This window comes from Rhinatrema bivittatum, chromosome 16, assembly GCF_901001135.1.
Source record: "Rhinatrema bivittatum chromosome 16, aRhiBiv1.1, whole genome shotgun sequence".
Taxonomy (NCBI): domain Eukaryota; kingdom Metazoa; phylum Chordata; class Amphibia; order Gymnophiona; family Rhinatrematidae; genus Rhinatrema; species Rhinatrema bivittatum.
The window spans coordinates 10,580,653-10,632,943 of record NC_042630.1 but is presented as its reverse complement, the minus strand read 5'-3'; the positions used below and the strand labels follow the sequence as shown (position 1 = coordinate 10,632,943).

The following is a 52,291-nucleotide window of genomic DNA, read 5'->3' as shown; positions in this document are numbered from 1 at the left end:
AGCAGATAATTTTTCAAAAAAACATAACCACACCTTAAGAAAGTGTTAAGATTTTTGCTATAAAGTCCATCATTTCATGAAGACTTAATTGCAAGTGTTGTCAGAGAATTTCACCCATAGACTCTGACCAACAGTAGAACTCACCCAATTACCCATATTCCTACCTAATGCCTTTCAGCAATAGAAGAGCATTCTCCCTTGTTTTCTCTCTTCTACCACTACCAATAACCTACAGAAAAGCTTCCCAACAGCTTACACACCAATCTACATCTTCCAATGAACTGAAGAGCTGTCAACGTACTATGAGCGCCCATTTTCCTAACCAGCTGACAGCCGACCTTGCCTGGGCACCCACTGTCGAGGATGTGCCAGAGGCGCACTATTTTCCACTACTGCCTCCTTTTCACCGTGGCAACCGATTTAAATATTAAATAGAGCAGCCTGGAGAGGACGATCGGCATGCATTGGGAGAGCGGGCACTCACATGAGAGCCCGTTTTCCCCCGCGCCGATATTGCATCGGCCTGAAGGTGATTTAAATGTGACTGTTTCAACTGTTTCTTTCTTATATCTGCAAGCAGTATATTTTTTTTATTAGTTATGCTCGAAACTGATATCTGACACTCAGATTCTGTTGTCAAACATCTTGAATGCTATCAGATCATCTTTTTCTTTACCAAATGAGAACAGAAACAAATGTGATTAGTACAACGTTCAAATGTTTGAAAACCCAAACATTTTGCTCCAATACGTGTGCAGGATAATGCCATTGAAGAACCAGATTGGTCCCCCAGAACTATTAAAGGGATTGCTGGGAAACAAGAATTATCTTCTTAGCATCCTGAAGGCCAGAAGCTGAGAAGGAGGGTCCTGGACTGGAATACCTGTCAGTATCCAGAGTGCAAGAATTGTTCTATGTATGTCCTGAAGGTGAAGAGAACACTTGTACAGCCTATTAAACCTGTGGTGTGTAAATAACACTAGTAATGGTTTGAACCTGGCACCTAATTGGCCCAAGGAGAAGAAGTTGGTCTTGAGAATTGAACCGTGTGTGGTACTTTCACTAAGTGATTTGGCTGGCTGACTACAACCATTTCCTGGTTGACTACGCACCACTGTATTTCATTTGTTAGTCATCCTGGATTTCATCACCTACCCACTTGATGATCAAGTTAACTGAAGTTCAAACATAGCTTTCTCTTCAGATAATTAAATGCTTCTAAAGCTGAAGAACTGTTCATGAACCAGACATCCATCACCTCTTCAAATTTAAATCTGTGTTACTTCTTTTCTTTTTTCACTCAGTCGTTACCCTCACCTCTTCCATTCATAAGTTGGTGTCACTTTTGAGTTCAAATTTTATCTGTTTCACATCTTTAATACAGAATTTGTAAGTCTGACTTCATCAACTGTGAAGTGATGCCTTGTGTTCAACACTTTCCGCTTTCACCAAGGGCCATGCGTGCAAATACCGGCGCACACCATGCACATTTTCAAATGGGCCCAGCCATGCATGTAATTGCCGATAAGCGCACATGCCGGTCCTGAAAAAGGGACGGGTTGGGGGTGGGGTCTAGGTGGGGAGGGGTGGGGCAGGGCAGGATGGAGGCCAGCCGGGACAGAGGTCATTAGCTGCTGTTCTGGAGAAGCACATGCAGGCAACTGGCCGGCCCGTGCAAGTTGCTTCTGCTCTGATAGAGCAGTAAGTAAAAAAATTTAAAAAATTCTTACAGTTAAATAGGGGCTGGAGGTCAGGGTAGAGACAGGAAAGGGACAGAAGGTTAGGCAGGGGGGGCTGGAAGGGAACTGGGGGAGGCCCGATTGGGTCGCCACACATAATATTCGAAAATTCACCCTCCCTGTGTGCCACCTGCACATGCGCACACAGATTATAAAATCTAGCATGCTTGTGCGCATGACCAATGGATTTTATAACATGCATGTGCAGGCGCGCACATGTTATAAAATTGGCGTGTACATGTGCATGCGCTGGGAACCATGCACACATGGACGTGCACGCGTCTCTTTTAATATCTACCCCTTAGTGTCTGAGCGATTGCTGACAGCATTTAACGAGGCCTCATTTTTAGTTCCCACTGAACCCGTTGTCAGTTTGCGATTGTCAGGGAGGAAGGCAAACTTTATTGCTGTACTTTGAAAGCTGTTTGCTCGATCATCGGGGTGATTTTATTTGAGCAGAATTAATTAACTGCTGGACCCATTCTTTGTTAAATGCCGTCATTGGGTTTTGTGATAAAAATGTGTGGTGTGTGTGCATATTTTATGTGAGACGTTTCTGATTTATTTACATTTATTTACATTTTTTCAGGATGTTTTTTGATTGTATGTATTTAATCTCAACTGTGTGCAATATAGAGTAGGACTATCTATATGGATATTACAGCTTTTTAGGTATTTTCTAAATTTTCTAATATTTTTTCAATAAAGATGAAGCTTTGATTTTATAACAGCTTCAATGAGCATGTATGCAAAAACAAGAAAAACCTTAAGGCTGGATTTTAAAAGAGCCACATGTGAAAATACCGGCAGTTATGCGTGTAGCTGGGCCCTAGGTGGGTAGGGGTGAGGCAGGGCGGAGGCCTTGACTACCTATCTGGAGCTAATACTTTCTCCTCAGATCAGAATAGACGGAGCAAAAGAAACTCAAAATGTCAGTACTGCTGTCCATGGTGCTGAAGAGAACACAAATGTACATATCAATGCACCCATATCGCTAATACAGGTGTTTTCTCACACAAAATAAATATTGTGGTCTCAGAGTGCAGCCACCAAATCTTCCTGGTGGCCAATTTGGAAAAGATTTCTCCAGAACTATCAATCACCCTTCCAACCCTTCCAGATGCACATAATCACCCCACTCCACTCTTTTCTAAAGTATTAATGCACTTCCATAATAACATATAGTAACATAGTAATGATGGCTGAAAAAAGACCAAAATGGTCCATCTAGTCTGCCCAGCAAGCTTTCCAAGGTAGTAACAGCCGCTCCATGCAGGTTACTCCTAAGCTTTTTTACTCATTCCCATCCTCTAGCCTTTAGGGATCCACAGTGTTTATCTCATGCCCCTTTGAAATCCTTCACAGTTTTTGTCTTCACCACTTCCTCTGGAAGGGCATTCCAGGCATCCATCACCCTCTCATCCACCAACCTCCAACATTCACCTTCACTACCAAGGACAACCTTCTAATCTATTCATCCACCTACCTTCCCAATCCACTTCTGACCCACTCCCCTCCAATATCAATGCAATCACTCACCTCCACCACCCCTGACTCCCTTTTGATACACTCACTCACCCACCCACCCACCCATCTACACCTCTCCCTCCATCCACTTCTGATGCATTCACCCATCACCAGATTCCCCCATTTGTTCATCAACCCCCATTTCCTACAATTCATTGACCACCTCATGATGCATTTATGGACCCCCTCAAGCCTTCTCCCATGTGGTCACCCAACCTCTCCCTCTTGCACACATTTCTTTCCAATAAATCCTGAAATCCTAATTTAGATTCCTCATGGTTTCTTTTTGCTTCATGCACTGCCTGCAAGATCCTCTCTGTAGATGTCCTGAACCTGTTTTCCCCTCCCCCATCCATCCTGGTGGCCAGCAGGAGATGGGTATCTTGATCTGCTCTCCTCACTGGGGGGATAAGTAGAGAATAAGAGATAGAAAGGGGAAAAAGATTGTGCTCCTCTGCTCTCTTACCTCTTCTCTTTCCTCTTTCTTGCTGATTATTTATTTATATGTTAATTGAGTTATTCTTTATTTATTTTTATGCCACCTATTCATTGTTCTAGTTGGTGCACAAAAATTTACATTCATAAAATAAAATGAAACAGTACACCATAAAGGACATTATTGTGTAACAAACCTAAACTTTATCATTATAAACTCTAAAAGGACTGCACTAATTTTCCCATGTACTGTTCTCAGAAGGTGCACCCTTTCCCCACAAATTGAGCCCTTGCTGTTTGGGGGTTGGCAGAACTTAAGTGAGGGTCCCTTAGGGAGTGGTCAGGTAGAGTCAGGAAGCAGGCCAGAGTAAGGGCAGGCGTAGGTCAGGCAGCATCAGTTTCTAGTCAGAGGTCAAGGAAAGCAGAGATCAGGCATTGTTGGTATCCAAGTAGAGGTCAGGGCAGGCAGAGATCAGGCAGAGATAGAATCCAAGCCAGGGTCAGGAGCCAAGTATCAGTCAGAGGAGGGGACATGGAGACAAGGATGAGAACAGGCAAGGCATGGAATGGGTCAACAAGCAAGACATGGACAGGGGAACGAGATAGTTAACAGGACAGCGAAAAGGCAAGGCAAGGAGTAGGACTGGAGTCAAGTCAAGCAAGGAGTGGAACAAAGCAAGAGACAAGGTAGACAAGGTGAGGAACTGAGATGGAGAGAAGCAGTCAAGACGAGGAGTAGCAATATACACACTGCTGACAAGACAGGAGGACCTGATGCTGAGGTGTTGAGTGGGAGCACGTCAGGGCTTTAAATATCCTGCCACACTGATGTCATCACCTGGTGCTGCCACTTCAGTTCCCACCTTGGTCTATGCATATTCAGGTCACTGCTGCTCATGTGCACCTAAGGACAGCATGAGGGAGAGGGAGATTACGTTAGATCGTGGCAGCGTCTCTGCTGCAGGTGATGTTCGCTGAGCCCCGGGGTGAGTAGGCCGGTTGTGGAGCTGTCCTGCAATCCGCCTATCATTACACCACCCACTGATTCTGTGCCCAGCCACTGTAACTTCCATCGCTCAGCAACAACTATTTAGATACTGTGGCTAGCTGGCCAGATAAAGAGTTAGGTAGAGAGACTGGACCCTAGGTGAATGGGTAGATAGATAATGTCAAGGGATGCTAGAAAACAAGATACAGTGAATAGAGAACAGAGGGAAAGAGAAAGGACAAGAGGCAGGAAGCAGTGGAAGAGAGAGAGGGACGTTGAGGGAGAGAGGTAGACAGTCACAGAGAGATGGAAGGAAAAGATAAGAGACAGACAGACAGATGGGGAAACAAACCCCCAAGGAAGAAGAAAGTGAGGGACTTTTGTGTTGCTCGCCCCAAGGTTCAGTTTTCACAGATCTGCAGGGGAATAAGAACTCTGAGGTGATGCAATCAGTCCCCTCCCATGCACGATTCAGAAACAATTAAATTCTGAGCATCTCCAGACGGAGACGCAAACCTTGGCAAGGTAGACAGGGAGCGCCCCTTCCTTCCTGTGTTACACACAGGTGGGATATAGCAGCAGCAGTGACTCCCAGAGAAACGTGAGTGCTTTATCAATGCATCTTTTTTTTAAAAAAAGAGTTATCCTTAATTTTGCCTGGTTTATCGAATAAATCCTCAGGCACCTAGCCAGGGCTTTAAAATGTCTTCTTTTGAAGAGTTATGATTATTCTTGCTAATATTCTTCCTTTATAGGGCCAGCTCAGAGGATCTTCTGACACTCACAGACAGGAAACAACCTGAAAACAAAAACAGTGAATAAAATCAAATAATAAGTACAATCATGATAGTGCAGCTCGCCCGCTTTATAAAATGGGGGAAGGGCAGCGTCGGCTTGGTAGGTTATAAGGAGGGTTTATTTGTGCATAATGGGAGTGTTGTGATGCACAATAACCAAGACACAACTCATTAGGTACATCCTGACTTTACAACACAGACAATGTATGTCATAGGTAGGGTAGTTGATGGACGAACTGATTTTAATTGTTGTCTGAAATGTAAACAAAATTCTAAACCTGTTTTAAAAAGCTTAAAACACAGGTACGTATATTAGGCTCTCTTATGTGTGAAGGAGAATCGCCATACATCTGATTGCTGAGAGCATCGTTTCAAGTGAACCCTATAAGTCACAGGGCATAGATGCTTATTCCAAACACCAGTTGTTCTGGTTTTACCTAATAATCAGGAACCTCTGATTTCTGAAGTCCCTGTGGGAACTGGCCTGCTGGTAATGCAGCTCTGGAGAGGACACTGCCTTAACAGAAGAAAACAAGAACACACTACAGGAATATTACTGAACCTATTTTTGGATTTAACTGTAACAATTATCTTGAGGGAGTTACAGCTTGAATTGCTGCTTAAATTGATCAACAGGTTTAACATGATTTTATATCCCATCTGTAAGGATAGTTGAGCATTCTCCCAGATCACGTTATTGGTCAAGTGTCTACAAAATCCAAACATCAATATTTGACAGACTTATCTCCATCCCACTCAGACCAGATTGGATTCTCTGTTCCTTGATTTGCTGTTTGATCATTCCCTTTCCTCTGTTTACCTCAACAACAACAACAAAAAATGTGGTAAGTTACTGAGCCAGGCTGTTCAATCGCACACGATACATTGAAAAATTCATGCAACTTATCCTAATATATTACAGGGAATGATTTAGGTTAATGTCAGAGGTATATCGTGGATAGAATGATTTCCTTCCACAGTAGATTTTTTCAGAGACATCATCTGATTTTAACTGAAGCCTGAAATGTGAACAAAATTCAAAATCTGTTTTTTTAAAAGCCTAAAACAGGTATATATATTTGGCACTCTTAATTCTGAAGGAGAATCATCATATATCTGTTTCAGTTGCCTAGAGCATCATTTTAGGTGAATCCTAAAAATCACAGGGCATAGATGAATGTTTCAAACACCAACTTTTTTTTTGTTTTTACTTAATAATGAGAAACCCTTTTATGATTAAACATTTTTTATTGGCATAGTCTACATCTGTACATATGAAATTATGAGAAGAGTTTGCCGTCCATATTCCAGCACAGCCCAGCGTTTCAACCATCAAACATTCAAAAAAAAAAAAAAGCATAAACTTCAAAGATAATTCAAAATAAGATATGAAAGAGTGCTCTATTATTTCAAAAGCAACAACCACTCTCCTGAAAACGATCACCTCACCCTCATGATGGAATAGTATCACAAGGTTTCAACTGTTTTTTTGGGGTCCTCTGGGAGCTTATCAGCAAAAGGTGTCCAAATCTGACAGAATATAGCATAGTGTTTGGAAAATACAGAGACATCACTATAGTAGTCCATGCAAACAATATCCACCATTTGACCTGATATTTCGGAAGAGGGAATTTCGTTTAACCAACTTGAAAGTATACACTTTTTAGCTAATAAGTAGGCTTTCTTTTCTGTTTAACTTCCTTTTCTGTCTAACCATTGACTTGATCTGTACCCCAAGACTCTTGTCCTGTTTGTTGTAAGCTCTACTAAGCAGGGACTGACTTTCTGTATGTTGTGTACAGTTCTGCTTATGTTGTATAGCGCTATAGAAATGTTAAGTAGTAGTAGTAATAGAACCAATCAGATTAAAAGGTTCAAGCAATTCATCGCTTTATACATGTTTATATTTAATAAAATATTAATGCTCAATATATTTCAAATATATTATAATGAAGAAAAATTATTCCATTCCACTGCATATAAATTATAAGCAGTGTATGCTACTGTGTGCTTTCAATAAACTTCTGCTATAAAATGTGTATAGGATTTGGAAGACATACAGTGTAGTTACATACAGAGCTTTATTGAAGTAAATGGGTGGAGGGCTTTTGTGTCATTAAGGGAAAGGTAATAAATGATATCCTTATGGAACTTAAAACAAATGTTTCCAAGTAAAAAATCTTTCCTGACCCAGAGCAATGGGATTAAATCCATAGATCATTACTTATCAGACAGAATATCTCTTAGCTGAACACAATTAACACACCTAGTCTGCAGGCAAAGATCCAGTTTAATGTTAGTGGTATAAAGTGGACAGCATGATCTCCTTTCACAATAGATTTCATGGTTACACACAGAGTAAAGAACTGTTTCCTCTGAGTGAACTTAACACGCTTGCTTTAAATTTTAATGGCTGACCCTGCTTCTTCCAAATATTCTGTCTTCAGTCTCAAAAATTCTCCTACTAGCCCCCCGATAAAGGCAACAAACCATTTCCAACAACTTACTCAAACATGCATTATTCAAACAGGTGAACATCTTGAAGCCATGGAAGGATATAATAATACAATTGTGACTGAGTTTGTGTTACTGGGGTTCCACTTCGGTCATCTTCAGCAGATCCTATTCTTCAGCGGATTCCTAGTCATCTACATTTTAACCATTGTGTCCAATATCCTCATCATTGCAGTGGTAAAGGAGAACTCCCATCTCCACAAACCCATGTACTTCTTCCTTGCCAATTTCTCCTTCCTGGAGATCTGTTACATCACAACCACGTTGCCTAAAATTCTGAAAGATAGCTTGAGCAAGAAAAAGACTATTTCAGCTACTGGTTGCTTTCTCCAATTCTATCTCTTCTTTACCTTTGCAGTCACAGAGCATTTTTTTCTCATGGTCATGGCCTATGACCGTTATGTAGCCATTTGCAATCCTTTGCGATATACGATCATCATGACTGAAAAAGCATGCATCAGGATGGCCTTGGGGTGCTGGGGCATGGGTTCCTTGGTTATACTTTTCCCAGTGATCAGTTTGTCCAGGATGAGTTTTTGTGGTTCTCTTGAGATTGATCATATAGTCTGTGACTTTCTACCTCTGATAAAATTTGCCTGCAAGAGTGGCTCAGTCACAGAAAACAGTTTTCTCATTCCAGCATGGTTCATAATTCTGGGCTGCTTCACTTTCATAATGACATCTTATGGCCACATCATTGCCACTGTACTGAAAATGTCTTCTACCGCAGGGCAGAGCAAGGCCTTTTCCACTTGTGTCTCCCACCTCTCAGTCGTCTTTATCTTTTACGGGACAATCATTTTCATGTATGTAAGGCCCTCAGGTAATTATTCCTACAACCTGGAGAAAGAGGTATCTCTTTTCTATATAGCAGTGACTCCATTACTGAATCCCATGATCTACAGCCTCAGAAACAATGAGATGAGGGAGGCTTTGGCTAAAGCAGCAAAGAAGTGCAAAGGTTTGACAAGGAAGCCTGGAAACCAAAGCCTAGCTTCTCAGTAGGCAGATTTCATACTACAAATTCTGCAGAAATTTAGTGTCCATCTGGTGATAACAGTTTACTGATGCCAAGACACTAACCTGTGAAATGCCTCACAAATGGAATGCCACAGAGAAACATAATATGCATAATAATGGTTTTCAAATTTTTATGCACATTACTTTACAGTTTTCCAATGCATAATTTTGTGTTTGCAAAGCTGTTTATAAAAATTATCCACAAACATTAATGAGCTGAAGTATCATGAAAATCAGCTCATTGGCAATTTTCAAAAAGCAAAATTATGTTTGGATAATAACTCAAAGTGGCGATTTTCAACATAACTTTACAAAACCACAAAAATCTGTGGTTACCTAGGATTACTTCCACAGCCTCTAACCAATACAAAACCTCTCAGTTTTCTGCACTATACCATGATATCTGACCAACAGAAGAACCCTGTCAATTGCCCATACTCCATCTCACTGCCTTTCACCAAGAGAAGAGCTTTATCCCTCGTCTCTACTCCCTTCCACCACCACCACCAGTAACCTACAGAAAAGCTTTCCAACTGCTTACGCTCCCATCTACATCATCTAATGAAGAACTCTCATAGCTGCACTATCTGTGCTTTCTTCCATTCCATCCCACCAAGGGAATGACTTTTCCAGCTTTCTGTGCTATTTTCCACAACCTCAGAACTCCACAACTATTCCAATTGCCTGTGATTCCGTCCACTCTCCATATCCATGAAAAAAGCCCTCCTCCATTCTATGTCTTCTAAACAATAAAGGACCTCTCCCAATGGTCCATGCCTCTGAATGTTGGACTGTTTAGTAGACACAACAACTGTTCCAGATTTCTGGTTGACCATTGCTGTAAAGACCATGTTATGGGAAATTACTCCCTAAATGGGTTTAATTGTGACCGTTTCAAGTGTTTCTTTCCTATCTCTTGAAGAGGCATTTATTTTGTTAAAGGTTGTGAAGTTCAAAAAAGTGTTTTCTCTCTCCTAGAGAGTTCTGTGTTCGCAATTCATATCTCTCTTTACAGAAGTCAAAGAGAAACAATAATGACTAATATAGTGTCCAGATGTTTTAAAACCTAAGACGATAATTTTTAAAGTGGCAGACGGGTGCACATGTATGCACATATTCAGCCCGCACCCAGGGATGCACCCATTTTATAACATATGCATGTATATGCATGCATGTTATAAAATGGCCTGACTGCATGCACATATGTGTGCAATCTTAAGTGGATGCGTGCCTAGGCACACAAATGCCACTTCTACCGTATAAGTGGGGGGGATTTTAAAAGACATGTGCGCCAACGCCATTACCTGTTTTTCCAGTTCATTCCCAGTTCACCCAGATAAGGGATAGAAACCCTCCTAGTTTAATAGCCTCCCTTCTCCCCTGTTAGACCTGACCTTTAAAACCCCGCTCATCTGCCTAGAATTTAGACTTTTACAAGTTACAAGCCATCCGTAGCAAAAGTAGAGTTACGCAGCAGGGGTCCGCAGCGCATGCTGGTGTGCATAATTATTTGCACGCAACTTTCAAGTTTGAATCCAGGAATGCCCATGCCCCTGCCAAGACCACTCCCACACCTCTACCCCTTTCATTGAACTTCTTATTTATGCATGCATCAGCAAGTATACGCATATCCTGCCAGTTTTTAAAATCCGCCCGGTGCATGCCAGCCCAACATATTCATGCATCCCCTAATTTCAGCCCTCATCGAGCTTTCAAAATTCACCTTAATAAGTCTGTCCCCAGTGAGTTTCAAGCCTGATGGCAGAGGTAGAAATTGGTTTCCCAGGCTTTAAAGGGGTCGTTGTAAACCAGAAGGAACTTCTCAGTGTCTGGAAGGCAAGAGCTGAGAAAGAGGGTCATGGACTGGGGATGCTTGTATGGGAAAGAAACGTTCTGTGTATGTCGGAAGGTAAAGAGAACACTTTAAACCTGAGGCACATGAATAAAGCTTTCAAGCAATTCACACAACTGTTTGTGCGATTTTCTTTGCATGAATAAAGCCAGTAATGTTCAGAGTGTCAGGCTCCAGCCTGGAGCAAAGATGGACGAGAAGCAGAAAATAAACTTGGCAATTGAACCCCTGAGAGTTTGTGGCACTTTTACTAAGTGTCTGAGCCAGCAGCTCACCATTTCCTGGTTGACTAACACAGTCCAGCATTTCTTTCTGTTAGTGATCCCGCATTTCATAACCAATACACTTCCCTTCATGTAATTAAATGCTTCTAAGGCTTATGTGAATGGTTCATGATCAAGACATCCATCACCTTTTTAAATATAATTCTTTGTCATCTGTTTTCCTTTTTAACTCAGACCTTACACTCACCTCTTCCATTCAGAAGTTGATGTCATCTTTGATGCCAAAATGTATCTGTTTCACATCTTTAATGTAGCATTTATAAGTCTGATTTCATCAACTGTTAAGTGATGTCCTGCGTTCAACATTTCTGCTTCTATCAAGACCATCATTATGGTCTCTGCACTTCAATAAATCTTGCTTGCTACAATTTGCTAATTCCAGAGCCAACCAAGCCTCAGGTCCCTCCATCCCTTCAGGATGTCAAAGACGTTTCTCCTCTATTCCTCATCCATTTTAAATGTAGTCCTCAAAGAATTATGCCAAACCCATGCAGATTGCAGCCCAAATGTGCCCTACTTGTTTTCAAAGTCCTTCATGGACATGCTTCAGCCTTTGTCTGTGACCTTCTTTCAGCCAGGATGATGCCAGCAGGTGCTGACGGCCAAGAAACATCCAGCAAGATCATAGCCATCTAAGGAAGGTGCATGTTCAGGCAACAGCCTCACTAGATCTGGCAGCTGTTTTAATCACAAAAAAGCTTGGTGGAAAGACACTGGCAAGAAATGAAGATTCATGGTATTGGATTATCCAGCATCGCAAGTAAATTATTTTTGTAAACTTTAAAATATTGCATTTTAAAAGAATTACTGGAAGTCTATCTCAGTAGTGATTTTCTAAATAAAAAGAATAAAAGGATACTGGGTTGGGTCTAAGCAAGTGCCTCTACCTTCCACTTTTCCCAATGGATAAAAGGAGGAAAATTTGAAAAACTTCCAGGTTGGCAACTCGGCATAATCTGGCAGCAAATCACCACATCCCAAGCTAGGATATGAGAACTTGTACTTTCATTGTATTTGGCTTGAGAATAGTTCCAAGGTTTGTCTTATATTCCAACCAGTTCTCTTACAGCAAAGGTGAAGAAATAGCTCTTTGCCAAGTTGGACAACTTGAGTCAATGCTGGTTTTTATCAGGCTTCATGCATGGTGATGCAGTCCTGATATTCAAAGGGACTCAACAGAGAAATCAGAACTACATCCCTGCAAATACAATGGAGCAAAAACCAGAACCACCTCAGTTTTTCCCCCGGACATGAAATCACCCTAATTTTAGAGGCTGGTTAGTTTTCAAGTTATCTGACTAAAGTTAGCCAGATAATGTGCTCTGAATATTATTCAGTGGGATAAACTTCCAACAGAATGCCCCTTAATAAACTTATACAGCTCACTGTAGCTAGATAACTTTAAACCTGAATGGCCAAATGTTAAATATGTCTAGTTAGGTCTAAAGATAACCAGACTTGTGTTCCCAGATAACCCACCATTTAAGTAGTGATCCTTTCCAAAATAGAACACTGCAGGCCTCTTGGCTCAATACCCATCCCACACCACAACTAATTATTGAACTGCTATCAGACCACCCCCCCCCCCCCCACCCCTCCAACACATAAAACCTAAAAAAATAATGTTGCAGGCCATTCCCCAATTAAGAACATAAGAAATTGCAAAGCTGGGTCAGACCAAAGGTCCATCAAGACCAGCATCCTGTTTCCAACAGAGGCCAATTCAGGCCACAAGAACCTGGCAATTATCCAAACACTAAGAAGATCCCATGCTACTGATGCAATTAATAGCAGTGGCTATTCCCTAAGTAAACTTGATTAATAGCCGTTAATGGACTTCTCCTCCAAGAACTTATCCAAACCCTTTTTGAACCCAGCTGCACTAACTGCACTAACTACATCCTCTGGCAACAAATTCCAGAGCTTAATTGTGCGTTGAGTGAAAAAGAATTTTCTCTGCTTAGTTTTCAATATGCTACTTGCTAACTTCATGGAATGCCCCCTAGTCCTTCTATTATCCGAAAGTGTAAATAACCGATTCACATCTACTCATTCAAGACCTCTCATGATTTTAAAGACCTCTATCATATCCCCCCTCAGCCGTCTCTTCTCCAAGCTGAACAGCCCTAACCTCTTCAGCCTTTCCTCATAGGGGAGCTGTTCCATCCCCTTTATCATTTTGGCACCCTTCTCTGTACCTTCTCCATCGGAACTATATCTTTTTTGAGATGCGGCAACCAGAATTGTACACAGTATTCAAGGTGCGGTCTCACCATGGAGCGATACAGAGGCATTATAACATTTTCTGTTTCATTTACCATTCCCTTCCTAATAGAAACATAGAAACATAGAAATGACGGCAGAAGAAGACCAACAGCCCATCCAGTCTACCCAGCAAGCTTTTGCACTCTTTATTTTTTTTTATCTGTTACTCTTGGCTCTTAGTAACCTGTTGGTTCTGTTTTCCCCCCCCCCCCCCCCCCCCCATTAATATAGAGAGCAGTGTTGGATCTGCATCTGAGTGAAATATCTAGCTTAATTAGTTAAGGATAGTAACCGCCTCAATAAGCAAGCTACACCCATGCTTGTTTACCCTGACTATGTAATTCAGTCCTTGTTGGTTGTTGTAGTCTATATATAGATCCACTTTTCTTCATTCCCCCTGCCATTGAAGCAGAGAGCTATGCTGGATATGCATTGAAAGTAAAGTATCAGACTTTCTCCCTTGCCATTGAAGCAGAGAGTAATATGCATTGTAAGTGAAGTATCTGACTTTCTCCCCTGCCGTTGAAGCAGAGAGCTATGCTGGATATGCATTGAAAGTGAAGTATCAGGCTTATTTGGTTTGGAGTAGTATCCGCTGTAACAAGCAAGCTACTCCCTGCTTTTTTGTGAATGGAAATCTTTTTTTTTCCCACATTACCTCTTGCCGTTGAAGCTTAGAGCAATGTTGGAGTTGCATTAGCTGTGTATGTTTATTGAATAAGTGTATTATATCCAGTAGTAGCCGTCATTCCTGCGAGCCACCCACACTTCATACACATCCTCTAGACTTTATGGATCCACAGTGTTTATCCCACGCCCCTTTGAAATCCTTCACAGTTCTGGTCTTCACCACTTCCTGCAGAAGACCAGAACTGTGAAGGACTTCAAAGGGGCATGGGATAAACAGTGTGGATCCATAAAGTCAATAATTCCTAATATTCTGTTTGCTTTTTTGATTGCTGCAGCACACTTTGCCAACAATTTCAATGTATTATCCACTATGATGCCTCAATCTCTTTCTTGGGTTGTAGCTCCTAATATGGAACCTAACATCGTGTAACTACAGCAAGGGTTATTTTTTCCTATATGCATCACCTTGCCCTTGTCCACATTAAATTTCATTTGCCATTTGTATGTCCAGTCTTTCATTCTCATAAGTTTCTCCTGCATTTATCACAATCCGCTTGTGATTTAACTAAGAATAATTTTGTATCATCTGCAAATTAGATTAGCTCACTCATCACATTAAATCTTCACCGATGTCTACTGTGCTGTTTGTACTTTTGACTGTGCGTGTAAAACTGCCCCCAAAACCTAGGCCACCACCAAAATCTCAACCCAAGTTACTAGTTGCCCCTCCCACAGTGGTATAAATAGTTTACTTATATGAGAGTCTTATAAAGAGTCTCTCTCTCTCTCTCTCTCTCTCATCAGCAGCCCAAACAATGACAAGACTGTCTGGGCACTTCGCAGTTTACAATGTGAAAATATCATGGGTGAATAAATTTAATGCATGTTGTGGTATCTTGAAAATTACCCTAACCACATCCCTTTTTTTTTTATCGTGGGCATTATTCTTGCAGAATTTATAGCAAAATGATAAATCTAGGTGAAAGGAAGATAAAAATGAGGGAGTGTTTTGTTCCTCATCCTATTGATCAGTTTTCACAGCTCCCACTGGGGATTCATAACTCTGAGGTGATGCCATCCATCCCCTCCCCTCTGTGATCCTGAAACGTTTAAATTCTGAGCATTGCCAGAGGGAGACGCAAACCTGGGCCAAGCTAATCAGAGCGAACCCTTTCCTTCCTGTGCTACACGCAGGAGGGGCACAGCAGCAGCAGTGACGCCCTGAGACATGTGAGTGCTTCATCAATGCATCTTTTAGAAAGAAATGATCTTTACGTTTGCCTTATTTAGCAAATAATTCCTCAGGCATCAAGCCAAGGCTTTTAAACATCTTCTTTTGAATATTTCTGATTATTCTTGCTAATATTCTTTGTTTGTAGGGAGAGCTCGGAGGATCCTCTGATATTCACAGGAAGGAGGTATTCGGTAACCACACACATAGAATAATATCAAATAATAAGTGCTGCCATGATAGTGCAGCTAGTCCTATTTATAAGAAGGGGGTAGGGCAGCATCAGGTTAGTGAGGTGCAAAGAACATTTATTAAAGCAGGAAGGGAGAGTTGTGTTTCACAAGAACAGAAAAAAACCTCATTTACAACAGCCTTACTTTAAAACATAGAAAATGTGCAGCGTAGATGGGTATTTTTCAAAGACAGGATGTAGTTTTAATGGATGCCTGCTGTCTGAGCAAAATTCAAAATCCGTTTTGAATGGCCTAAGAAAAGGTATTTATAAATGGCTTTCTTCAGTCTGAAGGAGAATCACCATCCATCTTTATTTGGTTGGGGAGAGCATCATTTTAACTTGAACCCTATTAATCAAAAGGCATTTATTTATTTACTTATTTATTTGTTCCCCCCAAAAAAGCCGATGGTTGATTCAAACACCAGCTGTTCTGGTATTATTAATGATGAGGAACCTTTGATTGATTTCTGTGGTTCTCTTGGGAACTGGGCTGCTGTTATGCAGCTGTGTCGATGTCACTGCCTTAACTGGAGTAACCAAGGACCCACTGCATCATTCTGGGGTTAGCAACATAAAAAGAATAAAGGAAAAGCAGGAATATTACTGAACTAATTTTTTTATTTTAAATGTAACTTAATTATCTTGTGGGAAATTTCAGCCTATTGATACTTAAATTGATCCATAGGTTTTATCTGATTCTGTCTCCCATCTGTCAGGATAGATGACCCTTATCCCCAACCCCCAGTCACTGTATTAGTCAAGTTGTCTACATAACTGAAACATAGAAATTTGAAAGACTTAGAATACCCCACTCAGACCAGGATGGTTTCCTTCTTCCTTCCCGCTCTCCCCTCCGGTTCTTCTGGTGTTGCTGTTTGACCCTTTCTTTTCATCCGTGTACCTCAACAGCAACAAAAACCTATGGTAAGATGGTGAGTCAATCACTTCAGTTATTCACATTGGATAGAAAAATCTGTGCAACTCATCTCTTTGCTCTCTTTTATCATTTAATAATGTAAAACTAAATCTATTTTAAATATATTATAATAAAAACCTCATTCTCTTACACAGTGAATATGCAATCAGTGTATGTGGTTGTGTATTTTTCATAATATTCTGAAGAAAATGTGTAAATGATTTGAAAGACGTAGAATGTAGTTATATGCCCTGCTTTATTGAAAGAGCTTTCCTCTTCAATAGGAAAACAGTTAATGGGTGGGGAGGCTTTTCTATTATTAAGGGAAAGGTAATAAATAATATCCCTATGGAAATTCAAACAAATGTTTCCAGGTTAAAAATTCCTTATAACCCATAGCAATGGAACTGAATCCATGGATCAGTACTTATCAGATAGAATCTCACCCAACTAAACACCCAGTAATATACCTAGACTACATGGAATAATCCAGCTTAATGTTAGAGGTATAAAGTGGATAGAATGAGCTCCTTCCACAAAAGATTCCCTGAATGACCCTCTCTCTTCAATCCATCCTGTCTTCACTTTGAACTGGTCTCCTGCTAGCTCATAATAAAGTTCACTAACTCTTTCCAACAACTTACGCAAGCATGCATTATTCAAACAGGTGGACATCTTGAAGCCATGGAGAGATACAACGCCACCACTGTGACTGAGTTTGTGTTACTGGGGTTCCATTTTGGTCATCCTCTCCAGACCCTGTTCTTCATCGGACTCCTCTTCATCTACATTTTAACCATCGTGTCCAATATCCTCATCATTGCAGTGGTAAAGGAGAACCCCCATCTCCACAAACCCATGTATTTCTTCCTCTCTAACTTCTCCTTCCTAGAGATCTGTTACATCACAACCACGTTGCCTAAAATTCTGACAGATAGCCTGAGCAAGAAAAAGACCATTTCAGCTGTTGGTTGCTTTGTCCAATTTTATTTCTTCTATACCCTTGCAGTTGCAGAGCACTTATTTCTCATGGTCATGGCCTATGATCGTTATATAGCCATCTGCATTCCTTTGAGATATGCAGTCATCATGATGGAAAAAGTATGCATTAGGATGGCTTTAGGGTGCTGGGCCATGGGAGCTTTCATTGCACTATTGCCACTCATTAGTTTGTCTAGAATGAGCTTTTGTGGCTCTCTTAAGATAGATCACATAATGTGTGACTTTCTACCTCTGATGCGTCTTGCCTGCATGAGAGGCTCAGTTACTGAAAACAGTTTTCTCATTCTCGCCTGGTTAATGATTCCGGCCTGCTTTTTTTTCATAATGACATCTTATGCTCACATCATCGCCACTGTTCTGAAGATGTCCTCTGCTGAAGGGCAGAGCAAGGCCTTCTCCACCTGTGTCTCCCACCTCTCAGTAGTCTTTATCTTCTATGGGACTGTCATTTTCATGTATTTAAGGCCCTCCGCTAGTTATTCCTACAACCTGGAAAAAGAGGTATCTCTTTGCTATATAGTGGTGACTCCATTTTTGAATCCCATGATCTACAGTCTCAGAAACAATGAGATGAGAGAGGCTTTGGCCAAAGCAGCAAAGAAGTGCAAAGGTTTGACAAAAAAATGCAAAATCTAGTGTATAGCTTCTCAATATGCAGATTTTATGATACAAATTCTGCAGCAATTTAAAATGTCCATCTGGTGATATCAGTACTGATGCTACTATTCTAACCTGTGAAATGCCTATCAATGGAATTCCACATGAAAAAACATAACATGCTTTGGAAATTATGATGTCTACTGCCATTTTCTCATGCATAATTTTGTACTGCAAAGTCATTTACAAAAGTTATGAAAAATCATTAATGACCTAAAGAATCATGCAAATTAGTTCATTGGCAATGTTTGCATAGCAAAATTATGTTTAAATAATCTATAAAGCAGGGATTTTCCACAAAGCTTAAATACACCTCAAGAAGCTAAAGTAAAGTCTTTTTGCAATAAAGTCCATTCTTACATGAAAATCACCTTAGGTTGCCTAGGATTTCTTCCACAGCCTCTAACCAATAGAAAACCTCTCAGTTTTCTGCACTATACCATGATATCTGACCAACAGAAGGACCCTGTCAATTGCCCATACTCCATCTCACTGCCTTTCACCAAGACAAGAGCTTTATCCCTTGACTCTACTCCCTTCCACCACTACCTCCAATAACCTACAGAAAAGCTTTCCAACTGCTTACGCTCCCATCTACATCATCTAATGAAGAACTCTCATAGCTGCACTATCTGTGCTTTCTTCCATTCCATCCCACCAAGGGAATGACTTTTCCAGCTTTCTGTGCTATTTTCCACAACCTCAGAACTCCACAACTATTCCAATTGCCTGTGATTCCGTCCACTCTCCATATCCATGAAAAAAGCCCTCCTCCGTTCTATGTCTTCTAAACAATAAAGGACCTCTCCCAATGGTCCATGCCTCTGAATGTTGGACTTTTTAGTAGACACGACAACTGTTCCAGATTTCTGATTGGCCATGGCTGTAAAGGCCATGTTGTGGGAAATTACTCCCTAATTGGATTTAAATGTGACCGTTTCAAGTGTTTCTTTCCTATCTCTTGAAGAGGCATTTTTTTTGTTAAAGGTTATGAAGCTCAAAAAAGTGTTTTCTCTCACCTAGAGAGTTCTGTGTTCTCATTTCATCTCTCTCTTTACTGAAGTCAAAGAGAAACAATAGTGACTGATAAAATGTCCAGATGTTTTAAAACCTAAGACGATAATTTTTAAAGTGGCAGACGGGTGCACATCTATGCGCATATTCAGCCCGCACCCAGGGATGCACCCATTTTATAACATATGCATGTATATGCATGCATGTTATAAAATGGCCTGACTGCATGCACATATGTGTGCAATCTTAAGTGGATGCGTGCCTAGGCACACAAATGCCACTTCTACCATATAAGTGGGGGGGATTTTAAAAGACATGTGCGCCAACGCCATTACCTGTTTTTCCAGTTCATTCCCAGTTCACCCAGGTAAAGGATAGAAACCCTCCTAGTTTAATAGCCTCCCTTCTCCGCTGTTAGCCTGACCTTTTAAATCCCGCTCATCTGCCTAGAATTTAGACTTTTACAAGTTACAAGCCATCCATAGCAAAAGTAGAGTTATGCAGCAGGGGCCCGGGCACATGCTGGTGTACATAATTATTTGCACGCAACTTTCAAGTTTGAGTCCAGGAATGCCCTTGCCCCTGCCAAGACCACTCCCACGCCCCTACCCCTTTTGTTGAACTTCTTATTTATGCGTGCATCAGCAAGTATGCGCATATCCTGCCAGCTTTTAAAATCCGCCCGGTGCATGCCAGCCCAACAAATTCATGCATCCCCTAATTTCAGCCCTCATCGAGCTTTCAAAATTCACCTTAATAATTCTGTCCCCAGTGAGTTTCAAGCCTGATGGCAGAGGTAGAAATTGGTTTCCCAGGCTTTAAAGGGGTCGTTGTAAACCAGAAGGAACTTCCCAGTGTCTGGAAGGCAAGAGCTGAGAAAGAGGGTCATGGACTGGGGATGCTTGTATGGGAAAGAAGTGCTCTGTGTATGTACGGAAGGTAAAGAGAACATTTTAAACCTGTGGCACATGAATAAAGCTTTCAAGCAATTCACACAACTGTTTGTGCGATTTTCTTTGCATGAATAAAGCCAGTAATGCTCAGAGTGTCAGGCTCCAGCCTGGAGCAAAGATGGACGAGAAGCAGAAAATAAACTTGGCAATTGAACCCCTGAGAGTTTGTGGCACTTTTACTAAGTGACTGAAGCAGCAGCTCACCATTTCCTGTTTGACTAATACAGTCCAGCATTTCTTTTTGTTAGTGATCCTGCATTTCATAACCAATACACTTCCCTTGATCACGTTAGCAGAAGATCAAATATGGCTTCCCTTCATGTAATTAAATGCTTCTAAGGCTTATGTGAATGGTTCATGAACAAGACATCCATCACCTTTTTAAATATAATTCTTCGTCACCTGTTTTCCTTTTTAACTCAGACCTTACACTCACCTCTTCCATTCATAAGTTGATGACATCTTTGATGCCAAATGTATCTGTTTCACATCTTTAATGCAGCATTTATAAGTCTGATTTCATCAACTATTAAGTGATGTCCTGCGTTCAACATTTCTGCTTCTATCAAGACCATCATTATGGTCTCTGCACTTCAATAAATCTTGCTTGCTACAATTTGCTAAATCCAGAGCCTCCCAAGCCTCAGGTCCCTCCATCCCTTCAGGATGTCAAAGACGTTTCTCCTCTATTCCTCATCCATTTTAAATGTAGTCCTCAAAGAATTATGCCAAACCCATGCAGATTGCAGCCCAAATGTGTCCTACTTGTTTTCAAAGTCCTTCATGGTAACACTTCAGCCTGTATCTGTGACCTTCTTTCAGCCAGGATGATGCCAGCAGGTGCTGACGGCCAAGAAACATCCAGCAAGCTCATAGCCATCTAAGGAAGGTGCATGTTCAGGCAACAGCCTCACTAGATCTGGCAGCTGTTTTAATCACAAAAAAAGCCTGGTGGAAAGACACTGGCAAGAAATGAAGATTCATGGTATTGGATTATCCAGCATCGCAAGTAAATTGTTTTTGTAAACTTTAAATATTGCATTTTAAAAGAATTACTGGGAGTCTATCTCAGTAGTGATTTTCTAAATAAAAAGAATACAAGGATACTGGGTGGGTCTAAGCAAATGCCTCTACCTTCCACTTTTCCCAATGGATAAAAGGAGGAAAATTTGAAAAGATTCCAGGTTGGCAACTCGGCATAATCTGGCAGCAAATCACCACAGCTCCAGCTAGGATATGAGAACTTGTACTTTCATTATATTTGGCTTGAGAGTAGTTCCAAGGTTTGTCTTATATTCCAACCAGTTCTCTTACAGCAAAGGTGAAGAAATAGCTCTTTGCCAAGTTGGACAACTTGAGTCAATGCTGGTTTTTATCAAGCTTCATCCATGGTGATGGAGTCCTGATATTCAAAGGGACTCAATAGAGAAATCAGAACTACATCCATGCAAATACAATGGAGCAAAAACCAGAACCGCCTCAGTGTTTCCCCGGACATGAGATCACCCTAATTATAGAGGCTGGTTAGTTTTCAAGTTATCTGACTAAAGTTAGCCAGATAATGTGCTATTATTCAGTGGGATAAACTTCCAACAGAATTAAACTTATATAGCTAACTGTAGCTAGATAACTTTAAACCTAAATGGCCAAATTTTAAATATGCCCAGTTAGGTCTAAAGATAACCAGACTTGTGTTCCCAGATAACCCGCCATTTAAGTAGTGATCCTTTACAAAATAGAACACCTCAGGCCTCCTGGCTCAATACCCATCCCACACCACAACTAATTATTGAACTGACTGCTATCAGACCCCCCACCCCACCTCCAACACATAAAACCAGAAAATAATGTTGCAGGCCATTCCCCAATTAAGAACATAAGAACTTGCCATGCTGGGTCAGACCAAGGGTCCAATAAGCCAGCATCCTGTTTCCAACAGAGGCCAAACCAGACCACAAGTACCTGGCAATTACCCAAACACTAAGAAGATCCCATGCTACAGATGCAATTAATAGTAGTGACTATTCCCTAAGTAAAATTGATTAATAGCAATTCATGGACTTCTCCTCCAAGAACTTATCCAAACCTTTTTTAAACCCAGCTGCACTAACTGCACTAACCACATCCTCTGGCAACAAATTCCAGAGCTTTATTGTGCGTTGAGTGAAAAAGAATTTTCTTTGATTAGTTTTCAATGTGCTACTTGCTAACTTCATGGAGTGAACCCTAGACCTTCTATTATCCGAAAGAGTAAATAACCGATTCACACCTACCCATTCTAGACCTCTCATGATTTTAAACACCTCTATCATATTCCTCACCTCACCGATCTTTTCTCTAAGCTGAACAGCCCTAACCTCTTTAGCCTTTCCTCCTAGGGGAGCTGTTCCATTCCCTTTATCATTTTGGTTGCCCTTCTCTGTACCTTCTCCATCGCAACTATATCATTTTTGAGATGCAGTGACCAGAATTGTACACAGTATTCAAGGTGCGGTCTCACCATGGAGTGATACAGAGGCATTATAACATTTTCTGTTTCATTTACCATTCCCTTCCTAATAGAAACATAGAAACATAGAAACATAGAAATGACGGCAGAAGAAGACCAACAGCCCATCCAGTCTGCACAGCAAGCTTTCGCACTCTTTATTTTTTTTCTCATACTTATCTGTTACTCTTGGCTCTTAGTAACCTTTTGGTTCTGTTTCCCTTCCCCCCCCCCCATTAATGTAGAGAGCAGTGTTGGAACTGCATCTGAGTGAAATATCTAGCTTAATTAATTAGGGATAGTAACCGCCTCAATAAGCAAGCTACACCTATGCTTGTTTACCCTGACTATATAATTCAGTCCTTGTTGGTTGTTGTCTATATATAGATCCACTTTTCTTCATTCCCCCTGCCATTGAAGCAGATAGCTATGCTGGATATGCATTGAAAGTAAAATATCAGACTTTCTCCCTTGCCATTGAAGCAGAGAGTAATATGCATTGTAAGTGAAGTATCTGACTTTCTCCCCTGCCGTTGAAGCAGAGAGCTATGCTGGATATGCATTGAACGTGAAGTATCAGGCTTATTTGGTTTGGAGTAGTATCCGCTGTAACAAGCAAGCTACTCCCTGCTTTTTTCTGAATGGAAATCTTTTTTTTTTTTCCCACATTACCTCTTGCCGTTGAAGCTTAGAGCAATGTTGGAGTCGCATTAGCTGTGTATGTTTACTGAATAAGGGTATTATCTCCGGTAGTAGCCGTCATTCCTTCGAGCCACCCACTCTTCATACACATCCTCTAGAGTTTATAGATCCACAGTGTTTATACCACGCCCCTTTGAAGTCCTTCACAGTTCTGGTCTTCACCACTTCCTCCGGAAGACCACTTCCTCCGGAAGACCAGAACTGTGAAGGACTTCAAAGGGTGTGGGATAAACACTGTGGATCCATAAAGTCAATAATTCCTAATATTCTGTTTGCTTTTTTGACTGCTGCAGAACACATTGCCAACAATTTCAATGTATTATCCACTATGATGCCTCGATCTCTTTCCTAGGTGGTAGCTCCTAATATGGAATCTAACATCGTGTAACTACAGCAAGGGTTATTTTTCCCTATATGCAAACCTTGCCCTTGTCCACATTAAATTTCATTTGCCCATTGTATGTCCAGTCTTTCATTCTCATAAGTTTCTCCTGCAATTTATCACAATCCGCTTGTGATTTAACTAAGAATAATTTTGTATCATCTGCAAATTAGATTAGCTCACTCATCACATTAAATCTTCACCGATGTCTACTGTGCTGTTTGTACTTTTGACTGTGCGTGTAAAACTGCCCCCAAAACCTAGGCCACCACCAAAATCTCAACCCAAGTTACTAGTTGCCCCTCCCACAGTGGTATAAATAGTTTACTTATATGAGAGCCTTATAAAGAGTCTGTCTGTCTGTCTGTCTCTCTCTCTCTCTCTCATCAGCAGCCCAAGACTGTCTGGGCACTTCGCAGTTTACAATGTGAAAATATCATGGGTGAATAAATTTAATGCATGTTGAGGTATCTTGAAAATTACCCTAACCACATCCCTTTCTTTTATCGTGGGCATTATTCTTGCAGAATTTATAACAAAATGATAAATCTAGGTGAAAGGAAGATAAAAATGAGGGAGTGTTTTGTTCCTCATCCTATTGATCAGTTTTCACAGCTCCCACTGGGGATTCATAACTCTGAGGTGATGCCATCCATCCCCTCCCCTCTGTGATCCTGAAATGTTTAAATTCTGAGCATTGCCAGAGGGAGACGCAAACCTGGGCCAAGCTAATCAGAGCGAACCCTTTCCTTCCTGTGCTACACGCAGGAGGGGTACAGCAGCAGCAGTGACGCCCTGAGACATGTGAGTGCTTCATCAATGCATCTTTTAGAAAGAAATGATCTTTACGTTTGCCTTATTTAGCAAATAATTCCTCAGGCATCAAGCCAAGGCTTTTAAACATCTTCTTTTGAATATTTCTGATTATTCTTGCTAATATTCTTTGTTTGTAGGGAGAGCTCGGAGGATCCTCTGATATTCACAGGAAGGAGGTATTCGGTAACCACACACATAGAATAATATCAAATAATAAGTGCTGCCATGATAGTGCAGCTAGTCCTATTTATAAGAAGGGGGTAGGGCAGCATCAGGTTAGTGAGGTGCAAAGAACATTTATTAAAGCAGGAAGGGAGAGTTGTGTTTCACAAGAACAGAAAAAAACCTCGTTTACAACAGCCTTACTTTAAAACATAGAAAATGTGCAGTGTAGATGGGTATTTTTCAGAGACGGGATGTAGTTTTAATGGATGCCTGCTGTCTGAGCAAAATTCAAAATCCGTTTTGAATGGCCTAAAAAAGGTATTTATAAATGGCTTTCTTCAGTCTGAAGGAGAATCACCATACATCTTTTTTTGGTTGTGGAGAGCATCATTTTAACTTGAACCCTATTAATCACAAGGCATTTATTTATTTACTTATTTATTTAAATACAAAATATTTTTTATACCGCTTGTTCCCCCCAAAAAAAGCCGATGGTTGTTTCAAACACCAGCTGTTCTGGTGTTACTAATGATGAGGAACCTTTGATTGATTTCTGTGGTTCTCTTGGGAACTGGGCTGCTGTTATGCAGCTGTGGCGATGTCACTGCCTTAACAGGAGTAACCAAGGACCCACTAAGTCATTGTGGGGTTAGCAACATAAAAAGAATAAAGGAAAAGCAGGAATATTACTGAACTCATTTTTTTATTTTAAATGTAAATTAATTATCTTGTGGGAAATTTCAGCCTATTGATACTTAAATTGATCCATAGGTTTTATCTGATTCTGTCTCCCATCTGTCAGGATAGATGACCCTTATCCCCAACCCCCAGTCACTGTATTAGTCAAGTTGTCTACATAATTGAAACATGGAAATTTGAAAGACTTAGAATACCCCACTCAGACCAGGATGGTTTCCTTCTTCCTTCCCCCTCTCCCCTCCGGTTCTCCTGGTGTTGCTGTTTGACCCTTTCTTTTCATCCGTGTACCTCAACAGCAACAAAAACCTATGGTAAGATGGTGAGTCAATCACTTCAGTTATTCACATTGGATAGAAAAATCTGTGCAACTCATCTCTTTGCTCTCTTTTATCAGTTAATAATGTAATACTAAATCTATTTTAAATATATTATAATAAAAACCTCATTCTCTTACACAGTGAATATACAATCAGTGTATGTGGTTGTGTGTTTTTCATAATATTCTGAAGAAAATGTGTAAATGATTTGAAAGACGTAGAATGTAGTTATATGCCCTGCTTTACTGAAAGAGCTTTCCTCTTCAGTACGAAAACACTTAATGAGTGGGGAGGCTTTTCTATCATTAAGGGAAAGGTAATAAATATCCCTATGGAAATTCAAACAAATGTTTCCAGGTTAAAAATTCCTTATAACCCATAGCAATGGGATTGAATCCATGGATCAGTTCTTATCAGATAGAATCTTACCCAACTAAACAACTAAACACCCAGTAATATACCTAGACTACATGGAATAATCCAGCTTAATGTTAGAGGTATATAATGGATAGAATGAGCTCCTTCCACAAACGATTCCCTGAATGACCCTCTCTCTTTAATCCATCCTGTCTTCACTTTGAACTGGTCTCCTGCTAGCTCATAATAAAGTTCACTAACTCTTTCCAACAACTTACGCAAGCATGCATTATTCAAACAGGTGGACATCTTGAAGCCATGGAGAGATACAACGCCACCACTGTGACAGAGTTTGTGTTACTGGGGTTCCATTTTGGCCATCCTCTCCAGACCCTGTTCTTCATCGGACTCCTCTTCATCTACATTTTAACCATTGTGTCCAATATCCTCATCATTGCAGTGGTAAAGGAGAACCCCCATCTCCACAAACCCATGTATTTCTTCCTCTCCAACTTCTCCTTCCTAGAGATCTGTTACATCACAACCACGTTGCCTAAAATTCTGACAGATAGCCTGAGCAAGAAAAAGACCATTTCAGCTGTTGGTTGCTTTGTCCAATTTTATTTCTTCTATACTCTTGCAGTTGCAGAGCACTTATTTCTCATGGTCATGGCCTATGATCGTTATATAGCCATCTGCATTCCTTTGAGATATTCAGTTATCATGATGGAAAAAGTATGCATCAGGATGGCTTTAGGGTGCTGGTTCATGGGAGCTTTGTTTGCACTGTTGCCACTCATTAGTTTGTCTAGAATGAGTTTTTGTGGCTCTCTTAAGATTGATCACATAATGTGTGACTTTCTACCTCTGATGAGACTTGCCTGCAGGAGAGGCTCACTCACTGAAAACAGTTTTCTCATTCTCGCCTGGTTAATTGTGCCAGGCTGCTTTTTTTTCATAATGACATCTTATGGTCACATCATCGCCACTGTTCTGAAGATGTCCTCTGCTGAAGGGCAGAGCAAGGCCTTCTCCACCTGTGTCTCCCACCTCTCAGTAGTCTTTATCTTCTATGGGACTGTCACTTTCATGTATTTAAGGACCTCCGCTAGTTATTCCTACAATCTGGAAAAAGAGGTATCTCTTTGCTATATAGTGGTGACTCCATTTTTGAATCCCATGATCTACAGCCTCAGAAACAATGAGATGAGGGAGGCTTTGGCCAAAGCAGCAAAGAAGTGCAAAGGTTTGACAAAAAAATTCAAAATCTAGTGTATAGCTTCTCAATATGCAGATTTTATGATACAAATTCTGCAGCAATTTAAAATGTCCATCTGGTGATATCAGTACTGATGCTACTATTCTAACCTGTGAAATGCCTATCAATGGAATTCCACATGAAAAAACATAACATGCTTTGGAAATTATGATGTCTACTGCCATTTTCTTATGCATAATTTTGTACTGCAAAGTCATTTACAAAAGTTATGCAACATCGTTAATGAGCTAAAGAATCATGCAAATTAGTTCATTGGCAATGTTTGCATAGCAAAATTATGTTTACATAATCTATAAAGCAGGGATTTTCCTCAAAGCTTAAATACGCCTCAAGAAACTATAGTAAAGGCTTTTTTGCAATAAAGTCCATTATTACATGAAAATCACTATAGGTTGCCTAGGATTTCTTCCACAGCCTCCAACCAAAAGAAGAGCTGTCAGCTGCCTGCACATCATCATGATATGAGACCAATAGAAAAACTCCTCCAACTGCTCATACTCTCTCCCACTAATTTTCTCTACTCCCTGCCACTGCTGCCACCACCAATAGCTTACAGAAAAACATCCCGACTGCTTATATACCCATCTACATCTTCCAATGAATAGAAGAGATCTCATAGCTGTGTTCTATTCTACTCCATATGACCAATCAAAGGACTGTTCCTGCTTTCTGTGTTAACTTCCACAGCCTCTAACAAAACTTGAAGTCTTCCAACTATTTTGATCATATCCATACCTTACTTACTTACTTATTTATTTATTTATTTATTTATTTATTTAGCACTTTTATATACCAACATTCCAGTAACAGAGTTACCAATCAAATCGGTTTACATTCTAACAATAACCATGACAAGAAAATGTCTTACAATAAACAGGATGATCGAACTTGGATACAAATAACTGGGATTATCAACATAAATAGAATAGGTAGAGAGCCAGATGCTGGCTGGAGTTAAGAACAGAGGTTAATAGTGGAGCAACATTATTGCTGGCTGGATTAAGAACCTTCTATTCATTATTAGAGATGTGATTCGTTTTTTGTGTTTGTGTCGTTCTTTGTTTTTCGGCCGCCATGGAAAATGTCGGGTTTTTTCGGTTTGGGTCTTTTTTTTCACGAAAAATCGATTTTTAGTTAGTGCTCGCTAACTCCCCATTAGTGCGCGCTAACTCCCGTTAGCGCGCACTAACAAAAACCGTTAGATTTTGTTACTTTTTGTTAGTTTTTGTTAGTGCGCGCTAACGGGAGTCAGCGCACACTAACGGGGAGTCAGCGCGCACTAACTCCTGTTAGTGCGCACTAATCAGAAAAAACGAATTTTTGCGAAAAAACAGGAAAATCCTGATTTTTTTCGGGCTCCCTGAAACATGCTGAATTGGACAATTTCGTTGCAATTTTCCAATTCGGCAAAAACAAATGCACATCTCTATTCATTATAAGATACTTCCTCTATTCAATAACTTCTCAACAATAAAGGAACCCTCCCAGTATCCGTGTTCCCTTCCATAGCCTCTGAAAGTTGATCTCCGCAGCACAAGCAAACTTTGTTCAAGATTTCTGGTGGATTATGGTTGTAAAGGCCATGTTATAGGAAATTACTCCATAATGTGATTTAAATGTGACTGTTTTGTTTCCTTCTTTTTTCTTCATGGGGAATGATTTTGTTAAAGGTTATGAAGGTCAAAACTGATTTCTGACACTCAAATTCTTCTGTGAAATATCTAGTATGTTATGAAATCATCTCTCTCTTTTTGCCAAATGAGAAAAAAAAATTGACTCTTAAACTATCCGATTGTTTTAAAACTTGAAGACTTACCTCAATAAGTTTGCAGCCTGATTGCAGAAATGAGGATAACCCCCCTGAAGAACCAGATTGGTCCCCAGGGCTACATATCACTTAATACATCTCTTGTCTATCTTTTAAGAGCAAACTCTCTTTGTCACTTCAGAACAGAATGAGCAAAAGAGACAAAACAAAAATGTCAGCACTTCTGTTAATGGTTCTGAAGAGTTCAGAATGCTGATATCAGTGCACTCTTATCAGGAATACAGAGGTCCTTGCAGATAACAAAAATAGTTCCTCCTTCTGATGGCCATTTTGACAATTTTCGTACAGCACACTCACCTATCCATTCATCCCCTCCAGATGCACATATGCACACCACCCCAACTCTCTTCCAAAACACTCATCCAGCTCCAGACACTTCTGATGCACTCATCCATTCTCTTCCAGCTGCAATGAACTAACCCACTTCCAACTCTCTGACACTCACCTCAATCCCTTCAGATAAATTCACCCACTGCCACCCTGAATATATTTCTGTGGCACTCACCCATCCTCAGATTCCCCCATGCACTCATCACAACAACACATCACCTATGCTGTTCCCTTTCACTTTGATGAGCAAGAAGGAAACAAGTCCATGCTTTTCACTTGATTTGCTACTAACAAGTGCTTTAATGTTGCAGCATTTCTGGTTCAGCCATCGAAGAAAGTCACAAATCTTTAGTCTTGTGCATTTGTTCAGCCATATGTACTGCATCTCTTCAAAAGGCCACAGTGGGGGGGTCACAGTCAAATTATGCAGTGTGTGGGGCCTGTGCATTCCCATGCAGAAGACCTGGACCCAATTTCTGGTGCTCATCTTCCACTTTCCGGGTCAGCAGGGGCTGGGGATGCGGGGGAGGCAGCAGTGCCAGCCCCTGGAGAGATGGAATCCCCCTCATTTCTCACTGAGTGGACAGATTTAGGAGCCTAGAATAGTCACCTCAATGGCTGAGCTAGACGGGGAAGGAAAAAATTACAAAAAAAAAAAAAAGTTGAGGAATCCCTTCCCAGGTAACTGAAAATGAAAGCTGAATTGGAAGAAGGGTTGTAAAATAAAGCAGGAAAATGAGTAGCTGTAAACAAAGGCTTGTGCTGCCATGTGTTCACTAGGATGTGCTGAATTTTGAAAATGACATAAAAGTGCTTTCAGGTAAGGGATCTTGGTGTCCAAGTCGACAAAAAGTTAACTATGAAGACCCACATTAGCAAACTGATCAAATCTGGTTTCTACAAACTACGAATCCTGAGACAACTGAAACCTCTGCTAAGCACAGTAGACTTCAGAACCTTTTTATAATCTCTAATATTCTCAAACCTAGATTACCGGAATTTCACTACTTCTAGGACTTCAGGCTAGTCACCTAAATCCACTACAACTCCTGCAAAATGCCACAGCTAGACTATTGACCGGAACAAGGAAATACGACCACATCACCCCCAACCCTCATAGCACTACATTAGCTCCCTTTACAGTTGAGAATAATATACAAAGTTCTATCAATAATGTACAACAACATGAATTCAAATGATGATTTGATGGGAATAACAAGAAAACTCATATTCCCACATGAACGCTTAGATCCCAGAACAAAGGCCTACTAGAAATCCCAACCATAAAAATATTCTCATCTAACGCAAATGAGAGACAGAGCAATTTGACCTGTTATGCATCTGACTCTCTCCCCCCCCCCCCTCAACTGAACTCCTTCTACCTGAAACCCTTTCTACCCCCTTTTTTTTGACTAAGAATGCCTTAAGAATGCTGTCTTTTATTAACCCATTTCTCTTTGTATCTTGTATTATAGTTGCTGTATACACTGTTGCTCTTCAGCATTATATATAGTTTTTGTTACTGTAGCTCCCTAAGATATCCATATAGAGTCCTGGTTCCTAACACATTTATATCACTCATATTTATTTTGTTACTTGTCTTTCGATTGTTCTTTGTAAGGGCCATGCCCAAAAGTTATTAGTTGTATGTAAACCGATACGATGTGCAAATGGCTATCGGTATAGAAGAGACTCTAAATAAATAAATAAATAAATAAATAAATAAAAATATCAATTGCAGGCCCAACGCTATGGAACTCAATACCAGAGAATCCTCGAACGATAACTGACATTAAGAAATTTAAGAAAGAACTGAAAACTTGGCTATTCGATAATGCCTACTCTCTGACTGGTATATCCAATTCCCCCTCACTCTGATAACCCATTATCCCCATGCTCTCATCCCTCCCCCCCCCCCCTTCCATAACTATTACAAATGCATCTTATATGTCTGTCTTTGAAGTACACCCTTAGATTTGGAATGTTTACCTTGTTTATCTCATGTATGTTTAAATTATTATTTAAGTTTAAATTGTTACTTAAGTTGCACACTATGTTACTTAAAGTTTTTGCTTAGATGTATCTTGTTCTTTGTAAAGCCCACCGGCAAGTTCTTACTGTTCATTGTAAACCGGTTTGTATCCAATGCAAGAAGATCGGTATATAAAAGCTAAAAATAAATAAATAAATAAATGTATGTATGCCTGCCTTTGTGTGAGTGTCAAACCTGTACTTCGTTATGAACTAGTGATTCTTACATGAACGAAAATTACAGCGACTTTAAATTCCATAACCTGTACTTTGCCGGATAAATTTGCAGACTGAAAGATTCAGAGAAATCTGAACCAACTTCTTACTTTACTCAAATCTAGTGAAATAAATAAATGTAAAACTACCTATAATATTTGTATCATGATGTAAACCATTGTGATCTTCACTTGTAATGATGGTATATAAAATGGCTAAATAAATAAAAAATAAATGGAATGGCGGTATATAAAACACTCAAATAAATAAAATAAATTTGGGGGTTTTACCATGGAATAAATGGTTTTAGTGTATCCTAAATGGTTATAGTGCTCTCTAAAATTATTGAGAATGAGCCAGAACTGAAAAACAAAACAGTGACTAAAACCCCTCAAGAAAAACTCAAAATGAAATTTTTTGTTAGACACACCCCTAGTTCTCATTATGATGATACGTGCATCATTCCTGAGGTGCATTCTTTGCAGTGCATTACTTTAAGCTGGCATAAACTGAACAGTGTATTTCCAATTTATTTTAGGAATTTCACAACTATTCAGCTAGTGTGGCTAGCTGGATACATAAAGAGTTAGCTAGAAAGACTGGTCCCTAGGTGAATGGATAGACAGATACCATCAATGGATAGTAAAAAACAAGGGACAGTGAAGAGACAACAATGAGAAAGGCAATGCAAAAGAGTCAGATTGTGAAAGCGAAGCGCACAGTCACAGAGAGACAGAAAGAAAGGATTAGGGACTGAGAGATAGAGAGGGAAACAGAAGTAGGACCCATCAATGAAGAAGTAAGTGAGGTACTTTTGTGTTTTTCACCTCATGGTTCAGTTTTCACACTTCTTCAGGGGAATAAAACCTCTGATGCTGATGCAATCAATCCCCTCCCCCTCTGTGGTTCAAAAACAGTTAAAATTCTGAGCGACTCCGGACAGAGACGCAAACCATGGCAAGCTAGACGGGGAGCTCTGCTTCCTTTCTGTGGGTGTTACTCACAGATAGGATACAACAGCAGCAGCAGCAGTGGCTCCCTGAGAAACGTGAGTGCATTTTCAATGTTTCTTTTAAAAATAAGAGTAATCCTTATGTTTCTCTGGTTTATTAAATAATTCCTCATGGATCTGGCTGGAACTTTAAAATGCCTTCTTTGGAATATTTCTGATGATGGGATTATTCTTGCTAATATTCTCTCTTTATAGGGCCGGCTGAAAGCATCCTCTGACCCTCCCGGACAGGAAACATTCTGAAAACATAAACATAGAATAATATTAAATAATAAGCATTGTCTGTTTAGTACAGCTAGACCTATTTTTAAGAAGGGGGTAGGGCAGCATCAGCTTGGTGGGTTATAAGGAGGGTTTATTTCTGCAATTCACGGGTTGGAGGAGGTCGGTTTATGATTAAAATTACTATACACTACTGGATGCGGGGATATAAGGAGATTATATCAAACCTTCCTCTTCTTTCCCAAAAAAAATTTTTTTTGTGGTCAAAAGATCGTTTTTGTGAGGAAAACTGCTCTCAATTTTGACAGATTGAAAATCACTTAACGGTTTAGAGAGATTTCTCTTATTAAAATATTTTTTTAAATCTTAACATGGCATAATTAGCTCAACAGAGGTGATATCTTGTTTATTTATCTATGGTATTCATATCCCTCGAAAAAATAACAGCGCATCGTTTTTGTGGTTTCGCACAAAAACCAAGGCATCAACTCGTTATGTACAGCCAAACTTCATAACACAGAAAATATAAAGCATAGATATGTATTTTTCAGAGATGGGATCTGATTTTAATTGATGCCTGAAATGTGAACAAAATTCAAAATCTGTTTAGAAAGCCTTAAAGTACAGGTACTCATACTTGGCTGTCTTCAGTCTGGAGGAGGATCACCGGTCATCTGTTTTGGTTGCCGAGAACACTATTTTAAGTACACCCCATAACTCATAATGTGCAGATGTTTATTTGGGACACCAGTGTTACCTAATAATTGATTTCCGTGGTCCTCGTGGGGACTGAGCTGCTGGTATGCAGCCGTGGCAATGTCACTGCTTTAATAGGAGAAAGCAAGAACCCACTAAGACACTGCAGGATTAAAAATATTAAAAGAGAAGGAATGAAATACAGGAATATTACTGAACTTATTTTTTTTATCTTCAATATAACAATTATCTTGGTGGGAGATCACAGCTTTGTATTGCTGCTTAAATTGATCATTTGTTTTAATCTGATTCTGCCTCCCATCTGTCCCCACCCCCTGACACTGTATCGATCGTGTCTACAAAATCCAAATACGGAAATTTGACAGATTTAGAACCGCCCCTCTCCAACCAGGTTGGCTTCCTTTTTCTTTCCTCCTCACCCCTCTGGTTCTCGTGGTGTTGCTGTTTTTTTGCCCTCTTTACCTCGACAACAATGAAATACGGTAAGATACCAAGCCAATCAGCTCAACGGCCCATGATGGATTGAAAAATTCATGCATTTAATCTCTTTTCACTCTTTATCATTTAATAAAACAATGCCCAATGTATTTAAAATATATTATAATAAAGACAAAAAATCAAACTATTACTCAGCATACAAATTGCAGTCCCTGTGTATGTGATTGTATGCTTTCAGTAATCTTCTGTAAGAAGTGTGGATATGATTTGAAAGACGTTCAGTGTAATTACATGCCGAGCTTTACTGAAATAAGATTCTCCTTCTAAAGGAAAACACAGGGAGGTTAACTTAAAACTTGTCCGTGTGCTCCCATATATGTGTGTGTACATGGGCATACACTGGCACATGCCCAGGGACATGGCTATTTTATAATTTGCATGCACATATGTGCACATGTTATAAAATACACTGGTTGTATGCCCATGTGTCTCTAACTTTAAATGCATGTGTGCCTAGGTGGTTAAATCTTGCTTCTACCACATAAGGGAATTTTAAAATGGGTGCACATCCGTGCCATTGCCAGTTTCACCGGTTCATCCAAGAGGTGGAAATGACTACTGTCCATTGATGTTTGGTCTTATTAAAAGTATTCCCCTGAAGAAGCCAGATTGGCGAAACAAGGTCCTTGTCGGGATAGAAGATAGAATCAGCTGAATGGAATACACCATTAATATAAAATTAATAAATTAATGTAGGATTGTAATTTGAATAATTGAGATAAGTTTTTTTACATCTAAATGGTGTGTTCAACATGAATGACCGATCAGTACATCAATGTGGTTAGGGAATATCAAGTCCGGTAAGGGTAAGATTGAGGCAAGACGTAGGAGAAGGTTGAGGGATATAATTATACGGACTTAACATTAATTTTTGAAGTAATCAATGAATTATTTAATATGCACTTTATGATGTGTCGATAAGCTACTGTTAAATTTTCAATAAAAAGTAATAATTTTATGAAATATAATTTTTTAGATGGTTTATTGAATAATAAGGGTGCTTGTTTTTCTCCAAAAATGTTTTTTGGGGGGTTTTTTTGTATATATATATATATATATCATTTGGAAGATGTATAGAGTGCTTACACACCCAGCTTTAATGAAAGAAGATTTCTTTTTTAGAAAATTGATGAGAGGCTTTGAAAGATAAGAAATTATATCCCTATGGAACTTCAGGCATGTGTTCATGGGTTAAAAATCCTTCCTGACTGAAAAAAATGGGATTGAATCCGTGGAATAATACTTATCAAATAGAATCTGACCGAACTGAACACCCAATGTACACAAAACTGACACTGCTTAATATTAGAGTAATAAAGTGGATAGAATAATCTACATCTATAGTAGATTTTATGTTTCTCTCAGAGCAAATGACAGTTCCCGTTATCTTTATCTAAAATTTGTTAATCACCTATACACTAGGTGATGTACAAAAAAAACCAAAAGTAGCCCAAGACATGCATAAAATCTTGTACATATACAGAACATAAACATAACAAACAAATTAAAAGACAAAATCCAAAAACAATCTTATGGTCTAATAAAATGCCTTTCTAAATAGCCATGTTTTTAAAGAAATCTTGAAGGACTTTACACCGTCCACCAGTCTAAATGATTCGGGAAATGAGTTCCAAAGAATGGGCGCTGCAACTGAGAAAGCACAGTCCTGGTATTACACAACCTGGCTTGTAGTGGTGAGGCCCCCTCTGAGTTTAACACTTAATTTTATTGACTGACCCTCCTTCTTCTATCCATCCGTCCTGTTCTCAGTCTCAAATGGTCTCCTACTACCTCCTGATAAAGCCCACAAACTGTTTCCATTAGCTTACTCAAACATGTATTATTCAAACAGGTGGACATCTTGAAGCCATGGAGAGATACAACGCCACCATTGTGACTGAGTTTGTGTTACTGGGATTCCACTTCGGTCATGCTCACCAGACCCTGTTCTTCATTGGACTGCTCTTCATCTACATTTTAACCATCGTGTCCAATATTGTCATCATTGCAGTAATAAAGGAGAACCCCCATCTCCACAAACCCATGTACTTCTTCCTCTCCAACTTCTCCTTCCTGGAGATCTGTTACATCACAACCACATTGCCTAAAATTCTGAAAGATATCCTGAGCAAGAAAAAGACCATTTCAGCTGTTGGTTGCTTTGTCCAATTTTATTTCTTCTATAAGCTTGCAGCCACAGAGCACTTATTTCTCATGGTCATGGCCTATGACCGTTATGTAGCCATCTGCAATCCTTTGAGATATTCAAACATCATGACTGAAAAAGTATGCATCAGGATGGCTTTAGGGTGTTGGGTTGTGGGCGCTTTGGTTGCATTGTTGCCAGTCATTAGTTTATCTAGGATGAGCTTCTGTGGCTCTCTTGAGATTGATCATATAATGTGTGACTTTCTACCTCTGATGAAACTTGCCTGCAAGAAAGGCTCACTCACTGAAAACAGCTTTCTCATTTTCGCCTGGTTAATTGTGCTGGGCTGCTTAAGTTTTATTATGATGTCATATGGTCACATCATCGCCACTGTACTGAAAATGTCCTCTAGCAAAGGGCAGAGCAAGGCCTTTTCTACCTGTGCCTCCCACCTCTCAGTGGTCTTTATCTTCTATGGGACTGTCATTTTCATGTATTTAAGGCCCTCCGCTAGTTATTCCTATAAGCTGGAAAAAGAGATATCTTTTTGCTATATAGTGGTGACTCCATTGTTGAATCCCATGATCTACAGCCTCAGAAACAATGAGATAAGGGAGGCTTTGGCCAAAGTAGCAAGGAAGTTCAAAGGTTTGACAAGGAAGCCTGGACCCCAGAGCCTAGCTTCTCAGTAGGCAGATGTTGTACTATAAAGTTTGCAGCAATTTAAAGTGTCCACCTGTGATAACATTTATTGAGGCCAAAATACTAACCAATGAACCACCTCTCAAAAGTAATTCCATATGAGAAAACATAATTCAATAGATATTCAAAATCCATTTAGCTGGATAACCTTCAGTCACATTGGGTAAGGTCAGATTGGTGCCATTTTGAAAAATGGCACTGATAAGGTCTGGGATACTTCCAAATCCTGGGCCCCAACACTGGAGCCAATTTGCTACTTTGAAGTTACGGAGTGCGGGATGGGAGTTTGAGGGGTTGGGGGCCCCTACTAGAAACCAAAGAGGTTTTCTCTGTCTTGGAGGATCGGGAGAGGGGAAGATTTTGAGGGACACTATACTCCAATGAGTCTTTTTTTTAGAGGAAGGGGGATACCTGGAGGGACATATTTGCACTGAAATAGTGGGTGGGGGACACTTTATTGATATTTCATAGTGTTGGGGGTGGGGAAGGCCCTCATCATGCTATAAAATATTTTCTATTTATAACATTTGGCATGTTGGGTCACCTCAAGTGGTGGCCTGGGGTGAACAGGCAGTCATTTTTTAGCCCCTTCACATACACTTTTCTCTTTTCCTTTGCATGGCTTTTTAAATCTAATTTGGGGCCCTCAGGACCTTGTTTGGGTTCCAAGGCTCCCACATTTCATTGCCATTTCCTCAATAGGTGTTAACTTAATGTGACTGACAACTTTCTAAGTCTTCCACATTGCTATTAACATCAGATTGCCTATTAATAGCTGCTTTGCATGGATTGGATAAATTCATGCATGCAAATCACATGCATAGCAGCACATTGTAATAGGGGAGGAAATCTGGGCAGGGCTATTCAAAATCTTGCATGTATCAAGCAATATCAATGCGATAGGGCTACATCATACAATATACGCTGTTTAATGTGTGTTAGAGCCCTACTGTGGCTTGATGCATCTCCCTGTAAATAAGATAGATGGATATATCTTTAAAGCACTAATCATCCGGATAGATAAGATAGTAACGGTTTGTGTGTAAATTTACATGCATAAAAATGGGCAGTCCAGGGGTATTCTTGGGAGGGGCCAACATTTACATGTGTAAGAAACTATAAGAAATGTACACATATAGATTTGGCAGCTTACTCACGAATATTATTTACATCTGCTCTTGCACTGGGGAAAGTGAGAGTACACATCTTTAATGTGAATTCCTGACTGGGCGGGCAATCTGGGTGAACTGGGGGGACTTCCAGTCTTCCTATTATCCTAAATGTATCTACTTGGTCTCTGCCACCAGAGCACTGTGAAATGACCGGGACCATGAGCATTGAACCCTTTGGTGAATAAGCCATGATGAATACTAACGGAACTTTCTTGAATTGTTCTCTTATATCTGTTAATAAATGCTTTGAAAAAAATGGGTGTGTATTACTGTCCACCTGACCAGAATGAACAAACAGACAATGAAATGCTAAAAGAAATTAGGGACGCTAACAAAATCAGCAGCACAGTAATAATGGGTGATTTCAATTACTTGAGTATTGACTAGGTAAATTTCACATCAGGACATGCTAGAGAGGTAAAGTTCTGAGATTAAATAAGTGTCTACGTCAAGGAATGTTGTAATTAGTGAGGTTGGATGGACCCTTGGACACTGTGGCAGCTGACTATACCCACGGGGAGAAGTCCCGTGAGGGGCCACTGGTCAGGCTCAGCTGAGGACACATAACACAGATTATATCTTTATTTAGATGGTTTGTGAAGCCACCAGAGGTGGCAGTAGTGAGTAGAAGATGGAGCCCGGCTGGGCTAGTATTCCCCAGGGTGCTGGAACAGCGGTTCTTCTGGTAGCAGTGCTGTAGTGGAGAGAACTGAGAAAATGAGTACAATAGAACATTCACAGAGTCCCCAGTATGGAGAAGCCCCGAGATAGGGAGAGCTGGCCCTCGAGGAGCGAGTACCAGATCCCTGGGAGCAGAGAGAGACTCGTTGGCAAAGTACTCACACAGCGGTTCCACGTCAGAGATGGCACTGGCGCTGGACAGAGACAGGCCCTCGAGGAGCGAGTACCTGGTTCCAGGGAGACAGCGCTGAGGAGTGGATGATAGTAGTACTCACTGATGGTGTCTGTAGCAAATTCTTCCAAGTAGAAGAGGAGATGGATGCAAGCAGCGAGTCAGGGAACATGGGCCCTTGAGGAGCGAGTACTGGTTACCTGATAGCGACCTGAAAGAAGCAAAAGAGGCCCCCGAGGAGCAGGTACTCCATTAGTAGAAAGAGTCCAATGGACGTTGGAGAGGCAGAGTAGCTGGGTATGGAGAGCGAATCCCATCCGTAAGAATCACCCTTGCTAACTCAACGGCTAGCAATAAACTGTAGGCTTAAATATCCGGGCAGCGTGATGACATCACAGGGGACACCCCTGAAGAACGCGCCAATGAGGAAATAAGAATGAGGGCCACATGGCGCGTGTCTTTTATTAACCCATTTCTCTTTGTATCTTGTATTATAGTTGCTGTATACACTGTTGCTCTTCAGCATTATATATAGTTTTTGTTACTGTAGCTCCCTAAGATATCCATATATAGTCCTGGTTCCTAACACATTTATATCACTCATATTTATTTTGTTACTTGTCTTTCGACTGTTCTTTGTAAGGGCCATGCCCAAAAGTTATTAGTTGTGTGTAAACCGATACGATGTGCAAATGGCTATCGGTATAGAAGAGACTCTAAATAAATAAATAAAAATATCAATTGCAGGCCCAACGCTATGGAACTCAATGCCAGAGAATCCTCGAATGATAACCGACGTTAAGAAATTACTGAAAACTTGGCTATTCGATAATGCCTACTCTCTCTGACTGGTATATCCAATTACCCCTCACTCTGATAACCAACTATGGGCCTCATTTTCCAAGCAGTTTACCGTGTGCGATAAATTCATGCTAACAGCTGTTAACACGATTTGCGAATGCAAATTAGTATTCAGGGGGCGGAGCATATGTAAAGCGGGAACCAGTTTATCGTGTGCAGCGAAACAGCCACAGTGTTAGTGCCCTTCAATTTGCATTACAGAGTCCGCAGGAGGGAGGGAGGGAGGGAGGGAGGGAGGGAGGGAGAGAGAGAGAGAGAGAGAGAGAGAGAGAGAGAGAGAGAGAGAGAGAGAGAGAGAGAGACTTCCTATAATGCCTATGTCCTAGACAGGTATTTGAATCCCTATGGGAGGGCCACCTACTAACTCGGGGTGGGAATTAGGTATGAGCTAGGTGGAGAGAACGTTGCCCAAAACTCCTCTTGGAGTGAGTTTCCTCACTCTGACGGCCAGCAAATCTTCACTAGAGACCACTGTTCTTTCCGTACGTCTCATGTGGAATGCGAAAGTGGCCCCCAACCCCCGATGCTCATACCTAATCCCCACCCCAAGTTAGTAGGTGGCCCTCCCATAGGGATTCAAATACCTGTCTAGGACATAGGCATTATAGGAAGTCTCTCTCTCTCTCTCTCTCTCTCTCTCTCTCTCTCTCTCTCTCTCTCTCTCTCTCTCTCTCTCTCTCTCTCTCTCCCCCCCCCAATACTCCTGGCTGGACACTTTTGTGAAACCATCGTGCAGTGATATTTCCCCACTGCATGCATAGGACACGCCCCCTCATGCGTTACCACTGCGATTTGGAATGTTTGCCTTGTTTATCTCATGTATGCCTGCCTTTGTGTGAGTGTCAAACCTGTACTTCGTTATGAACTGGTGATTCTTACATGAATGAAAATTACAGTGACTTTAAATTCAATAACCTGTACTTTGCCGGATAAATTTGCAGACTGAAAGATTCAGAGAAATCTGAACCAACTTCTTACTTTACTCAAATCTAGTGAAATAAATAAATAAATGTAAATCTACCTATAATATTTATATCATGATGTAAACCATTGTGATCTTCACTTGTAATGATGGTATATAAAATGGCTAAATAAATAAATTTAAAAAATGGAATGACGGTATATAAAACACTCAAATAAATAAAATAAATTTGGGGGTTTTACCATGGAATAAATGGTTTTAGTGTATCCTAAATGGTTATAGTGCTCTCTAAAAATATTGAGAATGAGCCAGAACTGAAAAATAAAACAGTAACTAAAACCCCTCAAAAAAAACTCAAAATTTTTTGTTAGACATTATGATGATATGTGCATCATTCCTGAGGTGCATTCTTTGTAGTGCATTGCTTTAAGCTGGCATAAACTGAACAGTGTATTTCCAATTTATTTTAGGAATTTCACAACTATTCAGATAGTGTGGCTAGCTGGATAGATAGAGAGTTAGCTAGAAAGACAGGTCCCTAGGTGAATGGATAGACAGATACCGTCAATGGATGCTAGAAAACATGAGACAGTGAAGAGACAACAATGAGAAAGGCAATGGAAAAGAGTCAGATTGTGAAAGCGAAGTGCACAGTCACAGAGAGACAGAAAGAAAGGATTAGGGACTGAGAGATAGAGAGGGAAACAGAAGTAGGACCCATCAATGAAGAAGTAAGAGAGGTACTTTTGTGTTTTTCACCTCATGGTTCTGTTTTCACACATCCACTGGGGAATAAAACCTCTGATGCTGATGCAATCAATCCCCTCCCCCTCTGTGGTTCAAAAACAGTTAAAATTCTGAGCGACTCCAGACAGAGACACAAACCATGGCAAGCTAGACGGGGAGCTCTGCTTCCTTTCTGTGGGTGTTACTCACAGATAGGATACAACAGCAGCAGCAGCAGTGGCTCCCTGAGAAACGTGAGTGCATTTTCAATGTTTCTTTTAAAAATAAGAGTAATCCTTATGTTTCTCTGGTTTATTAAATAATTCCTCATGGATCTGGCTGGAACTTTAAAATGCCTTCTTTGGAAGATTTCTGATGATGGGATTATTCTTGCTAAAATTCTCTCTTTATAGGGCCGGCTGAAAGCATCCTCTGACCCTCCCGGACAGGAAACATTCTGAAAACATAAACATAGAATAATATTAAATAATAAGCATTGTCTGTTTAGTGCAGCTAGACCTATTTTTAAGAAGGGGGTAGGGCAGCATCAGCTTGGTGGGTTATAAGGAGGGTTTATTTCTGCAATTCACGGGTTGGAGGAGGTTGGTTTATGATTAAAATTACTATACACTGCTGGATGCGGTGATATAAGGAGATTATATGAAACCTTAACCTTCCTCTTCTTTCCCAAAAAAAATTTTTTATGGTCAAAAGATCGTTTTTGTGAGAAAAACTGCTCTCAATTTGGAGAGATTGAAAATCACTTAACGATTTAGAGAGATTTCTCTTATTAAAATATTTTTTAAATCATAACATGGCATAATTAGCTCAACAGAGGTGATATCTTGTTTATTTATCTATGGTATTCATATCCCTCGAAAAAATAACAGTGCATTGATTTTGTGGTTTAGCACAAAAACCAAGGCATCAACTCGTTATGTAAGCCAAACTTCATAACACAGAAAATATAAAGCATAGATATGTATTTTTCAGAGATGGGATCTGATTTTAATTGATGCCTGAAATGCGAACAAAATTCAAAATCTGTTTAGAAAGCCTTAAAGTACAGGTACTCATACTTGGCTGTCTTCAGTCTGAAGGAGGATCACCGGTCATCTGTTTTGGTTGCCGAGAACACTATTTTTTTTAAGTACACCCCATAACTCATAATGTGCAGATGTTTATTTGGGACAGCAGCTGTTCCAGTGTTACCTAATAATTGATTTCCGTGGTCCTCGTGGGGACTGAGCTGCTGGTATGCAGCCGTGGCAATGTCACTGCTTTAATAGGAGAAAGCAAGAACCCACTAAGACACTGCAGGATTAAAAATATTAAAAGAGAAGGAATGAAATACAGGAATATTACTGAACTTATTTTTTTTATCTTCAATATAACAATTATCTTGGTGGGAGATCACAGCTTTGTATTGCTGCTTAAAGTGATCATTTGTTTTCATCTGATTCTGCCTCCCATCTGTCCCCACCCCCTGGCACTGTATCGATCGTGTCTACAAAATCCAAATACGGAAATTTGACAGATTTAGAACCGCCCCTCTCCAACCAGGTTGGCTTCCTTTTTCTTTCCTCCTCACCCCTCTGGTTCTCTTGGTGTTGCTGTTTTTTGCCCTCTTTACCTCGACAACAATGAAATACAGTAAGATACCAAGCCAATCAGCTCAACGGCCCATGATGGATTGAAAAATTCATGCATTTAATCTCTTCACTCTTTATCATTTAATAAAACAATGCCCAATGTATTTAAAATATATTATAATAAAGAAAAAATCAAACTATTACTCAGCATACAAATTACAGTCCATGTGTATGTGATTGTATGCTTTCAGTAATCTTCTGTAAGAAGTGTGTATTTGATTTGAAAGACATTCAGTGTAATTACATGCCGAGCTTTACTGAAATAAGATTCTCCTTCTAAAGGATAACACAGGGAGGTTAACTTAAAACATGTCCGTGTGCTCCCATATATGTGTGACCAAAAAATCAACTGTGTAATTATGATGTATATAATAATATTCAATACAGAAGAAACATCATAGGTAATAGCTGTTTTTTAGATTGTGATACCTCATAACATATAGAGCCTCTCTATACTTATCAGAGGGTGCTCTCTTGTGAAAAAAAAGTCACATTTCAAGCGTTAACCACAATGTGTAAAGCTGGTTTTACGCTGTAAAGACTTTTTTTTGGTATAATCACAGGTATCAGCAATCGCATAATTTTTAAGAGTGCTTTGCAATTTTTGAATTTTTTTTCAAATTTTAGTAAAAAGTAGAATGGATGTAAACAGATTACTTATCATTGTACGCTTAGCGTGCAGAGGTGACAGCTTTTCTGAAACACCGGCATTAACCCGACACGTCCGTGTTTCGTGGACTTCTTCAGGGGTTTAATTTTTGCAGCGGTGTCTATAACAAAAAATCGGAGGTTAGTTATTTAGACCATAGATTTACCAAGAAAGTGTTTAAACATACGTCACCCGATGCTGAGGGCATACATTATTGAAAGCCTGTCCCATCACATGAACGCTTTCTGCGTGATCACAGCTTAAAGAAGCAGGATCCGCCATTCCTTTGCCGCGCTTTATTTAAAGAGAAAAGATAGGGTTGTCTGCAGACCAATCAGGATAAAACCAGAAGTTGCGTTAGCTGAACTCAGGCTAGAGCAATGATGACCACTCAATGTTGTCATTTAATCCTGCTGGGGCTTCTGTTGCCAGAGTAAAAATCCACCATTGTTCGCGGTAGTTGAGATGATTCATGACGTCACCTCCCCTTGAGTTAATTTGCACCTGTTCTAATACAGTCCATTGCAATTGATCAAATGTGTGAGAATTCTGAGAGCAGTGTTTGACAATCGGAGCTTCAATATTAGCCATATTGATGCGACTTCTGTGTTCACGTAATCTGATTTTTATTTGTCTTTTGGTGCGACCCACATACAAAAGTGGGCATGGACTTTGGTTGAGATATACTATCTGTGTGGATTCGCATGTGGTATTAGCATTTTTTTTATATATTTTGTGAGTGACAGGATGTTGCCATTCATGTCCCTCTATAGTACGCTCACACATATCACATTTTCCACACTTGGAATGTATCCCATTGATAACTTTAGATCTACTGTATGAAACTGATGCGTGCACCACATAATCCTTGATGTTTCTGCTGCGCTGGTAAGATATCAAAGGGGTTTCTGGGAAAGTGGGGTGAAGTTGTAAAACATGCCAATGTTTTCTAATGCTTTGAACTATCAGGTAAGATTTGTCTGTGTGAGTTAATACACAGATATTGGCTGTGACTGATCCTCTGGCTCGATATTGTAGAAGCGATTCACGAGGTGAATAGTAAGCTCGTTTATAAGCTTTATATACAACTGAGAATGGATATCCTTGTTCAAAAAATCTTTTTGCCAGGATTTGCGCTTGGATCTTAAAATCTTTATTAGATGAGCATAACCACCGTACTCTGAAAAATTGGCTAGCTGGAAGGCCATTTTTAAATGCGCGGGGAATGGAGCGTTCATGTGATGGGACAGGCTTTCAATAATGTATGCCCTCAGCATCGGGTGACGTATGTTTAAACACTTTCTTGGTAAATCTATGGTCTAAATAACTAACCTCTGATTTTTTGTTATAGACACCGCTGCAAATATTAAACCCCTGAAGAAGTCCACGAAACACGGACGTGTCGGGTTAATGCCGGTGTTTCAGAAAAGCTGTCACCTCTGCACGCTAAGCGTACAATGATAAGTAATCTGTTTACATCCATTCTACTTTTTACTAAAATTTGAAAAAAAAATTCAAAAATTGCAAAGCACTCTTAAAAATTATGCGATTGCTGATACCTGTGTTTATACCAAAAAAAAAAAGTCTTTACAGCGTAAAACCAGCTTTACACATTGTGGTTAACACTTGAAATGTGACTTTTTTTCGCAAGAGAGCACCCTCTGATAAGTATAGAGAGGCTCTATATGTTATGAGGTATCACAATCTAAAAAACAGCTATTACCTATGATGTTTCTTCTGTATTGAATATCCCATATATGTGTGTACATGGGCATACACTGGCACATGCCCAGGGACATGGCTATTTTATAATTTGCATGCACATATGTGCACATGTTATAAAATACACTGGTTGTATGCCCATGTGTCTCTAACTTTAAATGCATGTGTGTCTAGGTGGTTAAATCTTGCTTCTACCACATAAGTCAGGGAATTTTAAAATGGGTGCACATCCATGCCATTGCCAGTTTCACCGGTTCATCCACCAGGTCACCCAATTAAGAGCTAAGGCATCCAAATCCCCCCTGGTTTAATAGCCTGCACTCACCCCAGTTACCATAGACCCTTTAAACCCCTCTGAAAGAGCTATTTGTTTTTTTCTTTAACTTAACTTTAACTCCATAGCAGAAATAAATGTACGTGGCAGTCAAATTGGGTGCGCACCCCGGCATGTAGGTAGATGCGCATACACCCCTTGGCCCTTCCCCAGAATTCCCATGCCCACCTGGACCACTGACCATTCCCAACCCCTTTTTCAGCTGTAACGAATCTCCGAGTTTTGAAAAGAAGGTAGACGCGTGTAAGCCTGACCTGTGCATGAATCCCCCATGCGCCAGCCTTTTAAAAGTCACCTTTAAACGCACATGCTCTAAAATGTTATTTATTTATTTATTTATTTAAGCATTTTTATATACCAAAATACATTGGGAACATCATCTCGGTTAACAGTTAATTTAATACAGCAAGAAGCTTTACATGCAAGTATGCTCTCATATGCACATGTATATTAAAAAAATGCATACCAGTCATCCAGATACATAGCAGCACTTATCCAGATAAGTTCCAATTTATCCAGCTAAGTAGCCACAAAGCCATTACTTAGCTGGATAAGTCTGAAAAGCGCTACTTGGTCATCAAGTACTGCTTAAAACACTTCTTATCCAGAGTTAGAAAGCCAGATAAGTTTAAAAGTGAGGCTTAAGTGGCTCAGTAGCACTTTTATACTTAGCCATCTAAGGCCTGGATTTATCAAAATGTGGTAAGTACCACATGCAATAGCAAAGGGGGGGGGTGTTTTATGCTAATATAGCATTTATTGCAATTTTCACTAATTACCTGTGTGAAGAGCTAAGTTAGTGCAAATTGCAATACCATTTTCAGATTCTGCAATAAGTGCCAGACCTGTTGTACTTCCTGCATTCAACCACTGGGGGACCATTGTTAGTGGTCCCAAATATATATGAGAGAGAGAGAGAGAGAGCGCACCTGGCCATAATGTCATGGCCCATAGGTAGGTATATGTATCCCTATGGTAGGCCCACCTAGTAACTCGAGGTGGGGATTAGGTAAGAGTGTAGGGGGTTAGGGGCCACTTTGACATTGTACATGACACCTACGAACAGAACAGTGGTCTCTTGTGAAGATTTGATGACCTTTGGAGTGAGGAAACTCACTCCAAGATGAGATTTGGGCAAGGTTCTCTCCACCTAGCTTGATGGACTCTCTACCTGGGTAACCTCAAGCTAGGTGGAGAGAACCTTGCCCAAATCTCATCTTGGAGTGAGTTTCCTCACTCCAAAGGTCATCAAATCTTCATGAGACCACTGTTCTGTTCGTAGGTACACAAAGATGAGATTTGTACATTGTACTCTCAACCTAGCTTGATAGCAGCTAGGTATAGAGTGCATCAAGCTAGGATGAGATTACATTGTACAAATCTCCTCTTTTCATATCTTTCATCATTCCAAATCACATAAAATCCTGACAGATGTCTACTGTGCTGTTGGTAGCTCTGACTATGCATGTAAAACTGCACCCCAAAACCTAGTCCACCACCAAAACCTTATCCCTAGTTCAAAATGGCCCCTCTTACAGCGGTATAAAGTTGCCTCCCCAGAGGCTCTCTCTCTCTCTCTCTCTCCCCCCTCTCCCAAAATGGGATTTAATAAAATAATGTCCAATGTATTTCAAATACATTATAGTAAAAAAAATACTATTACACAGCAAATAAAAAGAAAAATAATTCTACTACACAGCATATAAATTACAATCAATGTATGTGATTCTGTGCTCTTAGTAATCTTCTGTAGAAAAAAAAAATATATATATATATCATTTGGAAGATGTATAGAGTGCTTACACACCCATTTTTAATGAAAGAAGATTTCTTTTTTAGAAAATTGATGAGAGGCTTTGAAAGATAAGAAATTATATCCCTATGGAACTTCAGGCATGTGTTCATGGGTTAAAAATCCTTCCTGACTGAAAAAAATGGGATTGAATCCATGGAATAATACTTATCAAATAGAATCTGGCCGAACTGAACACCCAATGTACACAAAACTGACACTGCTTAATATTAGAGTAATAAAGTGGATAGAATGATCTATAGTAGATCATTCTATCTTTTTTCACTGCCCATTTATTCCCCATTTCATATTTTCACTATCCAGTACTTTGTCGATATGGAATGACCATAAACCCTCCCACCTTTTGACCTATTGTATGATAGCTCACCTCTTTTCTTGTATTATAGTATTGCAGTTTTATATATTATAGTATTTATAGTATTGCAGTTTTATATATTTATATATATGTAACACATACTTTTGAAGTTAACGTGTTAGTGATTTTACTGTTCCGTGCCTCATATATCTGTTACTGTTCCATGTAAGGGCTCAGCCTATATGTAAATGGCTCTGCTTATACGTAAACCGATACGATGTGCAAACGGCTATCGGTCTATAAGAATCTTTAATTAATTAATTAAATAAATAAATAAATAAATAAATAAATAAATTTTATGTTTCTCTCAGAGCAAATGACAGTTCCCTTTATCTTTATCTAAAATTTGTTAATCACCTATACACTAGGTGATGTACAAAAAGAACCAAAAGGAGCCCAAAACATGCATAAAATCTTGTACATATACAGAACATAAACATAACAAACAAATTAAAAGACAAAATCCAAAAACAATCTTATGGTCTAATAAAATACCTTTCTAAATAGCCATGTTTTTAAAGAAATCTTGAAGGACTTTACACCGTCCACCAGTCTAAATGATTCGGGAAATGAGTTCCAAAGGATGGGCGCTGCAACTGAGAAAGCACAGTCCTGGTATTACACAACCTGGCTTGTAGTGGTGAGGCCCCCTCTGAGTTTAACACTTAATTTTAATGACTGTCCCTCCTTCTTCTATCCATCCGTCCTGTTCTCAGTCTCAAATGGTCTCCTACTACCTCCTGATAAAGCCCACAAACTGTTTCCATTAGCTTACTCAAACATGCATTATTCAAACAGGTGGACATCTTGAAGCCATGGAGAGATACAACGCCACCATTGTGACTGAGTTTGTGTTACTGGGATTCCACTTCGGTCATCTTCACCAGACCCTGTTCTTCATCGGACTGCTCTTCATCTACATTTTAACCATCGTGTCCAATATCCTCATCATTGCAGTAATAAAGGAGAACCCCCATCTCCACAAACCCATGTACTTCTTCCTCTCCAACTTCTCCTTCCTAGAGATCTGTTACATCACAACCACGTTGCCTACAATTCTGAAAGATATCCTGAGCAAGAAAAAGACCATTTCAGCTGTTGGTTGCTTTGTCCAATTTTATTTCTTCTATAAGCTTGCAGCCACAGAGCACTTATTTCTCATGGTCATGGCCTATGACCGTTATGTAGCCATCTGCAATCCTTTGAGATATTCAAACATCATGACTGAAAAAGTGTGCATCAGGATGGCTTTAGGGTGTTGGGTTGTGGGCGCTTTGGTTGCATTGTTGCCAGTCATTAGTTTATCTAGGATGAGCTTCTGTGGCTCTCTTGAGATTGATCATATAATGTGTGACTTTCTACCACTGATGAAACTTGCCTGCATCAGAGGTTCACTGACTGAAAACAGCTTTCTCATTTTCTGCTGGCTCATAGTTCTGGGCTGTTTCAGTTTCATAATGTTATCATATGGTAACATCATCATCACTGTACTGAAAATGTCCTCTAGCAAAGGGCAGAGCAAGGCCTTTTCTACCTGTGCCTCCCACCTCTCAGTGGTCTTTATCTTCTATGGGACTGTCATTTTCATGTATTTAAGGCCCTCCGCTAGTTATTCCTATAAGCTCGAAAAAGAGATATCGTTTTGCTATATAGCGGTGACTCCATTGTTGAATCCCATGATCTACAGCCTCAGAAACAAAGAGATAAGGGAGGCTTTGGCCAAAGTAGCAAGGAAGTTCAAAGGTTTGACCAGGAAGCCTGGACCCCAGAGCCTAGCTTCTCAGTAGGCAGATGTTGTACTATAAAGTTGGCAGCAATTTAAAGTGTCCAGCTGTGATAACATTTATTGAGGCCAAAATACTAACCAATGAACCACCTCTCAAAAGTAATTCCATATGAGAAAACATAATTCAATAGATATTCAAAATCCATTTAGCTGGATAACCTTCAGTCACATTGGATAAGGTCAGATTGGTGCCATTTTGAAAAATGACACTGATGAGGTCCGGGATACCTCCAAATTCTGGGCCCAAACACTGGAGCCAATTTACTACTTTGAGGTTACAGAGTGCGAGATGGGAGTTTGAGGGGTTGGGGGCCCCTACTAGAAACCAAAGAGGTTTTCTCTGTCTTGGAGGATCGGGAGAGGGGAAGATTTTGAGGGACACTATACCCCAATGAATCTTTTTTTACCATTGGGAGGTGAGAGGAAAGGGGATACCTGGAGGGACATATTTGCACTGAAATAGTGGGTGGGGGACACTTTATTGATATTTCATAGTGTTGGGGGCGGGGAAGGCCCTCATCATGCTATAAAATATTTTCTATTTATAACACTTGGCATGTTGGGTCACCTCAAGTGGTGGCCTGGGGTGAACAGGCAGTCATTTTTTAACCCCTTCACATACACTTTTCTCTTTTCCTTTGCATGGCTTTTTAAATCTAATTTGGGGCCCTCAGGACCTTGTTTGGGTTCCAAGGCTCCCACATTTCATTGCCATTTCCTCAATAGGTGTTGTTAACGTAATGTGACTGACAACTTTCTAAGTCTTCCACATTGCTATTAACATCAGATTGCCTATTAATAGCTGCTTTGCATGGATTGGATAAATTCATGCATGAAAATCACATGCATAGCAGCACATTGTAATGGGGAGGAAATCTGGGCAGGGCTATTCAAAATATTGCATGTATCAAGCAATATCAATGCGATAGGGCTACATCATACAATATTAGGGGTGTGCATTCATTTTGAACGCATATGTAAAACGCAACTTATTTTTTATTTTTAACTTAAAAAAGTGATGAGGCGCAACGATCGCGATTTCCAACTTATTCAACATAGCTATGTTGAATACGTCGAACCGCGAGGCGCGCGCTTTTCTCACCGCCATTAGCTGCGAGCTCGGAGCCCCGGATTACTTCAAAATGGCGGCGTCCCTGCGGTAACCATGCCAACCTGTCTGACCCTTTCCTGTGAGTCGCAGTGACTCACAGGAAAGGGTCGGACAGGTCGGCATGGATACCGGAACGCAGCGAATCTGCGTCCACGTTTTCAGAGAAGCACTGAATGCAGCGAATCGTGCTGTCATTCAGTGCTTCTCTGAGGATTTACTGACGAGCCAGCACTATATAAGCAGCAGCAGCAGCACGAGGGCTCACGCACATTTCCAGCGATTCTGTGGGGAGGTGGGCTGGGCAGGCAGGCAGTAAAGCAGAACCAGAAGCAGAACCAGAACCAGAAGCAGATTTGATAGACAACACAGAACAGATTCTGTGTTAGGCTAACAAAGGAAAGAAAAATATTCCTGGTCTTGCATTAGTGGCAGGGGTCAGCTACAGTCACTAGTATTCCTATTCCTGTTTCTTTCAAGCAGTCTAGTGGTCTAGTCAGCTAGCACTGACCACTATTTACCATTGAGGGTGTTGGGCTGGCTTGGAGAGAGATATTAATATTTTCAATGTCATCCATGTTTCTGGAGGGTCAAAAATTCCTGCTTTATTAAATTCCAATTACTTAGTCTGTCAGTGCAGTGGGCATTTTTAACAGACTGAACATTGTTCTTATTTATTTTATTTTATTTATTTATTTAAAATTTTTTGTATACCGACATTCGTTTAGAAAACATCACATCGGTTTCCATAGAACAAAAAAAATAGCCAACAGGGCTTTACATAGAAACTGAATAAAGTAACTAGAGAGGGTGGGGGGAGAGGGGGAGGGGGTAAGGGCTTTACAATGAAAATATTTGTAGAACTGGGAAGGGGGGGGTAGAGGGATAAGGGAAATTCTTGAGTGGGTCTTTTCATTTTGGTATTTTTAAACAGACTTAACAACATTGTTATTGAATCAGTCTATTCATTTTGGTATTTTTAAACAGACTCAACGCATTGTCCTTGAGTGGGTCTGTGCTGGGAAGTGCCTGGGCCGCAATACTCTGCCTCTTATCTGCTTAAAAGCAAGCTAGTTCTGTGTGCACTGCACACACACATTGAGTGCACTGCCAGGCAGGCAGTGAGGCAGTGGGCATTTTAAACAGACTGAACATTGTCCTTCAGTGAGTCTGTTCATTTGGGAATTTTAAACAGACTTAACAACATTGTTCTTGAGAGTCAGTCTGTTCATCTTGGTATTTTCAAACAGACTCAACGCATTGTCCTTGAGTGGGTCTGTGCTGGGAAGTGCCTGGGCCGCAGTACTCTGCCTCTTATCTGCTTAAAAGCAAGCTAGTTCTGTGTGCACTGCACACACACATTGAGTGC

The 52,291-nt window shown here is 40.1% G+C and overlaps 5 protein-coding genes across 5 annotated transcripts; all 5 read left to right on the top strand.

Annotated features, from left to right (window-relative positions):
- Window positions 1-8,033: 8,033 nt before the first annotated feature.
- LOC115078611 (olfactory receptor 11G2-like) lies at window positions 8,034-9,005 on the top strand. The gene has a single exon (XM_029581543.1). It carries the CDS (start codon window positions 8,034-8,036, stop codon window positions 9,003-9,005), a length of 972 nt encoding a protein of 323 aa, XP_029437403.1.
- An 8,112-nt stretch (window positions 9,006-17,117) lies between these two features.
- On the top strand, window positions 17,118-18,071 carry LOC115078610 (olfactory receptor 11G2-like). The gene has a single exon (XM_029581541.1). It carries the CDS (start codon window positions 17,118-17,120, stop codon window positions 18,069-18,071), a length of 954 nt encoding a protein of 317 aa, XP_029437401.1.
- Window positions 18,072-26,303: 8,232 nt separating this feature from the next.
- LOC115078609 (olfactory receptor 11G2-like) lies at window positions 26,304-27,257 on the top strand. Its single transcript, XM_029581540.1, has one exon. It carries the CDS (start codon window positions 26,304-26,306, stop codon window positions 27,255-27,257), a length of 954 nt encoding a protein of 317 aa, XP_029437400.1.
- An 8,730-nt stretch (window positions 27,258-35,987) lies between these two features.
- LOC115078608 (olfactory receptor 11G2-like) lies at window positions 35,988-36,959 on the top strand. Its single transcript, XM_029581539.1, has one exon. The coding sequence runs from the start codon at window positions 35,988-35,990 to the stop codon at window positions 36,957-36,959; it is 972 nt and encodes a 323-aa protein (XP_029437399.1).
- An 11,884-nt stretch (window positions 36,960-48,843) lies between these two features.
- On the top strand, window positions 48,844-49,815 carry LOC115078607 (olfactory receptor 11G2-like). The gene has a single exon (XM_029581537.1). The coding sequence runs from the start codon at window positions 48,844-48,846 to the stop codon at window positions 49,813-49,815; it is 972 nt and encodes a 323-aa protein (XP_029437397.1).
- Window positions 49,816-52,291: the final 2,476 nt, after the last annotated feature.

Bases quoted from the DNA above. Each gene is read 5' to 3' on its own strand.
- LOC115078611 (XM_029581543.1), top strand. From the start codon at position 8,034: ATGGAAGGATATAATAATACAATTGTGACTGAGTTTGTGTTACTGGGG.
- LOC115078610 (XM_029581541.1), top strand. From the start codon at position 17,118: ATGGAGAGATACAACGCCACCACTGTGACTGAGTTTGTGTTACTGGGG.
- LOC115078609 (XM_029581540.1), top strand. From the start codon at position 26,304: ATGGAGAGATACAACGCCACCACTGTGACAGAGTTTGTGTTACTGGGG.
- LOC115078608 (XM_029581539.1), top strand. From the start codon at position 35,988: ATGGAGAGATACAACGCCACCATTGTGACTGAGTTTGTGTTACTGGGA.
- LOC115078607 (XM_029581537.1), top strand. From the start codon at position 48,844: ATGGAGAGATACAACGCCACCATTGTGACTGAGTTTGTGTTACTGGGA.